The sequence below is a fragment of the Antedon mediterranea genome, chromosome 5 (genome assembly GCF_964355755.1).
Source record: "Antedon mediterranea chromosome 5, ecAntMedi1.1, whole genome shotgun sequence".
NCBI lineage: Eukaryota > Metazoa > Echinodermata > Crinoidea > Comatulida > Antedonidae > Antedon > Antedon mediterranea.
This window is the reverse complement of record NC_092674.1, coordinates 4,280,565-4,332,142: the sequence shown is the minus strand read 5'-3', so window position 1 is coordinate 4,332,142 and position 51,578 is coordinate 4,280,565. Positions and strand designations below refer to the sequence as shown.

Here is a 51,578-nt window from a genome sequence, read left to right as displayed (position 1 = left end):
TTTGATAATTATTCAGCCCCTACCAGTACCTACACAAATCGCCAATCAAACACGACACAAAACATTACATGCTACAAATGTAATAAACCAGGCCACATTAGTCGACAATGTCCCCTTAACAACAACCCTGCAAAAGATCAATTACTAGGCCTGTATGTTAAACGCAATTATGGGACAAACCCATGGTTACTGTCTGGTACAATTAACAACAGACAGGCCGAAATACTTAGAGACACTGGGTGCTCCCAAAGCATTGTAAAAAGTACTTTTGTTAAACCCAAGGATTATACCAGTGAAACTGTCACCGTACAAGGCTTTACTGGTCAATACGTAACCCTCCCAGTTGTACACGTACATATTGATTGTAAGGCTTATAAAGGAAAATTAAAGGCAGCCGTGAGTAATGACACTCCTAAAGACTTATTACTTGGCAACGAAGTTATGACCGGTAACCCCAACGACGTCACTTGGCCCCCTTCTATATTAGCTATTACCAGAAAAGAAGCCCATAACCAAGAAAGACAAGAGGCTATTAATTTAGCTGCTGCTCTTAATGTTAAAACGTCCCCAATCACTGATTGTCCCCCAAGATTGTACCACATTGTCAAGAAAAATGACATTGCTAGGACCAACGTTAAACAAGCCCAAGCGAAACAGAAACATTATTATGATAAGAAAACATTGCCTCGAAAATTTAAGGTTGGTCAGAAAGTATTAATTCTCCTCCCAGATGACACATCGAAAGTTAAATCTAAATGGCAAGGTCCCTATCCTATCTCTAAAGTTTTCAGTGATGTTAATTATGAAATACTAGTTGGTAACAAACACAAAACATACCACATTAATTTACTACGGTTATATAATGAACGTCCACAGAAACAAAACAATGATTATATGTACAGTACAGTAGTTAAGAGTGCCTTTTTTCAGTAATTTTGTAAAATCAATTTCATCTTGTATGGATAATTACTCCATGGGATAATCTTAAAGCCCATTCCCTACGTTTTTTAGATCTAATTTAAGATCACAAACTATATTTAATGTAAAAATAATACTATATGGTCCTATTGCGATAACTTTTTTCGTCTTTAAACGGTTAAAAATGTGAAAAATAAATCGATTTTAATAATTATAGCGGCCCGCTATAAATCCCAAAATGCATTGCGCGCGGATTGATATTGTTGTTTTTCACCTGTAATTCGCCCACTTTTCGATCGATCGTGAAGCCAAAACAAATGGAAGACTCCTAACTTTTCAGCGAAAATACTGGGTTTTCCCCAATTTGTATCAACGGAGCAAAAATAGAAAGACAATTAATGCAGCAACTATACAACGTCAGACTAGGTATATAGCTAGCGTACGATGTTCGTACGTTACCGATGTTTACCAGCTAGGCCTACAAAACTAAGCCTAGCTAGGCTAGGCCTGAGACCGTCCACGAGAGGTCGATCACCGCGAGCTACTTACTTAGGTAGTGCATTGTTTCTCACTTTTTATCATAATTTACCATAAAACGTACATTTAAGACAAGGAATGACATGGTTTAATGTTTTTAAAGTGATATATATGTATTATTTTCCAAAAAACGTCCAAAATTGCAGGGAAGGGGTCTTTAAATATAATACGCTTATTTACTTATCAGATTGGATTTAGTTAAATGTAGTATTAAGTTTACTGCCACTGTCATGATGATGTGTATGTTGAATTGTGTTTTATTGGTTCTCCCCTCCTGCCCATTGGGTACAAGAAGCTTTTCACAACTATGTTCCCTGAATGAAGTTAATTATAATGGATCACAAGAACTTTTAACACTTACATGAGAATTACTTATTGATAAACTATTTCACTTTATTCCTCGGATTGATGAGAAACTTGAATCCAGAAATGTACACTTTTTAAAGATTTTCTTCAAGATATAGTGGACAGTCAACTGCAGTTATGTCGTTCTCAAATTCTCAGTTATGAACTGAATTTTGGGAAGCAGGTCAACTTGTTTCTAGGCAACAGCTGATTGATGTATCCATCAGGAGTAAATACGGAGTTACTAAATTTATGACCTGCTGACTATCATTTTCAACTGAACATGTTTGTTGAGCTATATAGTATTATGTACACTTTATATTATTATTATTACTTTTAATTTGGGAATTTTGACCAATTTTACTTTTACTTTTGTATGTTTTGCCACGTTTGCCGATTTATTGATTTGTGACGATTTGCGTTACTTTTCAGTTTTGTTTAGATTTAAGATGTTCGTAGTTAAGTTTTTTTTCCTCCATACATTTTTGGCTCAGTGACTCGTTGGTTTCGAAGACACGGCTTCGAGTTGACGAGCGGGGGAATGTAACATGGTGGGACCAAACCCTATTAGTCACACAGGCTATTCACCCCTTACTCTCCCCGATGTCTACTTAACTTGGAACACTACATTCCTGAGGTGGGTCTTCCAAGGAAAGTCAATCAGGATGTGGTACCATTTAATTAGTCATCCTTCCTGTCCCCTTAATATAAATATATGTTTTGTAGTTAAGTTAGTTAGTTCGGGTATTGATTCTTGAGACTATAACATCAGTCAGAATCACTACGTTTCACATTGTTTTATAATATTACTTTTTGATTGAATAAATATTATATTTTGTACATTGAATAATTGTGTGCCATCGTTATTGTCTTGGCCCTCGACACGACTACCGTTACAACTTGATACTATACAGTACAATAGAAATCGTCAAACAACAATCCACTTCTTACATAATATACAGTGTCACATTTTATATACAGTATATATATATATTATTTGTAAACAGTATAAAATCACCTAAACAGTAATATCTGTGCAGTATGTTAAATAAATGGCTATTTAAAAAAAGGCATGTAGAAGCTTAGGAGTACAATGGCCAATTGGTTCATTGGGTGTCGTAAACAAGCAGCCTTGCTACGATGTACATTTATTACAGCAGTGATTGAAGCTCTGTCTACACTATCAAACTTTATGTGACAACAAAATGTGATATGCCCATATATGGACATGATGATGTCATATCACTAACATATTTAAGCATATCACTACCATATTTCAGCATATCACTACCATATTTAAGCATATCACTACTTTATTTGAACACATTACGCATGATAGCGGTTTGGAATCGTAACTATTGTTCTGAACATCAGATGATAACCTACCAGTGTGTTTATGTTGGCTTCCTTAAGCAATAGATAAATTGCCTCGTCCTTCGTAATGGACCTATATGACCGGTATCTATGATGAACTTTTACAAAGCTAGATGAACACTGGTCATTGCAGTTTAAATGCATACTACTGTACTATTACAGACATTCTGAACAGTACAAGCTGAGTCTCTTTATAGTCCAGTAACATTCTTCTATCGTTTGCTTGATCCAAACCCAGAAAACCCCATCATAGCTGCCATTTCGGGATCCATCTCATCCCCATCATCATCGTCCGCCTTCCTTTTCCTATCTTTCCTTTTCAGCTTTCTGTAAGCTTTTTGTTTCTCTTCCTAAAAATGAAAAAAAAAAATAAATAAAAATAAATATTGATTGTCCCCCTTTTTAAAAATGTTATTCTACGAACGTGATTAATTTTCATTTTTAATTCAGATAAATACTACAACAATCTAGACTGGTTAGGCCTAAACTAGAAAAGCTCCGAGGTATGTGGTATCAAACTGATCACCCGGGTAGCCTAGCCTACTGTCCTTTGTAAATCACACACATCAGCCTAGCCTTTTGCGATAATGATCAATATTGAAATATCTTGCCGATTTCTTACAAAATAAATCGTCCTTACCTCTTCACGTAGTTCTACCATCCTAGCTTCAAAATCATAATCTTTTTTCTTTTCTTCTTGCTTCTTTTTGTTCATTTCAAATCTTTTCTTTACTTGGTCTAAACTTGATCTTTCGACTCGCATGGACATGCCAAGATTTCTTTGATCTTTAAATTAATTACAAAAAATTAATAATCCCAAACACAATTAATACACTACAGTGATTCCTATTACTACTATAAATCCAGTCTGTAATAATATTTAAAAGTATCGTTGCAAAGTGTGCCTATTTCTACTGCTACTGTACATTCTATCATAATAACCAGGGGGAACCAGAGGTTAGCATTTGAGGCACACCCACCTCCTTTTTGGCAGCTAAAATAAAATTATGACCTACAGTACTAATATTTCATATCTATTTTTGACAGATAATAAATATTACATGTTAGTGCTGGATTCGCCCCTGATAAGTGCACAATCATGGTGGGCTTAACGCATGTTATAATTCTATTGTTTTTTCAGAAAAAAAAGGTGACTTACGTTTTTTTCCATTAATATGATCCAAGAAATTGATTGAATCTTTGACAACACAGTCACATACATTGCAGTAGTATCCGCCCATCTGTGATGAGGGCGTGGTCTTTGTGATAACTTGTGATTTTCCCAAGCGTGACTCCAAGTCAACTTTATACTCTCGTTGACGGAGTAATTCTCTTTTAACTGGAGGTTCATTGTATCGCTTCTCTGGAAGAAAAACAAAATTATTTTAAGATTTGAAGGCAGAACAGAAAGACTAGTTATAAGCAATTATTCCATATTATTATTGAGATGTACAGTAGGCCCAATGCACTTGTCAATTGTATGACCCACTATACGACCCCCGGGAGAGGTGCGTCATTTACAAATAATTACTGACGCAGGGGTGCGTCAAAAAACCTAGATGGTACGTCACATCAATGAACAAGGTGCGTCAATGTCCGTCACTTTACCACCCACCATATCATAAACAACATGGTCACAGTGAGTCAAAATGGGTGCGTCATGGTCACCTAAAGGTAAGTCACCTTTTTGACGCACGGGTGCGTCATGGTATTCAAAAGTATGACGCACATCAGACAAATGACGCACCTCTCCCGGGGGTCGTATAGTGGGTCATACAATTGACAAGTGCATTATTCTATATTATTATTGAGATGTACAGTAGGCCTAATAGGCTATGTACCTCTTTTTTCTTTTTCCTCCAATTCTTGGTCAAGTCGTGCTTGAGCTATTTTCTCATATTCATCTCTGTCCCATTTCCTACGATGGTCCTCAACTTGCTACGGAATTCAATGTAAAATACAGTAGAGTTAATGAAAATAGGAAAATACATTTTAATTAAAAAGTAATTTAGGCCTATCATCATCATATAATCAATAAAATAAAATATAATTTAATAATAAAATATAATATACTTTGGTCATATACCCTAGCTAGGCCTATTTTATAAAAGTATAATAATAATAATATAGGCTTATTAAATAGGCCTGCCTGCCTAGGCCTAGTACTAGTAGGCTTCGTATCTTTAATAATTAATATAACATAATTTTAATATGTAATCTAGGGTCTAAGTAGTTACTATAGAATAGGTACGATAAATACTACTTATTATTAAACAATCTAGGCTGGTTAGGCCTAGTCTAGAAAAAGCTGTGAGGTATGTGGTATCAAACTGATCTCCCACGCCGCGGGTAGCCTTCTTCGTAAATCACACACAGACTCAGAGCTAGCCTAGGCCTAGCTAGGGCCTAGCCTTTCGCGATTTTAGCACGAACAATTTGTATAATATAATCTGCATGCATGATAATTTATACATACCCCAAGTTTATCCGACATTTTCACTGTCAATAATACTACCTAGTACCTAGATAAATAACAATAAAGTCGTGAAATTGTGTTTATAAAAAGGCTTGTAATTGTAAAAATACTTCGGCTTTTGAGAACCTGCGGTGCGGTGTTGCTGCTGCCTATATTATGATATTATAATTTTAGCGTCAACTATTTCGCTATAGCGTTACCTGTTTGGATTACCGTCACCTAAATAAAATGTACTGTTTTTAGGCAGTTTAGAAATTTAATTATTATATCGAAGGTTCTCTAACATTTATATATAATTTACTATCTTTATATTAATATAATAATGTATATATATTTTTTAATATAACAATGACTATACAGAAAGTGAAACAATTTTTTTTAAATAAATTTTAATTTCAAACTGTCCAAAATATTTTACAGTTTATTTTTTAGTAAGTTGTCTATTATTTTTTCATTAAAATATACCACAATATAAGGACCATTCTCGACAGGAATGCACAAATTAATGAGGAAATATTAAGTAATTGTGGTAAGTACAACTTTATATTCCTAACTAAATATGACCTGTTGTAACCTGTTAATACTTTACACTACACTATATGGATTTAACATTTGAATATCAATATATATATATATATATATATTAATACCAGGCCTATTTTGCTGTATAAACAGTTCTATCCCAAAATTGCAGCCCTGAAGAACTGAATTTTAATGTGGGTCTAAATTTGATTTTTTTTTTAAATTGACTGCTCCTTATGTCAATAAATATCCTACATGAAGAGAGGGGACTCATTATAACAAGAGAGGAACCAAACAGGGAAACACTAACATTATTATTACTAGTCTATCAAAATGGATACCAAAATACAAATTCATAATTTCATTTTAGCTGTCAAAAATCTGGGAGTGGGCACCCCAAGCCTGACCTCCTCCATTGATCCTCCGATACCTCTTTCTCCTATCTGCACATTTCAGGTAATGGTAATGAAGCCATGAAGATTACTGGTGTTGCATGACCCCACTTTTTTTTTTGCTCCTACCACCGATGACACTGTCACACAGTATCACATAAACCTATGACACTGTCACACAGTATCACATAAACCTATGACACTGTCACACAGTATCACATAAACCCAACAAATCACACACACAGTAATAAACTGATTGAGGTATTATAAACATTGTGTATGTACAGTATTTGTTTACCAAAGTTAATTTGTACACATAATTCAGCCATATAAATATAACATTGTTAATGTTAATAAACAGTTTACTGTACTACAGTACTTTACAAGAAACAAACAAAAGCACACAAAGAAAATCATTGCCGTATTTATCTCTTTGATTTTTGTTTGTGTTTTACAGTCTTTTTCTTCTTTTGTTTCTTTGCTGGTATTGAGGAATCACTGTCGGAGCTGCTGCTGCTACTGCTGACACTGCTCTCAGAGTCACTAGAGGATGAACTGGATGAATCACTCAATGATGACGAACTACTTGAGGAATCACTTTCAGAAGATGAACTGGATTCACTGCTAGAAGATTCACTACTACTACTAACAGATCTGTCAAGAGATAAATTTAGTTTAATAATTAGTATGATTTTAAAAGTTTACAGTAATCTTGAGTAAGACTATTCGTTTTTCCGAAAGCTAACAATACTTACCCATTTTTGTCTTCCTGTTTCTTCTGTTCTCTGAAATTCAATTACAAAACATGTTTTTTTAATGTTCTCCCTGCCTAATGTAAACAAATTTCTACAAATATTAATATAATAATAATATTAAATAATAATATAATAAACTTTTATAAAGTGCTATTAAAATGATTGAAAAGGTAAAATTTTAGAAATAAATAATTATAAAACATACTTTTCTGTGGCTTCTTGGTTTTTTGCTGCAATTTTCTTAATCTTTTTTTGTAAGTGTTGAGACCGTGATTCTCGTTGTACATACTTTCTTTTCCCGGTGCACTCGTACGTCCAGTGACCCATTTCAAGGCATTTTTGACAGCGAACGTTCTCTTTGTTTTGACTAAAAAAAATAAAGAATTGGTTTTATTATTATTCTTGTCTTAATTTCAAATTCATATTTAATAAATTAACAATAATCCCAATCAATTATTATTAATATTATATTATTTTATGGTCTCATGGTCTTGCAAAATTTGAAACTGTTACACAATATGTTAATATTATTAGGAAACTACTAGAAACAGGTTGGATTGGGTCACTCTGGCCTCTATCAACTGAGATAAGGCCAGGCCACTCTTCAGTCTCTAGCTAGTACACGGGCCGGGAGGCCTACTCACTACTGCTGCTGGGCTGCCTAGTAGTACTGTAGTACTAGTACCGGTAGTAGGTATTATGATCCTGGAGTCGAAACTGTGGGAGACTACAGTGGGGATTAGGCCTAGGCCTAGCACTACTTCTTACTTTATAGTCTAGGCTATATTATGATTTGCTAGATATTATTTTGTGTAATTGAATACCTTGATTTATTTGCAAGCATTGCAAAATTTAAAGAAGACATCTCAAACAATTAATACGAAAACATTCGTTTTAAGAAAAGAGGAAAAGTGTGCTCATTCCACACAAACACAACAAGAAAACAAATCAACTTAAAAAATGAGGGCGCAATCTTCCGAACGCGTTGTTGCGAAACGGGACGCAAACTGCGAGAGGATCGACGACGAAGCAGTAGTAGGAGAGAATTGGATAATGTGAGTTTTGTAAACAAAACAAAAGAGACAATACGGGCGAAGAGAAGAAAGGAGTTATATAGTGGTCGGCCTAGCTAGTGAATTAATCCTACAGAAAATAAATGCAAGTTGTATAATGACTTTTACATGTAAATTAAATATTGATTTTCATGAAACTTCACGTTGCAAGTGGCATAAAAATAGTTTTAACTGTGTTAGGCCCTGCTTCGGTTCGTTTAGCCATTCAGTGTCACTGTCGTCGCGGAATATATAGTATACAGTCGCTAGGTCATTTAATTCCAGAGTCGTTTCGTTCCTGAAGATGGGACACGAAGATAAACACCTATACCAGGCAAATGTGCCCACTATTATTACAGTAGACAGTAGACTAGATAAATACATTTAAAATAATTTATATATAAAATAAAAGAATTGAAACAAATTATTTTTATCTAGTTATGAATGATCTATGAAGCTGTCTGTGTGCAGGATGACTTTAAGTACAGACTTGTTGAGGCTACAAATGAAATGGGTGGTGTCTGTTGCAGTCGCCCTACCTCTACTCTCTATTTTTATTTGTATGTTCCTGTCATTTATTTATCATTTTGACAGTGTCCTGTGGACTCACTGTAATGTAAGTTAACCCAAGTCAATCTAACAACAGGATGCTGAGCTCCGGAGATCAAAGGGTTTATCTGTGGCTGCGACATGATCAGTTCCACGCCCCTTAATAATACTAATAGACACTGCAGAGAATATATAAAGTAGTACAGTACTGTTGGTATTTGTCGCAGCCAGACATAAGATCTAAGGACTGTTACGAGTTCCTATCTTGGCAAGGTTCTGTTGTAGATTGCATTGGTTGGCCCAATAGCATTGGTTAGCCCAATAGCAAGCCTATAACTAACAGTTAACACATCGATGTACATTTAAATTATTTAAAAAAACATACACACAATATAAGAATATAACATCCAGTATTAGAATAATCAACGGTAATATGTACAGATTTTTAAGTCTTACTTTTTAATTAGTATACAAAATATTAAATCAGTAGTATCTATCCATATATGTTGTTGTACCGGTGAGAATACCAAAATACTTAATACTTCATTTTTTTGGTTTGCTAAAATCGTATCACACATATTTTTTTAAAGGTTCCAAATTTCTTGCCTTCAATCAGTACAGTGATAGGCAACTACAAACCACAAAAGTATATATGGCGGATGGGCGTGGCACTGCATATAACGCCACGCCTTTTGTTTGCTACAGTATATTATAACTATTATGGTGATATGAAGCATGTTGTTGAGACAAAACGCAAGGGGTTCGTTTTGTGTAATCGTGTCGGATATGTATCGCACATTTGTGAAATCTTCTGCCTACTTGGACTAACATGTGTATCGTCCACTGAAGATTTTGGTAATTATTAGTAATTTTGTTAGATTTTATATATTTATAATTATTTAAAACTATAATAAAATAATTTAATCTAAAGCTCTGTCTACACTATCAAACTAGTTTGACAAAAAACAAGTCCATATACATGGCTGCAGTCGCGTGCTCAAATTAGTGTTTACCGACCAACCGACCGACATAGTGATCTGTAGAGTTTGCACGCGATTAAAAACTGATGTGCCCAGTATGGTTATATGGTCAAATATGGTAGTGATATGACATCATCATGTCCATATATGGCACATCACTTTTTTTTCTTTCATAAAGTTTGATAATGTAGACAAGGCTTCATACACAAGACAAATATAAACTAAATCTCTTAAGATTGGTATAGACTTTTGTTACCCAGAATCTAGTTATCGAAAGACAATTGATATTTTAAAATGTTTTAATTAATTTCAGGAATTCATCGTAACTGCTTTACGGGATTTGGTATTTGTTCCTTCCTCAACATGTTTCTCTCCTGTGTGCTAAGCCACTGGCCCCGTATTTCAAAGTCTCAAATGGTTCGTATCAAAGACAGAAATAATCCTGACATGCCATAAAACATTTGAAATACATCAAACTCATGGGCCGACTCCCAAACCATCGCGTATTGAGAAGTTAGGGCATACCCGGTTGGGTTGCCGTCAAGTTGAGCCGGCGGTGATTGCTATGAAACGCCCACTACGACATTTTGTGTATTGTGTTATAAATTCACAACGAACGTATATCGACAACATATTTCATTAAATTATTTAACTATAAAGCTATATTTGATCGTTTGCTACAATCTTGATAGAACTGCAGAATTCTCCAAATACACAATATAATTTGAGTAAAATTGTAATTTAATTTCCGTTTAAGTTACCGGGAAAACGTATATACGGTTAAAAAGATAAACAAAACCAATAAGTCTACAATAACAAAGTACTACGTAAGTGTGGTAGTCTTTTATCGTAATCGCCATATTAGATCATCGGGAGAACTTTAAACATGTTTGATTTTCTCCCGTACGACGCTGTCTGAGTTGGCCTCAATTCATTTTTCTTACACAGGAGTGCTGCAGTGCGAAGAAGAAACTTTACATATTTTTAGCAAACGTCACATCATTTGCTTTAGTAATGTATTTGTACTGGCGACATAATGCATACTGTGAACCCTATGGTAAGTTGGCTTGGTTGCCGTCTATAGTTTATCGACAGAATACATGAAACCTAAGCATTACAGCAAATCCTAGTGTGTACGACACTGTACTGCGTGAAATCAAATCTGCGATGTTTGCAGCACTGCTGATTACGTAATACAGCACTTTGCGTCAAAACGTCGCTGCGTTACGTTGCGTCGCTAGTGGGAACCACACATAAGCGTGGTTCCCACTAGCGACGCAACGCAAGTGAATTGACCAATCACAAGTGATGGCTTATTCCCTTGTGATTGCTAACTGTCTATAACTTCGCTTTTCATTGGTTAAAACGCTTGCGTTGCGTTTACGTCCTTGCGTTACGTTCTAGTGGGAACCAAGCTTTAACTAAAGACGAAATGATAATATACATTAAAAGATAACAATCAGAAATAAATCACGATTTGTTTAAAACTAATTTGTTTCTCTCTTTTGCAGTTTACAGCTTCTTCGCCATGTTCGAGTATGCAGTAATTATGACGAACATGGCCTTCCATAGTATAGCAATCGATGACTTTGGAAAGAAGTATATAATGTTGTTGGAGGATGGACGATAAGTTTAATTAAAAATAGCAAATTTACTCGCGTATTGGTTTGAAAAGAATGGTTAAACAAAAGTAACATTTTTTAGAGGTATATATTTAAATAGAAAACATTTTTATACTAAAACAATTGTTTTGTATTTTGTTTCCATTAAATTCTACGATGACTTACTTATAAATAAATTTACACAGACGGCTCGACGGAAAGAGTTTAGCGAATTGTAGCTCAATTCTTACATCACCTTATGGATATGACTAATGAATGTTTATTTTGTGACGTTTCACGAGGGATCCCCAAATTATGTACGAAAAGAAATATCGCAGGCGGTTTTACTCGTACGGATAAACTCATATTAGTATACGTAAAATCAACCTACTGTTTAATCATGGGAAGGGCGCCTATGGAGAAACATTACACTTGAAACACCGGTTCTCTTCACCAAAGATAGGCCGGTTATCTGTACTATACCGATTGTATCCTTGGGGCAAGATGCGACTTAAAGCCGTTGGTCCCGTGTAATTGGTACACTATTCAGAAAAGCGATGGGATCGTCTCCCGGTGTGCTGATCTGGTAGGTGCTGGCTGTCCGTGGAGGGCCTAAACCGAATCAGTTTCAAGTTAAGCTTCAGGATCAGAATAAATATATAGTTACTGCCTGAATAAACAATCATGGTCCAAGTTTACCATCCAAAGAAATAGAACAACATATCTAATTAAGAAAACAAAAGCAGAGTTTGAGCTAAAACTAGCTAGAGATGTCAAAATCAATCCAAAAAACTTTTGGAAGTATGTTAAAGGGAAAACAAAAAATAAATCTGGAATTCCAACTCTAACTGATAATAATGGCAAAAGTGTAACAGAAGATACTGATAAAGCTAATCTACTAAACGATTCTTTTGCATCTGTTTTCACAATTGAAAATACTGAAGATATACCTATATTAATTCCACGAGTAGATGATATTGTACTAAACATAGTACATTTTTCTAAGGAAGGTATCGAGGAATACCTCAATAAGTTAGATATTTGTAAGTCTCCTGGTCCAGACAAAATAAACTCTCGTGTCTTAAAGGAAACAAGTTTACAATTGGCTGATCTATTCACTAAATTGATGAAGCAAGGATCTATCCCTCTATCTTGGGGCCTCGCAGACGTTATACCTATATTAAAAAAAGGAAATAAGTCTACACCTTTGAATTATAGACCAGTGAGCCCGACTAGTATGTAAAACTATGGAAACATTCATTAGGAATAATATAATGGATTATATGGAAAGCAACAATTTGTTCACCAAAGTCAACATGGTTTTCGGCCGGGTAGGTCATGTAATACAGCACTACTAGAAGTGATAAATCAGTGGACCAAATGGTTAGATGAAGGTTCGAGTTTCGATTGCGTTTTCTTGGACTTCAAGAAAGCTTTTGATAGCGTTCCACATAAAAGATTAATCAACAAGCTGAAAGCATATGGTATAGGAGGAAACTTAGTGCAGTGGATAGAGGCGTTTCATACTAATAAATCACAGGTAGTTGTTGTAAATGGCGTTAGGTCAAACAACAAAAGAGTAACTAGTGGAATACCTCAAGGAAGTGTTCTAGGACCACTGCTCTTCAAATTGTATATCAACGACCTTCCTGATCAAATAGATTCCGAGATAACAATTTGTGCTGATGACACCAAGATCTAATGCCAAAAAGTTACAAGATGATCAAATAAAATAAAAGATAAAAGATAAAATGGCAACTACCGTTTAACTTAGAAAAATGTAGTGCCATGCATTTTGGTAGGAAGAACATTAAATTTCAATACAAGATGGGCCATGCAGAAAACAAGAAGAAACTACTACAATGGGTCTCCAAAATGACGGATCTCGGGGTCGTAATTGACGATAAATTAACTTTCGAATCCCATGTGGCTCAAGTTACTATGAAAGCAAATCAAAAGCTGGGCATCATATATAGGTCTGTTGATTATTTATTCATGGAATATTGCAGTACTGTTTGGCAGCATGTTTTTTTGAAGGAATCTGATAAGTTGGAAAAGGTTCAACAGCGTGCATGATAGCAGATTTACGTCAGTATGAATACAGTCAACGGCTTTCCAAAATGCGCCTTCCTACAGAAGATTGAGATCTGCAATGATTCAAGTATTCAAAATGTTCTACGGTTTCACTAAATGTAACAGGCTAACCACTGAATCTAGAACCAGAGGACACTAAAGTTTTCCCCATATGATAGAACATGTAATAGAATATACCGGAGGGACACAAGCATTGCTTTAGATGTCCAAGATCAAGGTAAACTTCAAGAACAATGACTAATTTAAAGATGTACGGTAGAAAGTATGCAAACTTTATTCCGTATACAGCAATAATTCACATAAATATAAATTATCTTAAATCATTAGATTATATTAAATATTTTGTCTTTAAATTATTACTAGATGGATAAATCATTATAAAGAAATAGTTTGTAAAATACAAAAATACATTAATATGGTTACAAAATATTTTCATAGTAATTCTTATATAATATACACGGTTATAAACTGTATTGCAAAATTTAAATTTTATATTTTGTGTATAGTTTTGTATATTATTTATATTTCAAAGTTATAAATACAAATAGTTGAAACGATATTGCAAGACTTGAAATATGCACGCGTGTGGTTCCAGAACCAGTGATGTCATCGTCGGTTTCATCAAGCGGGAGTTCTAGTGTAAATATGGTTTCACACTGAAATGTTGAATCACTGTATTGTTGTCTGGCGTCTGAACATTCGCAATTGAGTTCATCGGCGACGAAATGTGCGTTTTCTGGGCATCCGGCAAATTCAAATGGAATGGTTAACTCTGAAAGTATAAAGAAAGAAAGGTTAGATATGGTTCAAATTTACAGTTGCTTTAAGGACGGAGCATTATAGATGTATATTATAGCAATGTTATTCCAATACTGTGTGCATCTGTTGCGTCAGTTATGATGGCGTCAGTAAAGACCACTACTACGCGTACACTATTTCCACGCATGAGTGCATTATGCAAAAATGCTTACCCGCGGGATATTCCAAGGAATCATCAATTGAACGAGTGTCAACGTGGTGAACGTTGGCAGGAACTGTGTTCAGTATCAACGGTTTGCTATCCAAATCATCAGACGATATCTCTCTTCTTTTCCTTTCAGTCTTTGCAACTAGTCGAAAAACGGTCGTAATTACGTATTGGTCACGTTCGCTTGATAAGGCAGTGTTTACGAAATCCATCCGGTAGATGGTCGAATCCGAAGGTTCGGCACCGTTAAAAGTTAAAACTTGTTGAGTTGTGTTGTCTCCTTCAGGACTCCATGCATCCCCCATTAACGAGTCTAAATTGTAGACCGTCTCCACACCCTCTTCTTTGTAGCTGAATTCGAAGTCGTCGTGGTAGTACGCGATATATCGATTCACTACGTTTGCTGCTAAACAACCCTAACATTTGAAATGAAAATATCGTTTTGAAACCAGAACATTTGAATACTAGTAAGGATTCAATAAGAAATATTTCTTTTCTAGACAACATATTGGTGCTGCATAGTGACAATTCCACTATCCGTATGAATTTTTAAATTTTCTATTTCATTACCTCTGGCTCGTCGGCCCATGTAATACCCCTGCATACCATAAATAGTGTCAACATCAATTCGTAGCGGTCGTACAAGAAAGTCGGTGTGTACCTATGAAATTAAAAACACTGTAATTCTGTTCTTTTTATTGTTATTTTGGATTTTGTTCATTAAATGGAAGAGCATTTCATATTTCAGTCTCCAGGGAAGAGCTCTTAACTAGTTTTTTCCAATATAAAAATGTTAAGTACGTCATTTTATTTATGTTATTTTTAGTTAGTGAAATCGAGCTCCGATCCGATATCAGACGGATTACCTCACTTTATATTTGACTTTTTCCATATGATTTACACCGCGTACTGTTCCGCCATTCTGTATAAGGTTGTCATTCTGGTAACCGGTAAGACTTACAACCATAATCTGAGGCTTGTCAGTTTCCGAATCCGCAACGGTAACAACAGTCTAAAAAAAATATTAGCCGAATTAGCACCGATGTTTCCCTAATGGCCAAAACTAGGTGAAATGTACATACTATTATATGCTATTAGGGAGGTTTCGCAACCTTACGAATACGATAACGACAACGGATACGTCACGCATTCGTTTTTTGTAAGCCAGTAAAAATCTGTTTCGCATGGCAACGAAATATTGAGGGCGCCGTCCAAAATATGACTGCGTGTCAATTTGAGGAAGCGCAGGTACGTGTTGCTTGGTGCTTGGCTGCTATTTATCAAAACTGCCCTGGCATTTTAGTAAATTACTTTAGTAAATTACTTTCAATAAAGGTATAATTATATTATATTCGTAAGGTTGCGAAACCTCCCTATTAGGCCTATGCATTTTTCGTGACGAGTAAATTCAAGAAAATGACGAAAATAGATAGGTTATATAGAAAGAGCACATGATTTATTAGGTTTTTATTATGTTTATTTTGCTGCAGTATAATAATTTTGACACGATTTAAGTATAAAATATTGTTATTAATTTATAAGTCTATAAACGGGATGGCTCCCAAGTATAGATTGTCCTAATTGATTACCATCTGGCGACAATCTACTGCTTCATCAGCCTATATCAACCGACTCTTATGGCGACAGCCCACAACTGTCTATTCGCCAATAGTACTAACTTATGTTCTTTAAAAAACAATCATTAAAAACTCATCTTTTTGCCCAGGGTTTCCATTTAAAATTAGCAATTTCATTATGTATTAATCCGTCAGGTGATTGCATAATATATAAGCATTGAAAAGCGCCTACCTGAATAGTAATTTCCATACTTATGGTAAGAGCTGGTTCGTTTAAATCTACACAATTGGCTGGTACAGTAGTGGAATCCGTACAACGATGTTTCCTAAACATAAACTTGAATACTCCGGTTGCGTCGATTGGTTCGTTGTTGGCAACAACATTTTCTCTAACGTCCAACACCAACTCAAAATCCCAAAGTTGTTCGCATATACCAGTTCTAAAAGTTTTATTGTACAGAATATGTGTAATATATTTGTCAATATAATATATAAAATTGCTTTACGCATGAGTGCGTTATTAAGTTTAAGCAACGCAAGTAAATTTGACCAATCATATTACTGTCGCTTCTTGTCAATATATTGCATATAAAATTATAATATTACGCATGAGTGGTTATTAAGTTTAAGCAAAAGCAAGTAACAAACTTTGACCAATCATAAGATAACTGTCGCTTCTTTTCAATATATTACATATAAAATCATAATATTACGCATGAGTGCGTTATTAAGTTTAAGCAAAAGCAAGTAACAAACTTTGACCAATCATAAGCGATGTATTATAACTGTCGCTTCTTTTCAATATATTACATATAAAATTATAATATTACGCATGAGTGCGTTATTAAGTTTAAGTAAAAGCGAGTAACAAACATGACAAATCATAAACGATGTATTAGAACTGTCGCTTGCCTTGCTTCCTAGTGAGAACCAGGCTTTAGAATACATACAAGATTTGAATTTGATGTTTACACTTACTGGTCACATGGTATTGCGCTCATCGGTGATACAATTGCAAAATCGGTATTTAGACTGTTGTTGTTATCCATTGGCTCGTATTCAATGGTCCCAGGCTCAAAGATCAACAGTTCTCCTTCAGGTGATTCGATCGTTGTTCTGAATCGAATTTGTATATGAGCGGCGTTTGGAACTGCAACCTCGGCCTAAATAGTCACCAAATTGCATTAATGTGCTGTAGTCTCAGAGAGCAACCCAATTTTCTATGTACGTTAAGCAATTTAATTAAATTGAAAAATGGTTACACAATCGGACCGTTCCAATTTAAAGCAAGGTTAAATGGCATCATTTGGTTTATCCAAATGGGTTTTTTTCCAAATCGGATATCGATGGCATGAAATTATTGAAATAAAATACAAGTAGAAAATATACTTACAACGACATACGGAGAAATAATCACGTAATCAATTGAGAGCTCTACCAGTGGTTCTGAACTTATGATAAAATTCGTCATAGCAATTCGGTATATGCTGTAGTACAGATTTGCACTGGTGGATACGAAAGACAAGCCCTAGAAAAAAGTTTAGAAATTACGTCATAGACACCACGACGTCATATCGTGACCAAAAAAATCCCTTAAAACACATCTTTTTGAGCAATTTTTCCATTTGATCAATTTTGTAAAATCGCAAGAAAACGAATTATACAGTAGGCCTAATTAATTAATGTATCATAGGCCTTAATGTGTTAATTATTTGTTAAACTTGGTTTTTATGTTAATTAACATTTTCCTGTGTAAGCTCTCATTTCAACAATGAGTTGTATTTTGAATCTTTATACCGATTAAATAAATAAATAAGACAAACCTTAGTTCCGTCAGTATTGTCAACAGGTCGGACGTTTGTAAAGTACACAGTTGACTTGAATTCTATGAGAGTCTGCGTATCACCGTAAGACCAAATACTATTTCCAAGTCGATTTGAACAATTAAACATTAATTCAAAGTCTCCTGAAAAATCCCAATTTTAATATTTTGTATTAGTTTTTTTTTTATCAGCATATGTTCAGTCTGTAAAACGAACGACAGTTGCATGAATTATTCGCCCAAAACACACATTACTGTTGTGATTTTGAACAGAGAGATGGGAATGGGCGTGTATACAGAGGATAAAGCGTGGTTCCCACTAAGGAGGACGCAACGCAGCGACGTATTGACGCAAAGTGTTGTATCGCGTAATCATCACAAATGGGAACCGACGACGCAATGATGCAGGTTTGATTTCACGCAGGCGGGGGCAAACACAATTATTGGAAGGGCATTTGGTTGCGTGACGTTGCCGGATACCGATACTGGATTCCTAGGTTTAATACCTTGTGGAAAAATTTCATATTTTCAGGAGGATTTTATTTGGTTAACGGCTCAATATTTTAAAATATGGTCACGGAAACTAATAGTAAAATTACCTGTAAATTCATATTTATATTGTCGCCTTGTAACATTGTCATTATATACATCAGTCACGATAAATGGATCGTCTCTGGAAAACGTCATGAACAGCTTCTTTGGTGCGGTGGTTTTTAATGCAAGAGTTGTATATTGAACCGGTCTATCAAGTTGAAGAAAAAAAAATGTAATATAAAATAAATAAAATATGTGGCAAAAAGTTATTTGTCCATATATGGAAACGATGACGTCATATCACTACTATATTAGGTCCAAAATTGTTTGATAGTGTAGATAAAGCTTAAAAGCTTTCAAAAACATAACAGTTGGCTTTATTTTCCTCTTAATTTATGAAAATTAATGTATAGAATGTTTTGTTTGCTTCTGTATGTTCTAGGGTGCCACACGTCCTAACGAAAGTGCGTTTCCTGCTTTTGCGCCTCAATAGCATGAATTTTACATTCATTCGTTAGGACTATTAAATCACGTAAATAAATTCTGAAATTGGCTAGCATCTCGTACTCACTCAAGATTGTACTCGTCATCGAACAGGGCTCCATTCTCAAACACGTCCTGGATGAATGGCCCTCCTTTTATGACGTTAGAACATTCGCCACTGTTTTCGGGGAACACGTCACCGGTATCCATTTCTATAACCGTTATGTTCGGAATGATGTCGTAAGGTTCGAAATCAACCACCCATATCTCGTGGACTCCTACCGTATCCTGTTGTAAAATATTTTATCATATCATTGTTTACATTATTTAAAATGTAGTTTCCTTCCCGAGCTCCTGGTTTAAAATTGATTACATTGAAATATTAGCAAAAATGTTACTTTTTTAAAAATTAATTTACTTATTTTCAGAAAGTAGAGCTGCAGAATAAGCGCCGTGAAATGAACCTTTTAAAATGGCGCTAAAGGGCATTCTTCATAAGACGGAAGGAAATTATAAGTTTCTTTGTGTAAGAACTAACGGTTTAACATTTTAAACACAGAGCTACTTTTTATATTTTCAAATATTTTGATCTTGCCAATAAGTCAATTTTGGAAATGCTCAACGAAGAATAAAGTTAATCTTTGTATCACATGTCACACATACAGTAAGTTAGTGGGAACCAAGCTTTAAAATAGGCCTAATGCTTACCTCGGTTATAATCAATAGATCCAGTGCGTTATTGACGATATCAAAGCGGTCCACATACGCTTTGCCTACTTTACGAAACCTCTCATCGACAACAACATCTTCGATAGCCTCGCCAAAACTATCGACTTGGACGGCCAAATTAGCAAACACCAACATCACCAACCACGAAGGACACATCTTTATAGCTTAAAAGAATACAAAGGAGAAATCTTGGAGCTATCATGGTTTATGGTTTAGGATTGCAAGACGGTCGCCGATGCTGTATGCCTACCTCCCATCTCCATTCTGTCAATTTTCTCCAAAATGTTTGGACGCATCATTTATGATCGGACATACAAATTTATTTTAAACACAATATTCTTTCTGACCATCAATATGGCTTTCGAAAAGGATATGATACTTCAATGGCTCTTTTACAACTTACTATAGTATTGTGGATGCATTTGAAAAAAAACCATTTTGCTATTGGAACATTCATTGATCTTTCAAAAGCTTTTGATACTATCAATCATAACATTCTCTTATCTAAACTTTTCATTTATGAAATCCGTGGACCTGCACATGATCTATTTAAAAGTTACCAGTCAAATAGATTTCAATGTACTAAATATAGCAATGTTACCTCTCATTTTATACCAATATCATGTGGAGTCCCCCAAGGTTCACTGCTTGGCCTACTTTTATTTTCTTTATATATAAATGACATTTGTTCATCCTCTAAATTATTTTCTTTCTGCCGCTATGCTGACGATACTACCCTCCTTTATACAAATCCAAATATTTAGTCACTTTTTGCGGTTGTCAACCAGGAACTGACTAAAGTGTGTGAATATTTCCGAGCAAACAAACTTTCCGTTAACGTTAAGAAATGCTGTTCTATTTTGTTTCGAAACACTCGCAAACCTGTAAATCTTGATGATGAACAATCACAGCAGATTATTTATCAAACAGAAAGAAGAAAGTAGTTCGAATAATATCAGGTGCACCACCACTAGCTCACTCAGATCCCTTATTTTCCTCCCTAAACCTTTTAAAGTTGAAAGACCTTAACTATCATCAACAGTGTACTTTTCTCTACTCATCGATTAACTCCCTAAACCCACCTCAATTTACAAATTTATTCCAACCAAACGCATCTTTTCACAATTATAGAACTCGGAACTACAGGATATGCATATCCCTCTTCATAAAAAAACATCATTTCAATATAACATAAGATTTAGTGAACCTAAACTATGGAATAAACTACCTTCAAATATCAAAGTTGCTGTATCTAAAAAAAGCTTTTCATTTAAACTTAAGATATATCACATCCAAGTATTCATTTTTATTATATTATATTGTTATTTCTTTATTTTATTTTATTTTATATTATTTTTTTCTTTTTCCGTGTTGTTTAAATCTAATCTTTGTTTAGGCATGTCTGTCACAAGTTTTTTGCTTTTTTGAACATGCCTTCTTCAATCATATTACCTTTCTTTACACCATTTTGTAGACTGTTTTATTTTGAGGAAAATAAATGTTACTAAGAATGCTGTAATGTTCGAAGGAAAAATGAGTACAGTTCTCCAAGAATCAAAGATTCAGGGTAAATTCAAGAATATGAAGGTGGTTCACCGTAATAGCCTAGCTCTATCTAGATAAAGCATCAAATAAACCACTTTATAAACTATCGAGTTGAATTGAAATATCTATAGTGTCATGTTATTGAAAACACCTAATATAATACTGTAACATACATGTCTGAACAACACCCCTGGATGACTTGTTTTGACATATTCTTGTCTGGCTGACTGCCCTGGATGGTGTTTACCCACGTATAGTTGGGACCCAGACAGTGGCTTGTTACTAATAATAGTCTAGTATAATAATTGTTAAACACTCTCACTTTGACTCTCACTCAGGAGAGACTGCAGAGAAAGAACCAGGAGATAGACAATAAATACCAGATCACTTATGATTGTCTAATGTTATTATTAATACTAATAGTCTGCAGAGTACAATAACATCTAATCAAACAATAGCAACTCACCAGCTTCCTCTCGTAGTTAGTTATTAACGGTTCAACAAGGCGTGTCTTGCCGATTCACTCACCAGATCTTAACTAAAAATCTTAACAACGTACAAAACGCTTTATAATGCAGGTTGATATGCAAATGAGACTATGCAAACATCTGGTGATTGGTCAACTTTAACTAACAAGCCGTTGTCCATTATTCCAATGCAACGATATAGCGATAACTTTCCATATACAATTGTGTTGCTTACGGGAGGGACAGCATCGATACTTTTTAATGATAATTACTATATGTGTTTTTCTATATCTATTCATATACATGACCATCCTTATTATCTTCATTATATATTCTTTATTATTATAGTATTATCCTCACTTTATCATCGTTATAAGTATCATCCATATTATTACCATCATTATCATGAGTATTTTATCATTCTCATATTATCATCGTCATCGTAATCGTCATCGTCGTCGTAATCGTCATCGTCATCATCATCATCATCATCATCAAGATGAAGAGAAGATTTCCCGATGAAGAGAAGATTTCCCTACATTCCGTTTGCTCGTTGTAACATATGCCTAAGTAGGGCCTATCCTTTTTTATGCTATACCCGCTATTTGAAACAATTCAATTTAAATTACACTTTAAGTTCTGTACCTACAATAATTTTGGAATTGAAAGTTTAACTATTAAGTATCAAAGGGGCAGACAAACCCTTTAAGTAGGAACTTGTTCAGTTATCAGTTGACTGCCCTCCTCTCAATATTGCCATTATCTTTTTTAAGCTCTGTCTACACTATCAAACTTATAATATATATATGATAGTGATATGGCGTCATCGTTTCCATATACTGTATGTTGATAGTGTAGACAAAGCTATACGTCTTCTTCTCGTTCTATCCTCCTCATCCTCCTCCTCCCCTCCTCATCATCGTCATCCTTTTCACGAATTGTTCATAACAAAAGTTGATGGATTGACATACTTTTTTTTAATTTCTGTTATTGCTCGAAATCATAAAACGACAATATTGAATGTGAAGATCAAAAACATTATAATCGCGGATCAGAAGACGCCGAGTGATTTGATATAATTAAACGGAGATTGGTATGCTATTAATAGAATAATATTCCAATAACACAAGAACCGGTCATTTATTTTATGTAAAACTATAATCTATAAGTTTAATGATATCATCTATCATATTATTATAAGACTTCAAGTGCTTCATACTGCATATGTATTGCCATGACTTTATACAGCATACAATCGTTGTATCACAGGCCTGCGTTAAGCTCTGTCGAACTTTATGTGACAACACAATGTGATGTGCCCATATATGGACATGATGACGTCATATCACTACCATATTTAGGCACATCACACTTTATTTCTTTAACAATTTTGATGGTAGAGAGGGCTTTATATTATTTTCATCCATAGCTGAAACTTTCTTCATAATTGATAAATTTGAATTTATCAATTATCAGATATCGAATAATAAAATCGAATCAAAATCGATAAAGGTATATTAATAAATCTTTCACGCCATATTGGAAAGTATTATTGATTCTAAAAATTGCTGGCAGCCAATTTTAACGATTTCAAAATCTGAAATCTTCTTAATTGGTGCGCTTGGTGCGCCGCGGTGACCTGTTGCACCGCGGTGACCTGGTGTTCCGCGGCCACTTGGTGCGAATACGAGTGCTATGTCGGACGTACCGTTCGAAATGATTCGCCAATTTTAACATATTCTAAATATTAAAACATACATGAGTACACCTTTAATATTACTGACCAAACTGACTAATATTACTAGTACCGTAGTATCAAAATTGGAAATGTGGATTTCAGCGTATTAAATATCAATCAAACATGTAAAAGTACATTATTGAAATTAATGAATGGAAACACTTTTAAAACAGTTTTATTTCTGAAATGGTGTGTATAAAAAATTCTAATAAAATAATCGTAACCCGAATCTTAAGTTTAAAGTTGATACAAAATAAAATTTAGAAATAAATAAATCATAAAGTTTAAAAAATAAATGTTTATTCAATATTAATTATTAAAATAATATTGATTATTAAAATAATATTAATTATTAAAACAATCGTCAAATGTTACCATAAAAAATAATAATCTTATTTTAACAATAATGCTGCTAATGACAAGGCAGGGTTTTGAGAAACTAATTACCATATCTAATACACCTTTCTATATTTGGTTTGCCACTTGTTAACAAAATGTTGATTTTATTATTATACTTCTTACATCTTAAGCTCTGTCTACATTATCAAACTTTATGTGGAAAACAAATGTGATGTGCCCATATATGGACATGATGATGTCATATCACTGCTATATTTGGGCACATCACACTTTTGTTTGTCAAACTAATTTGACAGTGTAGACAATGCTAAGTATAATGTTGACGTCATCGGCCGATCCCGCGGGGGCGCGTACCTTCTCATTTTGAGAGAACGTCGCGTCTCCAAATGTTTGAAATACACCTTAATGCTAAAACCATTTCCCCAGCTGAAATTATCCGATGATCCTTCATTCAAAAGAGGATCTTCAATACGTCGTTTTACAACAAACCTCGTCGCCGAAACGCATAAGCTATAGCACAATATTAGCATAGGACGGAGTGTGTCAAACTTGATATCCCCAACTTCAAAATCTACTAAATTTACGGAACACATTTTTCTTCTTTAAAATGGAATGTAACGCTCGTGACGTTTCAATCAAACAATACATTATACGCAATACAAATCTGACATTAGCATTATCAAGATAGAACATATTTCTACCAGAAGTCATATATTAAAAGTGTCTTATGTCGATATTCTTACACTATATACACACCACAATACCAAGTTCCGCATCGTAAGCTGCTTGGAATAAATTTAAACTAATGTATTATACTGGCACTTATGTTTTGCTTATTTACAATTTAGCTAATTCTTTAATAATGATCGGTTTTATAATGCTTAAAAAAATATTTGCACCTTTTAGCTAATCTTTAATAACGATCGTTTTTTTAATATATTTAAAATAACTCAGTTAGTTAGTCATACTGGCAATGATATTGATACATTACATATGTAACAAAATACAGTACAAAGATATAATTGACGGTGCTAAAGTGTAAAACAACTGAAGCAACCAATCCAATAATAAAAACATTATATACATTTCTATAAATCTTCCAAACTTATATTATCATATAATTATATAGATTTACATTTACACTTTTCGTAATGCAAATCTGTCCAAACCTAGCCCAGTTGTGTCCAATCACTTAACACATTCCAATCTACTCAATCCACCGCGCCTCTTAGAGAACAAGATAACCCCGAGCTAAAAAGTATTTTTAAATGATGGATGTTTCTAATGGAGAGTAGGCATAAGCGGTTAAGGCTAGTTATTTATACCTGTGTAAGTTAGTTCCTACCCACCAAAAAGTAATCTATAAATGTGACCACCATGAAACGAACTTACGCGGGTAAATATAAATAAAGAAAGCCTGAACAGATATAGATAAGAAGGTAGACATTATATGTTGATATAAAGTTTGCGGTACACCACGTGTATCAGTTCTAAAAGGAACTGTTGAGTTTCTCAAGATTTCGATCAATATGCTTTGATCGTCTTCAGGAGTAAGAAATGCAGACATAACTGGAATGGAAAGGAATACTCCATGTTCAAACACATGTTACGTAAGATGCTGTTATTGATGTTGGTGGTTCAACATAACAGCGAGTATCGAGGTGTATTTGTGGTTCGGCGGCATCTTCATCTGCTGAGGTCGTGTTTGGCAGCAACTCGCTACAGTTTGTTTGAAGTGATGGTCTTGTTGAAGACAGAACTCTATCAGACATGTCAGCCGTATTTTCCTTATTTGTTTCAATATGTGATTCTGTAAATTAGATTAGATTAAGTATTTTAGTGACGAGATCAGGTATAAGGAAGGATATTCCTTAGGGTATTGAGTAACATTTGTATAGGCCTATAATAGTGACCATTTGTTTTCACGACGCGTCACCTATTACGTAACTATTAGGTCTAACATTCTGCGCATGCTCAACATATTTCAAACACGAAAGGTCGCTATTTAAATATAAAAAAACCCTACTTTTTGCTCTCTTTGTGACGTAGTTCTGTGTCGTCACGTGTAATTTTAGCGCCTTCATAAACCATTGAGTAAAAGTTGTTGTCGAAATAGTATACAAAATCGGATTGAGGGCGCTGTTTACCGGCAATACAAATATTACGATCCATGTATATAGATTTTCTAGCAGAAAAAAAAAGATACAATTATTCTAAAATATTACAATAAATAATATTACGCCTATTATGCCCACTTTGATTAACTCGACCAAAGTTATCATCATTATGAATGTAATGTAGAATGTAATGTAGAATGATGCCTAATATGTTTGGTAAACCGATTCCTTTATTACGCTCACCCGTTATCGGTATATTAAAAAGTGCTATCAATTTAATAATCACGATAGGTATCCAACAGAGAGAATCGGTGAGAACGATGAAAAAGAAACGGCGTGCGTATTTCATATCGCCCTTGTAGCCTATTTGCACGGTGGAAGCATTACGCGTGGTCCGTATGCTCATAAACATACCTGTATAAAGAGAAGAAAACAAGTTGGTATAATTATATATTAAAGATTAGTAAGTAGATCCATCAGTGGTTTACTATAAAAATGTTAACATTTGAAATAAAAAACAGATAAAAACATAAGGAGAATTATAGTTATATGACGTGAGGCTACATTATGATTGTGTTATAGAATTTGACCGGCAACATTGTGTCCAAAAACCGAGAGAGGAAGAAGTTCCAGATTACTGGCATGTATGATCACGAAGAGTGAAAGAAAATGGAAAGCGAATTTGTTAGGCCTAAACTTACCAACATATGACACAATTATCAAGACAAGAGCCAGGAGGTTGATCCCCAGAAAAATCGCAGCAGAGTACTCCCATCCTTTCAAACGTGGTTCATGTATATGCAGCGGAAAACATACACCATTGGTTCCATAAAAGTTTCCAAAATAACTTTGCACAAACATCGGAACACAGGCGATCAATGCACATGTAGTCCAAATACTTGAGATAATGATTGTTGCCTTTTTCTTTTTCAGACGACGGCACTCATACGGGTAGACGATACATACAAAACGTTCTACAGAAATCAAAGCAAGGAGGAGCACTGAGACCTCACTGGAGACCATGGCTAGGAAACCCGTCATCTTGCAGCCTATACTGTCCATCCATTGGCGCGCGTTTTGGTTGTAGTTGTCACGGAATCTATGGTCTTGTACGGCGATTATGAACAAGTAAATTGACATTAGAAAGTCAGCGGCTAGAAAGTATAAAAGCAAAATAAAGTTTCAAAATCATGTTAAAAAACTGCAGAAAACCAGTTTGTAGAAGTTTAAACTAGGATCTTCCAGTTTACAAATCAACTCAAAAACACGAATTTGCAAACCAATTTGGTAAAGTTTACTAAACATAGCTGAAACTGTGAGTTTTCTTGGTTTTCTAGAGTAAACTAGGCTTTAACTTGAGCAAACTAATTTGCAGTTTGTTAAGCAAATTATTATTAACTCAAATTTCAAACAAAAATTCGGTAAAGTTTTCTATAATGAGGAGACAATTGATTAGGTTTCTCACCACAGAGATTCATGATAAACAGTGAGTACACTTTGTGTTCTGCTTTCATAAGGAGTCGGCTGATGAAGACGCCTAGGTTTCCGACGAACGTTAATGTAGCCATTGTCCATACAGACACGCGTAAGATCCTGTTTGCCATAAGATTGTAGATCGTCGAAATACCATCTGTTTTAGGGTTACAATTCCTTACATGTGGTACATACGAGCAGTATTGAAACGATGAAAAGTAACTGAAATTAAAAATACATGTTTATGTTACTATGTACGTTTGCCTATTTTTGGTGCCGTTACAAACGCCTATTAAAATCTCGAGTTATCTGTATCTTTAATGTGTTAAAAATATTAAATAGCACGCCCTCTGTCGCTCGGTGTCAATTATTTCGCTCAGTTTCTACAGTAAGCTCGTAATTCCCACATTATTGTGTTACTTTATGTATGTCTTTCTACAAACCGAAGCACTTATTAGATTAAACTGTTAGTTTACACGGAAAGTGAATATTCCAAGGCTAACATTTCTCATTCATGGCACGTAACTGGAAGCATGTTTTTCGCCAAAAAAGATTTAAGATTTATATATTCATTTAACTGTAATGTATATCCATAGGCTACATGCATCTATGCTCAACATAATGCTAATTTATCTTAAATCAATCATCAAAGTGAATATATCCAAATTACTGGTGATAAATATTACTTTTTAAATATAAAGAGACGCATACACCTTAACATTGTATCTGCTTTGTTATAAATTCAAACCCAGTATCCACTTAATGCACTTCTAAGGTTCACTCTATCATTTCAATACAACGCAATCCAGATGGCGTTACTATTATGGTATAGGGGTGCTTTAAGAATATTTTCGTATCAAAGCCCTCCCTGCGGTAAACGGTGGTTATTGTCAGTTTATCCATGTAAGCTAGGAACAAAATATACTTATTTTCTTTCCTATCTGGTTAGGCTATAAATCATGCATTGAAAGCTATGATTGATTTTGAGCTCCTATTATGTCCTAATTAATGGTACAATTAATCTAATGAATAATTCATGACGTTTGCTTGAGAATGATAGGGGAAAACATTGTGTACATGTTCACTTATTTTTAATGATGTGCTTAACAGATGAATATCAGAATATAGCATCTTATATACGTGTGATACGTGTTAAAACAATCACCTACACAGTAGTAAGTTTCTTTAGGTTTTCAAACATCGCTGGTTTGATATTATTAATTGTAATCCCTTCAAGTCTCCTAAAATAAATGAAAAATGTAACACACATGAGTATATGCTTGTCATTTGATTGAATGATTGTGGTTCACATGATATTCAATAATTACTACATTGAATCCATACGTCATTAATCGTGCAATTTTGGCATATGGCCTTTGACTTCTTTTTATATTAACGTTAAATTTCTTAATAATTATGTGGATCACTCTTGGAGCACTTTCGAATGTAGGTGTTTTATAAATCAAATACGGTAATGAATGTTTTATATTCGTATAATGGAATAAATAATTTCATTCGGAGAAAGATGAAATGTATTTTCACCTCATGGCATTATTTGTACCATTGCACAAATAACCATTCATTCTACAATTCCGGAGGACAGTGTAGAATCACAGCCAAACTTTAACTTACAGTCTCGTTTAATTGTTTAATCAAACGTCTTATCATAAAAGTATTTAATGCAGTATTTTAGCTGCAGGGGGAGAAGTTTTACAACAATATCAATAGATTTACGTTCTGTGTATAGTCGTCATTGCACTGAAACGTATCCCTGTTGGCGATTATAGTTATATAAATATTTAATAAAACATTTTTAAAGATATGATTTCTTCAGTTGAAAAAGAGAGAATCAACATCGCGAATATTGCTGTCACAATCAAACTCAACATGGCCATTGGCGATTAGCATTTAGAAAATAACATTTCATAAAATTTAATGTTGAAGTATGATACATGTTGATGGGAATCTTACAAGATTTCAAGATCTACTAAGTCGTAAAATACATCGACAGGAAAAGATCGAAACAGATTGAAATCCAGTGATCTGTGAACAAAAATAAAATGAAATAGAAATTTATATAATTGGATATTTTAACCCTCAATGTTTATATGTTTTTCTGTTGGTAGCGGTTTTTAAATATACGAAGTATGGAACGCATTAGGTGAAATAAAAAGATTCTGGTACTGGTAGGTCTAAATGGTATTGCTATGCATTATTTACTAATAAATAATAATGTTAATGTTGTCTTTATTAATTAAAATATTATTTACAATAAAAACTATTTTTTTTCACCAGGATTAAAATACTGTCAATAAGGCAAATGTTTAATATGCAAATGTATCCTGTTCGTGTTAAATTGCATTTAAATTAACCTACATTGATTTGTCCAAATGAATATGAATGTTATGCACTTCATTTATATCATATAATAGTAAAGCATCATTAAATTCAAAGATATGATTTATTAATATATCTATTTATAGATATAGCAACAAACAGAGCACGGAGTTTCACTTACAAATGACTGAGTTTGGTTAAGTTCTTGAACTGCACTGATGACAGTCTGTCTATTCTGTTTTTGGATAAATCCCTTAATAGAAGAAAGTACGTGATTAATCATACTTAAACAAACATACGATGTCAATCGAACTTTTAACCGAATGAAATTAGATAATGATAGCCTAGTGTAGAAATAACAACGGCAGTGCATGGATTACACCTCCATGGTTATAGGAGACGTATAGATATTGTATCTGTTGAGTGTGGCCGAGCGGTTAAGACAGTGGAACCGAAATCCATAGCCATAACTTTGGCAAGGGTTCGATTAGAACAAGTCTTCTCGGATAAGTACTATAAACCGTAGGTCCAGTGTACACATCTGGCTCATGTGCACTTTAAAGAACCTAGTACATCTTTCGACACGAGTAGGGAGTTACCCCGATGTACTAGTTCATTCATACACACACACTGTCGTGGGCAGACGTATTGGCGCCGTAGTTGGCTGCCGAGATCACAATGGAACCCTTAGTGGAGCAGTAGCCTTGAACTATGAAGTTCGCTCCTTTAAATAGAAGAAGATCTAGAATTATAACGTAACACGTTCATTCTCCGTTAAGTTATTCAATATCTTAGACAAAATACAATGAAAAATAAAAAATAAGAACAAAACATATATGTGTGAATTGTTATTTTGTTAATGGTATAGTATTCTTCTGTTTTCATTCTTTTTGGCGACAATACGCTATATTCACACTTGATGGTTAAGCTACATTTACATAACGAAAACAATGCATTGAAGTATCGATCGATGATTAATCGATGCATAATTATAATCGATAATCGATTTATAAAGATAATCGATGCATAATGGTAATCGATAATCGGTGTGATTATAATCGATAATCGATGTATAATGATAATAAATAATCGATGTATAATAATTGATAATCGATGTGTAATGATAATCGATGTACTGTATAATGATAATCGATAATCGATGTATAATGATAATCGATGTATATTGGTAATCGATGTATAATGATAATCGATGTATAATGATAATTGATGTATAATGATAATCGATGTAATGATATACTTACAACTCCACAAGATTCACAAGAGATGTTAACGCCAACGGATGCACAAATGATATTTCATTATTTTTCAATGACCTACAAACATACTAAATTGTTATTTACTTCATATATAGATTAAAAACAAGTTATCTTTCAGCGTCTATAAATATATATCTATAGTAGGTTAATCTAAGCTTATATAAATGTAAAACAAAAATACGCAATACATGATAATATTTAATATAATTGTCTTAATCCTTATTTAACTATATGTATTTACTGTCGCCCACACAGTTGACAAGTCAAGAACGTGATATATTTATGTTCGGCAATGAAAGTGATATTTTAATTCCTGAATATATTATAACTGTTAATATTCTTCATTAATGTAAATTGACATGCTCTATAATAAGTTCACACGACAATTGGACCGTCGGCAATGGGTTACTGTATAAGATGGATGTATACTCTCCATAGTAATGTACTTGAACAATAATGTAAATACTTTCATTAAGAACGGCTTTAGGTACGGTACGTCTCTAGGAAGTTGTTGCTGGGGTGGATACAAGGGGGGTTGCAGATTTGTTAACTTTCGAGAGTAGGCCTACAGATATTTATTTATCGAAACGCACATGATGCATGGGAAGTGTTTTCGAGCAAACGCCACGACGCGTACGTACGTGATTTGATGTTTGTACGTACGTACGCGATTTGATGTTTGTACGTACGTACGCGATTTGATGTTTGTACGTACGCGTCGTGACCTTTGCTCTCACACCCTTCCTATTATGCATTGTGCAATGACGCTCCTCATGAAATCAAGCTGTTTGCGAGAAAACATTATGTGTAGGCTATTCAACAAACCAACACTATTTCTGAATCCTGTCGTTTCAAGGACTGTTCATGACATTAGGTGGGCACACACTAAGAACGAAACATAATTATAATTATATATCCGAGGCAGAAATGATGATGAAGATGATGATGATCAAACGGGAAATGTTAATATAACTTTACACTTACAATGTCGACAATGATGTATCCCCGGAAAAACTATCTGAATTCAATGTAGTAATTCGGTTATTGTCAAGTTCTCTACAAATAAATAAAGAATACACTATGAAAGACACTGGAAACATTATTTGCTGTGCTAATTAGATTGAAATTAAAAACAGATTTTTAACCAATTTTAAAGGGTAGTTTCGGGTTTACACAGCAGGATGTATGAAGCGATTATGATAATGAATAAATTATAATTTAGAAGATAACGTATTACATCCGGGTTTCAAACTTAACTGGATCTATTAAACTGTATTTTAAAACACATTCGAGTATAAATGAGGCCATGTAGTTGGATGGTTGATGTTTTTTTTGTCTTGTGTGAGTTCATCTCACGTTTATTTAAATTTTCAGTGAATGTATTGTATACTGGTACTGGTACTGGTTCAAATAACCGTCTCACAGAGACATCTGGTAGCCATTGACTTGAAGTTGGCATTTGGATGTGTTACTTTTAAATGTAGGCCTACAGTATGAGAGTGACTACTACCAAATTACACAGTCACAAAACAACTTATAAAACAGTTCATATATACATATATGTACATTTATGACAATTAAAGTACATTTTTTAAGTAGTTAAAATACAGGTATATTTACATAATAGAGTACTTGAATTCAGTATTAACCATATTTTTTTTCATTTAAAATTTTAGATACGATGTTAATTAAAATGTAAAAATGAAAGATGGCGGTAAAATACATGATTAAACTCTTTCTTGTTAAACTATCTTATTTGTGTTCTTATTTGTGTTCTAGTAGTTGATATTGTATACTTACAACCACTCCAAAGATGGCAGATTTTCAAACACATTCCCTATGTTTGGATCGTTGATCTTGTTATGGCGAATTGATCTATAGAATAGGAATATTCAACAATTTTCTGACCGTTATATGTAAATGAATTGACATATCAGAAGATACATTGAATAATGTTGGATAAAACAACAAAATAGAATTCAATCTGTCTATATCTGTCTATATTGAACATAATGCTGTATTAAATGTGGTATTATTATTATTATTATTATTATTATTATTATCTAGGCCTATAAATTTTATTTTCTGTGAAGCGTACAGTAAACGTAGTTAGGTAGCTTTACTAAATAAATACACTGAATACAAAATTAACAATCATTTTCAAGAATCGAATGATGGTTTATTTTTTACTTCACCTAAAGTGGATAAACTTACAACCAATACAAATTATGCAAGCCAGCAAACGAATTTCCCTCAAATGTTGTTAATTCGTTGTGGTCCATCATTCTGTAAACAATTTTGTACATTTTCATGAAAGTAAGAAACGATTTAATATAGCTACAATCACAAATAAAAAAATGAAAAAAAAATGAGAGACGCAACGCAGCGACGTATTAATGCAAAGTGATGTATTGCGTATAATCAAAAGTGGGAACCGACGACGCAACAGTGCTGCGAAAATCGCAGGTTGGATTTCACGCAGGTGGGGGCAAACACAATTATTGGAAGGACATTTTTTTCACGTTGCGTAGGTTGCGCCTCTAGTGGGAACCAAGCTTTATAGAAACGATTTAATATGTTACAATTACAATTCAAATAGTAAAGGGTTACCCCTGTGTATGGCAAACTGGGACATGCATTCTGGTAATAAATACATTTATTGACATTCAATATTTTAGATCTGAGTGCCAACATACTTAATGGTGGTACAATCGAACTTAAATAAATAAATAATGCAAATTTACTTGTAAATTGGTCACATATTGATGAAATAATATAAATAGTCAACTTTTATTACTATTTTACCATGACAAAATAAACAACCCTGTATTTTACTGGTATGTCATTTGATTGATTGATCCTACTACATTCACATAATACAACATAGTATTATTATATTGTTCAAATTTTCCCCGATGTTACCTTTACATTTGCCATTCTAAAAATAAAATATTATATAAAATATCGATCACTATAATAGGATATACTTAAAAGTAAGCTACAAACATAGGTCTAACTGTTGTCTTTATGGTACCCTCACATACTATAATAATCACAAAAATAACTCATTCTCTTAAAGTCACCAGCAACTTTATTAATTCGTTAGTGTTTTTTTAGGCCCGTTCAGACGGGTTGAAAATTAAAGGTTATGATGTTTGTACTGTTAGTACATATAATGACTTTTGTTTCTAAAGCTTGGTTCCCACTAGCGACGTAGCGTAACTCAATCTACGTAACGTAAGCAAATGCCCTTCTAATAATTATGTTTTCCCCCGCCTGCGTGAAATCAAACATGCGATGTTTGCAGTACTATTGCTTCGTCGGTTCTCACTTGTGATTACGCAATAGGCCTACAACACTTTTCGTCGATACGTCGCTGCGTTGCGTTCTAGTGGGAACTACGTTAAGTGAACTCATTGAAATCTCTGACGGAATTAACCGGCATGTGGATGATCTTTAAAACAAATTCACCCATGTTTGACCGCGCCTTTTTGTGACTTCAATTATTACAGCCTGTCTAAATTAGTATTCTCCCGTGACTGTATACTTTATTTGAACTGTAAGCAGATTAAAATCAAATGCCACATACATAATTTTTATTTATTTTACCTGTCAATGAGTAGACACAATGTGCCGTGGAGAAAAAAAAGTTAAATCCAAAGTCAGTTCATCCGTCAGTATGGTAAGTGAAATAAATGTTTAACTGATTACAACGTATCAACTTTAGTAACATACAACTTAAAAGTTCTTTACACACTATCAAAGTTGATGTGACAAAACATATGTGATGTGCCCATATATGGACATGATGATGAACAACTCTAAAATGTATGTAGGAAATGTTTTTTTATTTTATATCTATTATGTTGTGTTTATTGTTTTATGTTTTTTATGTAAAATGGTCCTGCGAAAACAGAAGTGTAAACTTCTCTATGCAGGATCCTTGCCATCATTTATGCTATGAAACTGTATTTATAAACGATGAGTAAATAAATGTGAATTGATATCACTGCCATATTTGGGCACACTTTTTTAATCAAACTAATTTGATAGTGTAGACAGAGTTGTAAGTTATATATAGAATAACCACCCGATTTTATGTCCGTAAGCCTATATCCATTATCCACATTATCCTATCATTGACAACATTCTGTAATACAGCATCGTATGATGGTTTGGTTAGACTTATAGCCTAACAGGAGACACAGTGGTATATATGTGAAACTGTATTAGAATATGATGCTGGATAAATTATACACAGTACAGACAATCCACAATTTTAATAAACAAAACTAAATACTTACAGCCACTCTAGATTTGTAAGAGGCATAAACACTCCATCAGGTATACGTTTTATTTTGTTCTCTGACAAATATCTAGAAACGCAACAAAACAGACAAAGATTACGATTTAACATTATTTTTACACACATCGCCTTCCATACCTCGGCACTTCATACTCGTTTCGGACCATCTTTTTGTAAACTATGTTTGTTTATATAGGCCTAAAAAATTGAATAGAATCAAAAACTGAAATTTTGCCAAATGTAGAGAGCGAAGGGCGTGCTATTTACTATTTCGGTCCATATTTAAGATAAGGATAACTCGAGATTTGTAATCTAATGAATATTTTGATTTTCCTGAAATATATGTCATCTTGATATATGTATTGGCACACCAATAATACTACTGATATTTTTAATAATAATAAGCCAGTATTTTCTTTACATAATATAATGTTAATGATATTGATAACAATAGGCCTAAGTAATAACATCAACACAACGTTAAGTAGTGTAGTAGAGACTGTAAGTTAATTTAATGTTGTTATTACTTGAATAATTCGCTCCTTTCTTATTTTATAAAAACATATTTCATACGTATCTAACAACGATAAACGCGCATATTACAGGATGGATAAACTATTTCATAATTGATTGTGCTTATCAACTATAAGCCGCATTTGAGGCTTAGGGAGTGGAGTTGAAAGAGTCGTGAGTTATGTTATTTTTCATTACTTTTCTTGTAGTTTTTATAATGTCCTGTGAACGTCTGCCGCTGACACAGAAGCGTTTTGTTCAATAAGGTTTACTTGTTATCTTGCAAACGAAAAAAAAAACAAAAAAAAAAACAAAGAGAATTTTGCCAATACAAGTAACAAAAATCGAATTAACCAGACACTTACAGTTTTTGCAAATCTGCAAGTCCCTGGAACGCATTAACATCAACATCCGCAATATCATTATCGGCTAGCGATCTAATATTTAAAAAAAAATCATCTATAATTAGTAAGGATAATAAATACCGGTACACAATAAAAAAAAAATTATCTCAGGCATATATTTTAAATTAATATTATAAAGTAACTTGATATACACTGGGTAGAACATGCCAAATAGAAGATAATTCTAGTATTTGAAGTGCGTAGTACGCCTAAGCTCTGTCTACACTATCAAACTTTATGTGACAAAAAATGTGGCCATATATATATACATGATGATGTCATATCACTACCATATTTAAGCATATCACTACCATATTTAAGCATATCACTACCATATTTGGTACACACTTTTTTTGTCAAACTAGTTTGATAATGTCGACAGAGCTTTAAGTTAACACGGTGTACAATTGTGTAGATCGTAAAGTAAACTCACGCCGGTGAAAAACACAATACACATACAGATGCCAGTAAAGCTTGGTTCCCACTAGAACGTAACGCAAGGACAAAAACGCAACGCAAGCGTTTTAACCAATGACAAGCGAAGTTATAGACAGTTATCAATCACAAGCGAATAAGCCATCGCTTGTGATTGGTCAATTCAATTGCGTTGCGTTACGTCCTTGCATTGCGTCGCTAGTGGGAACCACGCTTAAATGGAAGAGATACTGCACGTCAACAGTGTCTTTCTTGGTTGACATCAGACACAATTCAACAATCTTTATATAAGCAGGCCTTCATGTGAAACTCTAAAGCTTTGTAGGCCTATACATACTATCAAACTTTATGTGATATATATATATATAAATCAAAGAGCTGCATAGGCAGGATATAGAAAAAAATCAAGATCAAATAAGTTAAAACTGCCTCAATATAGATTTATTTTAACGACATGTTTCGGGCATAGCCCATCATCAGGTGAAAAGAATTGTAACAAAGGATAACCTATATAAGTCACAAAATTACATAATAAAACAAATCAGCCAATCAAAGATGTTAACAAACAATATATATATATATATATATATATATATATATATATATATATATATATATATATATATATATATATATATATATATATATATATATATGGACATGCTGATGTCATATCACCACCCATATTTGGGCATGTCACTTCCGTATTTAAGCACATCACATGCTTTTTTCAAACTAGTTTGATAGTGTATACTAAGGGAATTACTACGTTGATTATTATGTAACTCACAGTTTACGTAGAACTCTGTACTTTGCCATTGAACGATTTTCCAGTAACTTGATGTTGTTTCCAAATAAGTTTCTAAACATCAAACGAAATTATAGTATTAACCTCTGTCTACACTATCACATTTTATGTGACAAAACAAATGTGATGTGCCCACGATGATGTGATATCACTATCATATGTTTTTATGTCAAACTATTAGATAGTGTAGACAGAGCTTTATTATCCATCATCAAACAAAGTTGGTTCTTATTCGTTTTGTTGACTGCACATTTTGCTGAAACAAATTTTCAAGCGCGCGTAGGCTACTAAGCCAAAAATAATCTCGCACCTGCAGTTTAAATGTTTACTGCCGGCGGGTAACTGAAAATAAAACTTCAACATTCCTTATTCTACGCCTGACTGGTTTCTATCGATTTAGTTGCCGTACTCAGTTTGCGCTTCCGCGAGAAAAGATAGTTTAATTTGGTAATTTTATTATTAATATAATTTTTGTTTGGACAAGGAATCATCTCATTTATTTCATAATCAATTATTTCCACATGTATTATATTTCCACTTTATTATTTATGAGTATTATAATCTTTTTGTACAATTATGGTTTAAATAATTGCTGTAATTCAGATTCAATTTATTTTGCCAATTAAAATGGAAATAATATGAGTACATTTTTATCATTTTAAAATGTATATTAATAAAATTAATTAAAATTATTACAACTGTCTATTATACAATACTGTATTATCAATATTTGTTATATTAAGCAAAAGGTGAATATGAGAGAACTGTTTTTCTGTTTACATGTTTGTTTGTCGAAATATTACACATTGTTGACATTGTACTTACTTTGTAGACTGATGAATATAAATAAGGGAATAATAAATAATAACAATATCAATATAATATGCGTATTAGAGAGGATTTTTTTATATAAACAGGAAGTCTCATCAATTTCCTGTACACACCACTGCAGCGTTGCCAGGAAATAGAATTTTCAAAGGGTAGATTAGGAAATTAATAATTATTTTTTTCTTACAATCGAGATATATTTGGTGAAATAGATTCAGGTACTTTCGTCATTCCTGTAGATGAGCAATCGATTTCTGTTCTGTTGCCACATCTACACACCACGGGGTAAACAGGAATTACTGAAATAACATTGAAAGTATCACAATGTAGGCCTACTCTAAATTTCACAGTATCATAGGAAATTTCCGGGATACACCTTCATATGTGTTTCACATGTGACGAATGTAACCTAACTTTCAACCAAACAGGCACAACGTGTGATAAACATGTGAGATGATGTATTACGGAATGTGTCTTTGTCACATGTAGAGATATATACATCACTGTGATTGGTACACGATGAACGTATGTACTGTATCAATATAGGCAAATCGGTATATACACGGAGGTTGTATAACATGATACCAAAAAAAAACCAGTATAATGACTTATAAAAGGTCCTTTATACAGTATTTTAGAAGAGTGTGGTACAAAAAAAATATAATATATGCTGTTTCACCAAATAGGCCTACAGTAGAACGTCTATTAAACGGACACCTTTTGGGACCTAACAAAGTGGCTTCTCTTGGTTGGCCGTGTAATAAATGTCCTCTTTCTCGTTTAACGGAAAGTGTCTCCTTAAAGGGTGTATCCTTAAGAGGTGTCCCAAAAGAGGGAGTGTCCCAAAGAAGGGAGTGTTCTAAATGAGGGAGTGTCCCAAAGGAGGGAGTGAATTCAATGAATGTATCAACTTACAGCAGACGTTCTTCTGTGTATTATACATTTCATACTTCCCGCTTATTGTTGCATTATGGCGTCTATCGAAATCGTTTCCAAACCCTGCCTTTTCTTCTAAATATTATATAAAAAAATTTATATTGTTTTAAAGGTTTGGATGAATAAAGGTAAGTTGTGGCACGCTGTGTGTAATTCTGAAGACGGTAGTAGAATTGTAACAACCATTCATCGATGCATTCTCAACTATATCGCAAACCTATAATTTTACCATAATTATGAAATATTTCAAATAGGCCTAAGTATTTATTCATTCATTTATTCGGTCAAGATCAACATACAATACATGATTACATAACAATGTCACAATACAAAAAATTAAAACTTGACACTCACAATTAAAAAGAAGGATAAAATGTTAAGAACAATGTAAAACAATGCAAATGTCTAAAATGGCTTTAAAATGGCATAAAAAACAGCATTTAAACAGAATACCGTTCAGTACCATAGTTTAAAAAAGTCATTAAAAATACAAGTTATATAAAAGAACAAAAACAATAGAATATTAAAAAGCGTTCAGTAAAAAAGTAAGCAGCAGAATAAAGTTATGAACATTAAGAATAAAACAGTTAAGTTGATTTCGACCAGGATAGCCCAAAAAAAACCCCAATTACCTAGGTTTATTTCCGTTGGGGTCCTGTAGTATTGTAATGTCCATGGTTCTGGTGGTAGAACGAGTCTTCTCAGATAAGGACTATAAACAGTAGGTCCAGTGTACACATTCAGCTCATGTGCACTTTAAAGAACCTAGTACATCTTTCGAGACGAGTAGGGGGTTACCCCGGTGTATTAGTAAATCACAGCCACTGATCACCAACTGGGCCCTCTGGGAGATCAGTCATTGACTGAAGAGGTTACCCAGTATAAATAAATTAAAAAAAAATAAAAAAATGTGATTTTAAATTATTTTATTCTATATATTTACCGGTATTTGTTATTGTGATCTGTTTAACATACCTTAAAATCGGCCATAGTAATTTGTTTCTTTGGTTTAATATGAAATATTAATTAATTTATTTATAACATAAAAGAGAGAGAAAATACATTAAAAGATGATATGTATAAATTATAAGAGACACTTATGGTAAATAATGATAAATAATAGAGAAAAGGATTACAACAACAGAAATCATGTATGTAAAAACACATAATAACAAAATGCAATGTTAGAACAAATGTGTATACATTAATATACAAATGTGTATACATTAATATACAGTATTTAAAGGAAAATGTATATAATGGAAATGAAAGTGGGATGAACCCACATAAGACAAAAAGAAATACATGATGTAGAAGAGGAGATATGAGCAAAAACCTGTATTTTATGGCGTCTATTTTGAAATTCAAATGGCGACTTTTCCCAGGCCAGATGAGCTGGAACTTTTTTGGTGGATATATAGACCCCATATGACACAAATCAATTGAGAAACACTTGTTTCTATTTTTTTTCCAGAGAAAGTGTAAATTTTTCAGGTCTGGATGTTTATATTTTTTAGGTACGGTTATCAGACGTGTTACGCGCAGGTTATCAGGCTGTGTGATGAATTGCAAGCTTGATATACTTTTTATAACCCTTGTTTGTTAAAAAATCATGTTTTTTTTCTTATTATTTGATGTCTGTTGTTTGCCAGTTTCATCTGGCACAGTAATAAAGCGTGGTTCCCACTAGAACGTAACGCAGCGACGTATCGACGCAAAGTGCTGCAAACAACGTTTGATTTCAAGCAGGCGGGGGAAAAACACAATTATTAGAAGGGCATTTGCTTACGTTGCGTAGATTGCGTTACGTTGCGTCGCTAGTGGGAACCAAGCTTAAGTAATTGCATTGATCAACATCCTCTAGGCAATACTTTCTACAATAGTGGTCATCAACTTTCATACAAATAAAGCGTGGTTCCCAGTAGCGACGCAACGTAACGCAAGTTACGCAACGTAAGCAAATGCCCTTCTAATAATTGTTTTTGCCCCCGCCTGCGTGAAATCAAACCTGTGATGTTTGCAGCACTATTGCGTCGTCGGTTCCCACTTGTGATTACGCAATACAGCACTTTGCGTCGATACGTCGCTGCGTTGCGTTCTAGTAGGAACAGCGCTTTATGAATGTTTATGAGTTAAATGTGAGAATGTTTCAGGAGTTTTCTGTTCTATACGAGGCGGAGCTGAGTTAAAGCGTGGTTCCCACTAGTGACGCAACGCAAGGACGTAACGCAACGCAAGTGAATTGACCAATCACAAGCGATGCCTTATTCACTTGTGATTGCTAACTAGCTGTCTATAACTTTGCTTGTCATTGGTTAAAACGCTTGCGTTGCGTTTACGTCCTTGCGTTACGTTCTAAAGGGAACCAAGCTTAAATAGAACAGTCAATCTTTAAACGAATTAAATATTCTCTCTATTCAGTGACGAATCAAAGATTCTCACCCAACACACACAACATTTGGTTCCCACTACGACGCAATGTAAAGATTGGTTCAAACTAAAGCTTGGTTGCCACTAGAACGTAACACAAGGACGTAAACGCAACGCAAGCGTTTTAACCAATGACAAGCGAAGTTATAGACAGTTAAGCTTGGTTCCCACTAGAACGAAACGCAAGGACGTAAACGCAACGCAAGCGTTTTAACCAATGACAAGCGAAGTTATAGACAGTTATCAATCACAAGCGAATAAGCCATCGCTTGTGATTGGTCAGTTCACTTGCGTTGCGTTACGTCCTTGTGTTGCATCGCTAGTGGGAACCACGCTTTAGCAATCACAAGCAAATAAGCCATCATTTGTGATTGGTCAATTCACCTGCGTTTCGTTACGTCCTTGTGTTGCGTCGCTAGTGGGAACCACGCTTTAGGACGCAACGTAAAGATTGGAGTCCCAATTGGACGCAATGTAAATATTGGTTCCCACTTAAAGCGTGGTTCCCACTAGCGACGCCACACATGGACGTAACGCAACGCAAGTGAATTGACCAATAACAAGCGATGGCTTATTCGCTTGTGATTGCTAACTGTCTATAACGTCGCTTGTCATTGGTTAAAACGCTTGCGTTGCGTTTACGTCCTTGCGTTACGTTCTAGTGGGAACCAAGCTTAAGCGTGGTTCCCACTAGCGACGCAACGCAAGGACATAACGCAACGCAAGTGAATTGACCAATCACAAGCGATGGCTTATTCCCTTGTGATTGCTAACTGTCTATAACTTCGATTGTCATTGGTCAACGCGCTTGTGTTGCGTTTACGTCCTTGCGTTACGTTCTAGTGGGAACCAAGCTTAAGACTTAATGTAAAGATTGGTTTCCCGCTAAAGCGCAATGTAAAGATTGGTTCCCACTAGGACGCAATGTAAAGATTGGTTCTCACTAGGACCCAATGTAAATATTGGTTCCCACTAGGACCCAACGTAAAAATTGGTTCCCACTAGGACGCAGCGTAAAGCTTGGTTCCCACTAGAACGTAACGCAAGGACGTAAACGCAACGCAAGCGTTTTAACCAATGACAAGCGGAGTTATAGACAGTTAGCAATCACAAGCGAATAAGCCATCGCTTGTGATTGGTCAATTCACTTGCGTTGCGTTACGTCCTTGCGTTGCGTCGCTAGTGAGAACCACGCTTAAAGATTGGCTCCCATTTCAAAGACGCAACGCAAGGACGTAAGCAAACGGCAAGCAATTTTGACCAATCACGGTATCCGAACTGTTGCTTTGTGAGACGGGTCAAATTATTGCGTTGCGTCCACGTGGGAACCGAAACGAAAGAGCATATTAATATATCTCATTAAACACATCATAATACTGTACTCCGTTACAAAACATAATGTAATAACTCAAAATATAATTAACTATGGACGTACATCATTGAAGACAACTAGATATGTGCTTGGATAATACGCAGTTAATGTTATAACAATCTTTGTTATTTCGGTTAAGTTTGATCAATCTGCTTCAATTTGATTGGTTGGTTTAGAGCTTGAAACCATAACAACGAATTAACGATGCAATAATTCTAGAACGATTGAGAATGATACTTATAGTTATTATTAGTTTTGAGAGAATCAATATTTTTTATACAAGCAATATAATTTACAGGTTAAAGGTATAAGTAGGCCTATGTTATATATATTATTTTATTTTTTGTTTTTCCCTGTATTTTGACGTGAATGAATTTTCTTTTGTAGTGTAATTTTGTTATATCATTTATAATTTTTATTTTTAAAGTATATTGTATTGAAATGTAATACATGATATCAAAGTAAAAAGTCAAGTTATGACGCTCATCTACGCCTGTCCGTAACGTTGTTGGTGAGGGGTTTTAACATCTACGCTGCAAGGGCACCAACTTTGAATGGGATGGTTGTCACGTGGTCGATCACTTAGTTACATAACGCCGATTTATTCGCAGTAATTACCTTTCGTCTCGGGCCTCGTCTATAATTGATCATCATGCATAATCATGATCAAAATATATTGGCTTTCAATTTTTCGGAGAAAGGATTTAAAAATAATGAGAAAAAATGTACAAATATTGTAATAATGTTTTATGTAATATTTTATATCGATTTGTTTGATTGATGAAGGCTAAAATTGCATAATCTATATTACACATGGGAAATTTAATAAAATAAATTGAAAATATTATTATTACCGACTTGGGTATTCGTAAACTCGTTCATGGTCACAAACCTTTAAGTTTCCTTCATATATGCATGATTGTAATGTTTTTACTAAATTGCGTTAATCAATTACATGAATTGACATTCTTATCTTACAGATTGGTTTTCTACTAAACTGACATCAAAATATTGTCCTATATATTAATAACAGAAAGAGAACATCATAGTAGATATGATTGCTTAGCAAGAAATAATCTATTTAAGTCTAGCGATGTGTTGAGCCTGTGACGTGTCACTGGCGGTAATTCGACGTTAGAACCCTGCTTTTTCAACTCTTCAATATTATTCTTGTATTTATGTTTACATTTGTAATGTAACTATTCTTTTTATATTTTTTAGATACTAATTCATAAATTACATTCGGACCACCCTAACCCATGGAGGTAAAAATAAATTATACGCTTAGAACAGTTCTCGGTGGCACGATAACATTCACAAATCCATGCATAATTGAAAATTTAAAAGACTATAAAAATGACATACCACACCCATCTTCATCTGCCGCGTTATCGCAATCTATGACGTCATCACATTGTACCGCCTGTGGTAAACATTCACTATTATCATCGCCACAGGGAAACCATCCACTTTCGCAGCAAAATACCAACTGATGAAGTGCTTTAGCAAAGAAATAAAAGCGTCATTTATCTGGTGAAATATTCACACATATGTTTTCATTGTTTAACTATGATTGGGATAATAGAGCGGGAAGTTTTTAAAGAAGTCAATGTTAGTGCGCACAAGCCCCATTGGTAGTAGTCTGGGTTCCAGGCGGAGTTTTGACTTAATATTAGTTTATAAAATAAAATGGAGACATGAATCATGGAGGTATTCTCTAATTTTATACCTCCATGCATGAATGCAATATTTTTTTGTCTAAGTTCCATTATGCTTAAAAGTATTTATATTGAATATAAATATTTAAGGCAAATCATATTTTTAGAATAATATATATAATAAAGGTGAACATTATGCATATGATGAATGCCTATGTCTATATGTAAACATACTTAATGCATTTGATTGGTTATTGTAAATAGAGGATTTAACACAAAAAAAAAGAATGTTAAGAAGTAAATATTTTGTATTATTGGTATGATACTAAAGGTTAAAATTATGAATGAAAAAACAGAAAATAATGACAAAAGGTAGAAAATGTTTAGAAATTATATAATGAATCATTGAATGAATAAAAGTGGTGGTGAACCACAAAATTTACACCAAAAAAATAATATTAGTAAAAAGATCAATATTATGGCACATAAGGCGTTTCATACGTATACTACTTGAGCTTGTACACTTGTATTTCAGACAAACATCGAAAAGCATCAAAATAACTACAACCTGGGAGTAGTTAAAGATTTATAATTGTCCCTCTTAAAAAATAATTCTTAACAAAATGTTTGTTGAATATGCCATTTTAATGTAACATAATAGTTATACACTTTGACCAAAAATTGGATAAAAAAAAATGTATATTTACCTGAAAAACTGTAATTTAAAGAGAAAAATGACCAAATTGGCTTTTTGGTTGAATTTAACCATTTATTTTGTCAATTTATAGGTGAAAACATTTTTTTTTCTATATGGAAGTGATTAAATTTATTAAAACTACAAAATAACATATCCAAAGTCGGATTTAATTAATCTTCATTTTTCATGTTTTTGGAGGACAATACATCTTTAACAGAAACTTTTTTAAACCGTCTATATACATAGATTGTAACTGTCTTCAATGTATTAAGTAGTTTTATCCTGTCACTAGATTCGTATATAGAAACAATGTATAGTTTAATAATATATAATATATAGCGATACCAGGAACACGTTTGGAGTAAACTATGAAATTGATTATTAAATATTTCAACATTCTAAACAAGTTACCGAGCATTTGCTGCTACTAAGCGTAATATTATGAATTACGGCACACCCCATTAAGAAATTACGAACGATATATTATACTGTTAAAGTATAAATTAAAAATAGTATATCGAAAACACAAGCTGCTATAAATCTTACGATAACATAATAAAGATTTCCTTTACTGCGGTCATAAGCTAGAAGAATACCCACCCATGCCTGAGTGGGTAGGCCTAGCTATCTCAATATGTGCATATATGTAAGAAAAAATAAGAATCGTACCCAGGCCAACGCACTAACAATCTGGCCTGAGCGGCGGTCTCTACCTGAATATCGGATACGAATTATCTTCACTAAGTTAAAGAGGGTAAAAATATTCATTAATTTACAAATACATGGTACCTAGTCTAGGTTGTAGACTGAGTTTTGACTTAATATTAGTAAATACATACATATGTTGGCATGTATGGCGTTTCATATGTACAGACAAAAATTGACTAACATAAAAATAGACAATAACTACACCCTTTGGGCAAGCATAATACTGTACATACCTAGAATAGAACAGGTTATCAACAGTTGCGACGAGAACATGTTTATGTGTGTGCACTGATCCTGTGAACAACTAGGAAACGAGGAGCTGCAGAGACACTTCAGTCTGTTGAGAAAGCGATAATGAAATGAAATATACAATAATAATACAGTACAATTAGAAACACAATGGAACATCCAATCATTCATTAACGTGACATAGATTGACTGAGTCTTGCTACAGCGTTCTATCATTCACTTATTAGCAGGATTATAAAAAAAATACAATGATATCTATTAATATAGTGTGCATTCGTTGAAACTACTCCGTTTCGATCAGAGCGAAGAAGGATGGAGGAGGCAAGCTGAAAAGCGCGATTTCCGGCAGATGCAGACACCTAAATTGCTAAAAGAAAATAATGAAAACGGATCTCCCACGACGCCGCCTGGTAGATTTTAAATAATGATTTTAATAGGAATCATAATCAAAAGCTGTTGACATACATGTTTTTAATATTAAACACGTTGTTGTGTTAATAATGGTTTTAAAACAGACATTTTAAGAACACTTGGCTATTGGATCCCAAACAAATTACAGTGAGACTAATTATAAGAAATTACGAATACGATTTCAACAATAGTTGAAAAGTGCATGCAAGTCTATCTTCTTTAATTGGTATCTTAATTTCCAAGACGTCGGAAGGCTACAGAATTCTAATTTCAAATATAGACATGCAAGACACGTAGTAAAACATATGCTAATGTGTGATTTGCTGTAACACATAATAATTTGATTTCGTGTCGACTAATTTCTCCAGTATCATAGGACGATTCGGTAATACAGCGACATGTGTTTCACATGTATCAACCTATAACAACCAACATAGGCCTATAACAACCTACCGTAACCATTTACATGATACAACACATGTGACATACATGAGATGCAGTATTCTGGGATATTGTCATGATACTGGGCAAATAGTATTAGTAGTATGTGGAGATGCAGCACTGATAAATCTGGCGTGAACCATGGTAAACATCAAAATAGTTTTTTTAGTAGCACCAATTGCTATAGTAAAATGTCCAGAACATTTTGTTTTCTCTTTTGTGGCGTGAACCACCACCTTTATTCTTTCATATCATAATTAAATACATTACAAATAAATCAGTAATACCTGTCTTCATATGTTCTTTCTTTAATTATATTGTTTTCTGTTAATATCTTACATTTTTTTAAATATTATTCTGCTCAAAATCAAAAACAAAAATTTATCCGTAATTTTTGTACATTTTAGTTGTTCACATATTGTTTCCAATATTATCCTCCTGTTTTCATGGTTTTCTTATATTTTTTCACATTGTACACAGACACCCACAAATACATATATATATATATATATATATATATATATATATATATATATATATATATATATATATATATATATATATATATATATATATATATATATATATACCGTATTGTTTCATACACTGTTAATTCATACCCATTTATATACATCTTATAGACATTATATACAAAGATATAAAACAACGTTTAAAAAAATACATCATTCAAGATATTATAGTATTCATAAAAATTAATTAGGTAACTCTTTTAACATTATATGAGCGTTAGTTTGTTCAGATCCTTAACAATAGACTTAAATACAATCCAGGAGTTTTTACACACTGGTTTGTTGAAACACAAAAAAATGAAGGTCAAAATATACTAAATTTTAATTGGCCATATCAAAATAATATTAAAGTTATTCACTTTAAGTCGAAAATTCAAGCCATACAACAATTTTACGTAATTAACAGCTAAATTTATTTTATTACATTTTGTCTGGAAAATAGTCGCGAGCGAAAGTAAACAAAGATTTCAAACCATGAGTATGCATTATGCATGATGCTAATTAGGATTGTTTACAACTTGTCACGGTTAAGAAGGTGTTTTCACACAGATCGCGAGGAAGTTTATGATTATGCATACAGAGTAGCCAAACAAGCGCATTGCATTATGAGATATCTTTTGATTGAAAACTTTGACTGGAAGTCAAAGTTATTTTTTGAACCAAAAAACGTCTGTATTTCAGTTAAATGATTTTCTTTTCGACTAATTTTTTGTGAAAGTTAATAACTATTATGATAGTTCAAAATTACCCACTTTTTTTCGAAATCTTTAAATTTTAATTTTTTTGGAATTTGACAAGGGACAATATATCTTTAATGTTATATATTGAGAAGACAGCAATTGAATACAAGTTATTTTTGTATGAACAATCAGACCTAAAAGAAGTTCTCTAAAAGAGCTTCTGCCATTGTCAATATTTTTAAAAATGTTATCTATACCTATTTTTCCATAAAGTTTTATTTCATATGCATTAAAAAAACATGTGTTTTTCGTCTTCAATTACCCCACATAAGTCACATACATTATTCTTTTTCACATTCCACTTATGAAGCCGTTGATTAGTCGGAACAATTTTGTTCAACAGCTTGTAATTTAGTTGTGCATATTTTTTGTTTTTTTAATTTTTCACTTTTTTTATCCAAACGTCACTCCAATTTATATTTTGAGTGTTCCATTCCATTGCCCATAACATGCGGATAAATAAATTTTTCTTTACTAAAGTACGAATATATAAGTTTTGTTTCCAGCATATAGGCGTCATTAGTTATGATGCACTCATCTTTAATATTTGTAGGCCCGTTCTTGTTGTAATTTTTAATTATATTATTCCAATCTTTTGGAATAGCATCAACTAAGGAAGCATATTCCATGAGCCAGTTTATTTTATTACATAGTGTTTCAAGGATTTCATTAGATGTTTTCAAACGGTTAAAATTAATTATATCAAATATTTTTTTTAAATCCAGAATCAAACCAATTTTTATAAAACAAAGACCTTTTTTGCACACAATATAGTTGTTTCCCCACAAATTTTGATTAACAACTTCTTCATAAGTATTAATTTTATTCAACAGTTTTTGTTAAATTCAGTACAACATTGTATCACTTTTAAATAAAAATGCAACCTTGAGCGTCCAGAACATTATCAAAACATGAAACAAAATTTACCTGCGTTAGAACATGATAAAGCCAAGTAAAGCGAATCACGGTCAAATATGAGATTTAGATTCTATTAGATTGACGGCTAGAAAATACATGGATCACATAGGCAGATGGCTATTGTGAACATTTTACATTTATAAACATAGAAATGCTTTTATCCTGTGATCTGGATAACAGTTAACATACTCATTAAGTGACGATAATGACACAGTTGATATTAACGTTAATAGTCGTAGAGATGGCCGCAAAAATAACAGATAAAGGGCGAATTTAGTCGTGTATTATTAAGTTATAGGCCTATACATTTACAGGCATCTTAGCAACCACAAGAGGAGTTATTAGAAATGATTTTAATCGGTTAGGACGAGGAAATGAAAATGAGAAGCTATCCAACATAGATTCGAATCCGGAATCTTCTGATTGATATACGCTCTACCATTAGATCACTAACGACAGGGCCATAGCCAACATGAAGCAGATGAGGCGCTCGCCTAGTCTGACATTTTCACTTTTCACTACCTATCTATACTCCACTTCCCAGGCACAGATCGTCATATTTTATATTTAATAATTATATTTAAAGCATCTTTGCCTTGTCTGTTTCTAACACCTCGCTACGGCCTTGGTGGTATACTTTAATTCAATTATATATAGTGTGGACTGATTCTTAGCTGATACAATTAGCTTTTATTATTATTTAAAAAATAAAATCATGATTAAGTTGTATGTGAATAGAGGCTTTGAATAAGGTAAAATATTGGCGAGTGAGAGGATACATTGTTTTTCGTCTAGTCCTAGTAGTAAAACAAGGCCATGGCTGCAGTCATCTGCTCAAATTTGTTAGTGTTTACTGACCTACCAACAGACCGACCATTCGACCAACCGACCGACCGATATAGTGAGCTGTAGAGTCTAATAATGGTGGTAAATCAACTTAGTTTCATGTTTATTGTTTCACACAATACACATATACAGAATATATACAGAAACATAAATTAATTAATATAATTGTGTGAGGAGAACGCATTAAGACAAGGCTTTAAGTTTGGTGCTCCAGATAAATAAATATATATTACTATTTAAATGTGAGAGAAATAAAAATTCACAATAAAGACAAAAAAATACATTCTTAAGGCAATTGTGTAATGTTCTAAATAAGTATTTGTTTGTATTTTGTTTTAAATGAATTTATGATGGGTATTTGGTTTTAGATTTAGTGGTAAGTAAAATGGTATGCTGATACGCTATACCAATGCATGATAATCGTATAGGATTTATGGCAAATGTAAGATTGAAAGAGTTAGAACATCACATTTTAAATATGTTTAGTTACTGTGCCAGTTTTACCCATACCCTCAAAACAGAAACTGAATTTGAAATTCTATTCACAAGATTGACCCAAATTGTTGAAGGAATTCACATGTACTGATGGTAATAAACTGAATATTTTTGAAAGAAAAAATAAACGTATAAATAAACATGTTAAGAATCACTATTTATCGCTTTATGCTGATGAACAACACCAAAATGTATATAAGAAATGTCGTTTCCTTCTAACTTTTATTTGATTTATGTTGTGTTTTATGTATTTATGTAAAAGGGACCTTCGAAAACAGAATGGTAAATTGCTTTATGCAGGACCCTTGCCATCAAATACACTGAAATTATAAACGATGACTAAATAAATGTGAATTAAATAGAATTATTCTTTAAAAAAAAAAATCCGAATGAAAGGATGCCGATATCAGAGTTGTTTTTCCTTTTCTGAAGACGACGACAGAAATTACAATTCGCTTTGCTTGGATCTCATTAAATTACAAATTCTATTTCTTTATATTTGTGTAATTCCAACGTCTTGTTGTTTTGTTTCTCTATATAGTAGATGATACGGATGTAGCGGGATTTACTTGGTTCCAGATTTGGATCCCCAAAGGAAAGCGACAACTTGAGTAATGATTAGCTGTGTTCGGAAGCAGTATAGCTTAGCGTACAAACGGCGATGATCCGATCATAACATCCGAGTGTGGGTGGGGGAGGGGGATGGTTGAGGTACGCAGAAGGCCTAAACAGATAAAGATAGGATATTTAGTCCAGATCTGGACTACATCGTAACATGTTTACTTTATGGTATAATCAGTTTCCATTATACCCGCGGCATGTCGTTCACTCT

At 33.6% G+C, this 51,578-nt stretch overlaps 5 protein-coding genes across 9 annotated transcripts; 1 reads left to right on the top strand and 4 right to left on the bottom strand.

Moving 5' to 3' along the window:
- Positions 1-2,309: 2,309 nt before the first annotated feature.
- LOC140049160 (zinc finger matrin-type protein 2-like) lies at positions 2,310-5,874 on the bottom strand. The gene is made up of 5 exons (XM_072093981.1): positions 5,651-5,874; positions 5,016-5,112; positions 4,334-4,537; positions 3,815-3,960; positions 2,310-3,524 (listed from the first exon to the last, which is right to left on the bottom strand). The coding sequence occupies exons 1-5, from the start codon at positions 5,666-5,668 to the stop codon at positions 3,387-3,389; spliced, it is 603 nt and encodes a 200-aa protein (XP_071950082.1). The 5' UTR covers positions 5,669-5,874; the 3' UTR covers positions 2,310-3,386.
- A 163-nt stretch (positions 5,875-6,037) lies between these two features.
- LOC140049162 (uncharacterized) lies at positions 6,038-8,280 on the bottom strand. 2 transcript variants are annotated; one of them, XR_011845200.1, is made up of 5 exons: positions 8,144-8,280; positions 7,525-7,686; positions 7,320-7,349; positions 6,790-7,218; positions 6,038-6,727 (listed from the first exon to the last, which is right to left on the bottom strand). XR_011845200.1 is itself a non-coding variant. In XM_072093982.1 (4 exons), exons 1-4 carry the CDS (start codon positions 8,182-8,184, stop codon positions 6,990-6,992), a joined length of 462 nt encoding a protein of 153 aa, XP_071950083.1. In that variant the 5' UTR covers positions 8,185-8,280; the 3' UTR covers positions 6,038-6,989. The 2 variants fall into 2 exon arrangements, 1 of the variants encoding a protein (XP_071950083.1); XM_072093982.1 differs by having other exon boundaries at positions 6,038-7,218.
- Positions 8,281-8,356: 76 nt separating this feature from the next.
- Positions 8,357-11,620, top strand: LOC140048999 (post-GPI attachment to proteins factor 2-like). 4 transcript variants are annotated; one of them, XM_072093810.1, is made up of 6 exons: positions 8,357-8,477; positions 8,810-8,931; positions 9,511-9,775; positions 10,214-10,317; positions 10,849-10,957; positions 11,412-11,620. In XM_072093810.1, exons 3-6 carry the CDS (start codon positions 9,580-9,582, stop codon positions 11,528-11,530), a joined length of 528 nt encoding a protein of 175 aa, XP_071949911.1. In that variant the 5' UTR covers positions 8,357-8,477; positions 8,810-8,931; positions 9,511-9,579; the 3' UTR covers positions 11,531-11,620. The 4 variants fall into 4 exon arrangements, with proteins under 4 accessions (XP_071949911.1, XP_071949908.1, XP_071949910.1 ...); XM_072093807.1 differs by having other exon boundaries at positions 8,810-8,987; XM_072093809.1 differs by having other exon boundaries at positions 8,810-9,348.
- A 2,437-nt stretch (positions 11,621-14,057) lies between these two features.
- On the bottom strand, positions 14,058-21,780 carry LOC140049239 (uncharacterized). Its single transcript, XM_072094083.1, has 12 exons — positions 21,719-21,780; positions 19,687-19,871; positions 19,067-19,266; positions 18,561-18,703; positions 17,963-18,105; positions 17,533-17,667; positions 17,118-17,302; positions 16,372-16,579; positions 15,429-15,574; positions 15,133-15,223; positions 14,567-14,978; positions 14,058-14,367 (listed from the first exon to the last, which is right to left on the bottom strand). Exons 2-12 carry the CDS (start codon positions 19,861-19,863, stop codon positions 14,111-14,113), a joined length of 2,097 nt encoding a protein of 698 aa, XP_071950184.1. The 5' UTR covers positions 19,864-19,871; positions 21,719-21,780; the 3' UTR covers positions 14,058-14,110.
- Positions 21,781-23,825: 2,045 nt separating this feature from the next.
- Positions 23,826-38,591, bottom strand: LOC140048598 (uncharacterized). The gene is made up of 16 exons (XM_072093350.1): positions 38,503-38,591; positions 37,470-37,541; positions 36,206-36,277; positions 35,326-35,397; positions 33,236-33,307; positions 32,822-32,896; positions 32,006-32,077; positions 31,007-31,078; positions 29,926-29,997; positions 29,379-29,450; positions 28,577-28,648; positions 27,400-27,629; positions 26,636-27,088; positions 26,178-26,348; positions 25,844-26,002; positions 23,826-25,627 (listed from the first exon to the last, which is right to left on the bottom strand). Exons 1-16 carry the CDS (start codon positions 38,544-38,546, stop codon positions 25,413-25,415), a joined length of 1,995 nt encoding a protein of 664 aa, XP_071949451.1. The 5' UTR covers positions 38,547-38,591; the 3' UTR covers positions 23,826-25,412.
- Positions 38,592-51,578: the final 12,987 nt, after the last annotated feature.

Excerpts from the sequence above, each read along its gene's own strand:
- LOC140049160 (XM_072093981.1), bottom strand. Across the intron at positions 3,961-4,333 it reads TCATATTAATGGAAAAAAAC|ATCAAAGAAATCTTGGCATG; the intron begins GTAAGTCACCTT and ends ATTAATTTAAAG. Across the intron at positions 3,525-3,814 it reads TGGTAGAACTACGTGAAGAG|GAAGAGAAACAAAAAGCTTA; the intron begins GTAAGGACGATT and ends TTTCATTTTTAG.
- LOC140049162 (XM_072093982.1), bottom strand. The coding sequence starts at position 8,184 with ATGTCTTCTTTAAATTTTGCAATGCTTGCAAATAAATCAAG. Across the intron at positions 7,350-7,524 it reads AACCAAGAAGCCACAGAAAA|AGAACAGAAGAAACAGGAAG; the intron begins GTATGTTTTATA and ends ATTGAATTTCAG. Across the intron at positions 7,219-7,319 it reads AAACAGGAAGACAAAAATGG|ATCTGTTAGTAGTAGTAGTG; the intron begins GTAAGTATTGTT and ends ATCTCTTGACAG.
- LOC140048999 (XM_072093807.1), top strand. The coding sequence starts at position 8,823 with ATGAAGCTGTCTGTGTGCAGGATGACTTTAAGTACAGACTTGTTGAGG. Across the intron at positions 10,318-10,848 it reads GTATTTCAAAGTCTCAAATG|GAGTGCTGCAGTGCGAAGAA; the intron begins GTTCGTATCAAA and ends TTTCTTACACAG. Across the intron at positions 10,958-11,411 it reads TGCATACTGTGAACCCTATG|TTTACAGCTTCTTCGCCATG; the intron begins GTAAGTTGGCTT and ends TCTCTTTTGCAG.
- LOC140049239 (XM_072094083.1), bottom strand. The coding sequence starts at position 19,863 with ATGTGTCCTTCGTGGTTGGTGATGTTGGTGTTTGCTAATTTGGCCGTC. Across the intron at positions 19,267-19,686 it reads ATCTATTGATTATAACCGAG|GATACGGTAGGAGTCCACGA; the intron begins GTAAGCATTAGG and ends ATTTTACAACAG. Across the intron at positions 15,224-15,428 it reads AAAGTCAAATATAAAGTGAG|GTACACACCGACTTTCTTGT; the intron begins GTAATCCGTCTG and ends TTAATTTCATAG.
- LOC140048598 (XM_072093350.1), bottom strand. The coding sequence starts at position 38,546 with ATGACGAAAGTACCTGAATCTATTTCACCAAATATATCTCGATT. Across the intron at positions 32,897-33,235 it reads TTGCATAATTTGTATTGGTT|ATCAATTCGCCATAACAAGA; the intron begins GTAAGTTTATCC and ends CCTATTCTATAG. Across the intron at positions 29,998-31,006 it reads CTTGTGAATCTTGTGGAGTT|GGATTTATCCAAAAACAGAA; the intron begins GTAAGTATATCA and ends TCTTCTATTAAG.